The sequence below is a fragment of the Geotrypetes seraphini genome, chromosome 5, assembly GCF_902459505.1.
Source record: "Geotrypetes seraphini chromosome 5, aGeoSer1.1, whole genome shotgun sequence".
Classification (NCBI taxonomy): domain Eukaryota; kingdom Metazoa; phylum Chordata; class Amphibia; order Gymnophiona; family Dermophiidae; genus Geotrypetes; species Geotrypetes seraphini.
In genome coordinates, this window is record NC_047088.1 from 185,656,239 (window position 1) to 185,728,327 (window position 72,089).

Here is a 72,089-nt window from a genome sequence, read left to right on the forward strand (position 1 = left end):
CTAACAGCAGTGACAGGAGGTTGCTTCTCCTGTCACTGCTGTTAGGGCTCTACACATGTCAATTGCTCACTGAGTGATCTGTTGGGTTTGCATACAAACTTGTTAGCGCATCGATCACTCTTCTGCAATCGGCCAACAGCGATCCAGTAGGTATTACCGATTGACTTTAGTGCATCTAGCCCTAAGTGATTTCCGAACTTGTCCTGGAGAAACACCTTATAGGTTTGATTTTTAAGATTTCTGTAATAAATATATATATATGAAAAAGAGACTAACTGGATAACCCAAAAATTGAGTTATGTCTCTAAAACTGAACTAGGAAACAATGACCTAGCCCCCAAAGTTACTCTTTCAGTTTGCATCTCAAAACCAAGAGAAAGGACAAAAGTCAAAATAGCAACTGGCATAATATGGAGAGGACTGCCTTTATTATTTACAAATTTTTGTATTGGCAAAAAGATAAAGTGGAAATTTAAGAGTTCGACAGCAGGGACTGCTGCTGTGTCAGTTAGAAACCTTTAGTAATGTCCATCTGATCCAACGTGTAGAAGTAATTTAACACGTCTAAAATCAGAAACAAATTGTGAGTTTCATATGTTGTATCAATTCTTTCAGTATTTTTATTTCTTCAGCCACAAAAAAGAAACCATTTCAAAGAAAATGAAGCAACTTTGATGAAGGACGTTCCTGGTTTGCTGGATGATGTATGTACTTGGTAGAAACACTCACACACACCACTTAAATGCACAATGCTGAGAAAGCAGCTGTAGTCCTTTGACAGTTACAACAAATTCTCATATTCCGAAATGCCCTTTATTTTTCATTTCAGTTATGTACTATCCTGATAACTTAGTAAGAGATGCAGCCAAGACCATATCATAGGGGATGGAAAAAGAATACTCTGATCTTCCTTCCAGCAGCAGCTTGGGAAACCAGAAGCATCCCATTCACAAATTCTAGATGGAAAAAATATGATGTCTGAATTTCCTGTTCATGTTGGACCGACATTCTTCTCAGTGGTGTGACTAGTTATTTTAAATCATTCCTCCAAGTCTAGTGTGCTAAATTCTTCTTCTAGCTCATCCAAGTCCTCACCAGTAAACAGGTTCTCATCAACAGGAACAGCATCAATTTCACCATTTTCTTGCTCAGCTTCATCCTCATCCTCATCTTCTAAATCACTTTGTACTCCATTCTCTGCTTCACCTCCTGAAGCTTCATTCAATTTGCTTTCTGCTGAAGGAAGCAAACACATGAATATTGCCAGTCAAAACAACAATTAATAATCTTTGATAATCTCAATCTTTATGCAGAACACCCCCCAAGAAAAAAATTTGGTTTTCTTCAAAATAAATGACTATGAACCTCCCTACGGTATTTTTCCTTCTAGCAAGGTATTTATGGTGATATTTCCTTAGGTTGCATTGAAATGAAAACACCTGTAAAAATGCAATGACTGCCAAAGGCTCCTTAGACCTGTAACATTTTATTATATTCACAATAAGACATACAGATGTGTCTCTGTAGATCTCCTGAGACAGGGAATAATTTTATGATTACTCTAGTTGTAATGCTTCTGTAGCAGATGCCCAATTCTAAAAGCACCATAAAAAACCGAAGTAATTCACTTATCAAGTTGGAGAATGAGGGCCATTTTCGAAAAGGCTGACTTGGTGGGAGGGGGGGGTCCTGCTAAACATCCAAAGTCGGAAGCACAGAAACCTCCATTTTCAAAAGCCAAACTGCTACACATCCAAAAATATATATTTTGAAAATTGTCTAGTTGGATGTCTAGGCCAACGTCCAACCTTTAGGACGTCTTAACTTTATACTTCATTTGCGACCACAGAAATGTCCAAGTTGAAAACATCCAAATCCAGACCATTTGGATGTGGGAGTGGCCATCATTGTGATGACCTGGCTACACAGACATGTCAACAGAGTAGTGGGACACCTTAGAGGGCACTGCTGTGAACTTCAAATAAAGTGTGCCATAAGAACATCTCACCATAACCCACTTATAATTTATGGTGAACTCCCTCGCCTAAACCTACTATACCTACCTGTCTACCACACCAATAGCCCTTATGACTGCAGGTGGCACTTCTATAGCAGTATAGTTGGGTTTTGGTGAAATTTAGTGGTTAGAGTGGCTTATGGGCTTGGGCCCTCCTCTCTATGGTTCACTACCACACCCTTTGAAAAATAATACTATATTACCCACCCGTGAGCTAAACTCACCTATATCCCTTATGCTCTGTATTAAGTGGTGAAATAGCCTCAGACTTGGAGCATTTACACCAATAGGTGCTTCATCATCACCTTTGTTAGTTGCTCTCAATTTCAATCATAGGCTTCACCACCAACCCCCCTCATTAATATTCTTATTTTTGTATAAATATTTTTTATTTTATTATATTTATCTTCTATTTGTCACTTCTTAAAACTATAAATAATTTATTATCCTTTAACTTATTTTGATACTTTATAAAAGCTCTCCTTATTCCTCTCAGGAGAGGGCTAGTACCAACAGTCCATTTCAGTGCATGACAACTGAGAATGTCCGCCTGAACATAGTCCTCTCTGGCAATGTGAGAAACTGAGATGTCCAGAAGATGAACCTTCGCCCACTCCATGAGGAGGGAGGTTTCCAGCGACACTAGATGTCTCTTGGTTCCCCCACTGGTGACTGACATAGGCCACCGCTGTGACATTGTCTGAGAGAACTCAAACTGACTTGCCCTCCAGCAAGGACTGGAATTCCACCAATGCTAGCCGAAGGGCTCTAGTCTTCAGAACACTGATCAACCAGGAAGTCTCCCTAAGCTGAGCAACCAAAACATTGAGCCCCCCAACCAAGGAGACTGGGGTCCGTGAGAAGCACTGTCCACTGGGGCAGATAACCTAACATAAGAACTGCCATCTCCGGATCAGACCTTCGGTCCATCAAGTCCGGCGATCCGCACATGGGGAGGCCCAGCCAGGTGTACACCTGGCGTAATTTTAGTCACCCATATCCCTCTATGCCTCTCGTAAGGAGATGTGCATCTAGTTTCTTTTTAAATCCTAGAATGGTAGATTCCGCAATAACCTCCTCTGGGAGAGCATTCCAGGTGTCCACCACTCGTTGCGGGAAGCAGAACTTCCTGATATTTGTCCTGGACTTGTCCCCCCTTAGCTTCAATCCATGTCCTCTTGTCCGTGTCACATTGGACATTATAAATAATTTTTTTTCCTGCTCTATTTTGTCGATTCCTTTCAGTATTTTGAAAGTCTCGATCGTATCCCCTCGAACCATTAAGCTATGCCTCCTCTTTCAAGCCAAGGTTTTCAGAGGTGTGGTAAACAGTGTCAGTGCTAGTATTTCTATTTTTTTTTTTTTTGGGGGGGGGAGGGGAAGTTGGCATTACAGTGCCTAGAAGGGGATAGGATTTGAAGTACTACTGCCTTTCTGTGGTTAGAATGAAAGCAGGCCCAATATTATGACCCTGAATTGGTTACCATTATGAAACAAGCATTCAATCTGTACCAACCTGTGCAGCTCTTACAAATTGTAAATTGTGTGGAGCAGGAACTCATATGCAAGTCTCTCAAGACATAACTATGTAAAATTTGCACAGGATTTCTTGCACTGTGCAGCTTAAACATCATAAGAGCCGTGTATGCAGGTATAGATCTAGGCTCATTCCCTGAATTAGATTAGAAATCTGTAGCTACCAGCGCAGGCTGTGACTAACTAACTCCCAAAGAGGAACGGAGAGTCCAGATCATGAATCTGTGGAGACTAGTGCTGCCCAATTTCTGATTTGAATCAATTTACTGATTCACTTAGGGTGAATTAATTTGAATCAATTTGTTTTTTTTTAAAAATCGGCCTTGCCAATTTGGTGACCAACCCTCCTCCCAGGACAAAATATTTGTTGAGCGTTTACGTCTGCTTGTTGGGGGTAAGCAGGCTGACCGTCCTCCGCTGCTCCCCGCCCGCTTGCCGCCGCAACTCCAGGAAGGGAAGGGCCAGCATGCAGCGATTGCACGCCACCAGCCCACAAGCCCTCCCTTGACGTCAGTTGTGACATTGGAGAGAAATTACCTGGCCCGGACCTTCTCTCCGATGTCAGAACTCTTGGACAAATTGACCACCCAGCCCAGGGACTGCAGAAACTCCACAACCCAAGTCGTAACCCGAGAGGTCTCTTGAAACGACGTTGTACAAATCAACCAGTCGTCCAGATAGGGGTGTACCAGAATGCCCTCCTTGTGCAAGGCCACAGCTACCATCACAATCTTGGCAAAGATTCATGGAACTGTGCCCAGACCAAAGGGAAGCGCACTAAAATGGATAATGCTCTCCTAAGATCATAAAGTGAAGGAATCAATGGGAGGCCTGAATTGGAACATGCAGATAGCCTCCGTCAGGTCAAGAGAAGTCAGAAATTCCCCTGGCTGGACCGCCAGAATTATGGATTTTAGGGTTTCCATACAAAGAGAGAGAACCCGGAGAGCCCTGTTCACACCTTTGAGATCCAAAATGGGCTGAAAAGACCCCTCTTTTTTAGGCACCATGAAGTAAATAGAGTATTTGCCGGTGCACATCTCCCGAGAAGGTACTGGGACTAATGCTTTGAGGTCCAGCAACCTGAGCAGTGTCTGGAGAAAAGTCCTCTTCTTGCAAATCGCCTGACAAGTAGAGGAGAGGCAAGGAACAATCTGGTAAAGTTCAGGAAACTCCAGAGCATAACCATCCCAAATCACTTCCAGGACCCACTGGTCCATGGTGATCTCAGCCCACCCCTACTAAAACTCCCGTAGCTGGGCTCTGACTGAAACCAGGGGAAGAACCTGCAACGAGTCATTGGGATGGATGGGCAGCGGAGGAGCCCCAGGAGGAGTTGCAACCCCCCCCCCCAGCGGGCCCCCAGAAAGGACTGCATGCGTTGAAAGAAACATCCTCTGGAAGGAAAAGAGGTCACACCCCAACCAGGGTGGTACATCCGAAAGTTACACAAACACTCCCGGGCAGCACTATCTCACGAAGCCTGGCGAGGTCGGTCCTCCAGTAACCGAGGCACTTTAGAGTCACTCAAAGCCTAAACCAGCTTATCTAACTCCTCCTCAAAAAGAAAGGAACCCTGAAAGGGGAACTACTGAGCTTAGTTTTAGATGCCGCATCCGCTGACCAACCCGAAGCCACAGAATATGGCGGGTAGCTACTCCAAGAGCCATGGACTTAGCCGAGGCATGCAAAAGATCATAAATGGAGATAAGAAGTGTCTATCTCAATCTTAGCCACTTTCTGATCCACTAAGGACCAGTCAGTGGACTCACAGTCAAGAACTCGCTCAGACCACTGGAAACAAGCCCGGGCCACCAGGACAGACAGGGCAGCAATGCCAAAACTTTGTTTAAGCAGAGCCTCCATTTTACAGTCCTGAAGGTTTCTCAAGGCCAAACCACCTTCAACCGGCACAGTATGTCTGTGTGCAATAGCCAAGACCACCACATCAACCACAGGAGACTTAAAGGTATCTCTATCACCATCAGAGATGGGGTAGTCTCACCATTGACCATGCCACATGAAAAGGCACATCTGGAACTTTTCACTGAGCATGCACTACATCCCAAATATCCTGATGCATAGGGAAAGAGCGGGATGCTGAACGGATCCCTCAGGAGAGGGTCCACAACACGAGGAGGGTTCTTAGCTTCCTCTTCAAAGTATAAAACCAAAGACACCTGAAGAATGAGTTCTTGCAACTCTTCCCATTGAAATATGTGCACAACAGATGCGTCCTCGTCAACCAGCATCTCTAAAATGTCTCCATCCCAAAAAATCAGACTCCCCCCCATGGATCTGTAAGGTTCTCCCCAAGATCCCATTCCTCATCCTGAGAAAACTGATCAGCCATAAAAGAATCCTCATTCCAAGATGCCCACGGCTGCTTGGACAAAGGAGTTTGACAGAGGCAGCTGAAGGGGAGTTGGACAGAAGCAGCCACGGCAGGAGACTGAACGGGGCGGCCGTGGAAGGGATAAACCCCCCAGACAACCCTGAAACCCTCCAGCACCAAAGTAGGACCTCCAGCCGCCTGTAAATAAGCCTTACATATGGACAACACCAAAACAAAGGAAAAATCCCCCAGCGGCAACATAGCATTTATGTTAGGAGCAGAAGACACATGTAAGACCTGTTCCTGCCTTTCCAAGTCAGGAGGAAGGTCGCCCGAGGATGTGGGCAAATTAAATGCACTTCCTGCCAAAACTGAAGGAAGGGCCATCGCTAAACTGTCACCAGAAAACATACGCGGCATTGAAGGCATAGCTGACCCCACTGCTATAGAACAACCGCTAGCTCCTGCAGCTGAAACAGAATCCCCAGCCTCTCCTGCAGACTGCAACACCGAATCTGACAGACTGTCGGCTGCTAAGGAAAGCCCAGCGTGGGCGACAGGGGAAGCCTGGGGCTCACCCCACCGCTGACCAGCGATGTGCATGCAAAGGAGAATCCAGCACGCTGACACCTGAAGCCAGGTCTTTCTCGAGGTGGCAGGAACATTTCATGCACCTGCCAGCTGAATCCACCAATCGTGCACTTTTTCTACTTTTTCGAAGCATTCATAATGAAAGCACCAAAATCCCATGCACAATGACATGTAAAAAACAGCAGCCTCAGGCCTCTTTTTTTTAAAATACAAAACTACTTTTATTGCTCATCATATTTTTTCTTTTTATTTCTTCCCACAGTCAAACCAGCTGCATCAAGAAAAAGCAGACCCCACAGACACTCTAAATTGTAGTCAGTGCCAGTATCGGTGGCAAGGCATACTGTTGAGGCTCCTCCAGATTCAGAAAAACCTGGGGATTTGGGGAAAATGGGGGGGAGGGACTCGACCCTTCCGAGTGCGACACCCCAATAGGAGGAAATATTTTTTCACTCAGAGAATAGTTAAGCTCTGGAACACGTTGCCAGAAGTTGTGGTAAAAGCGGATAGCGTAGCTGGTTTTAAGAAAGGTTTGGACAAATTGCTGGAGGAAAAGTCCATAGTCTGTTATTAAGACATGGGGGAAGTCTCTGCTTGCCCTGGATCGGTAGCATGGAATGTTGCTACTCTTTGGGTTTTTGCCAGGTACTAATGACCTGGATTGGCCACCGTGAGAACGGGCTACTAGGCTTGATGGACCATTGGGCTGATCCAGTAAGGCTATTCTTATGTTCACAAAAATCTCTGGAGAGGTCAAAATATGATGGCATTTCAGGTATAGCAGGCTAAAACACCCCTGCCTACTTAAACAATGGAAATGATCATAGGTGCAGTAAGGCTCACATCACATTTGGCTAGTAAGATTTTATATGTAGAATTATTTTTGATCTGATACTGTAAGGAGGAACATAATGCAGCTCCACATAGGATAACCAATAGCAGGAAAATTCCAAACATTTCACAAACATCCAAATTTACTATCCAGTATATCAGGAAAGCATTGCAAGTTCATCTAATTAGGAGAAGCAGTTTAATGCTCAGAACAGTGAGTGCCTATTTAAAATCCCTCTGCAGCTTCTTGTGATCTTGTGTAAGTCATTTATCTCTCCATTGCTTCAAATGCAAACCTCTGAAACAGGGAAGTATGCACAGTATGTGATTGTAACTTGCCTAAAGCTACAATTGAAAAATGGGTGAGCTAAAATTTAATTTGTTTTTTCCTTTTTCCCCCATTTGCAAATTAGCAAAGGATTTAAAGCAGAAACACATAGAAAACATCTATTTTCAGCCATTCCACGCAACAAACAATTTTGTTTGCCAGCACAATCTCTCTTTATCACCTTTTCCTACTATATGTTTGTTGAAAAAAACTGGAGGCTGCATTCAAGAAAATTCACTTACCGTCCTTTTGAGCTGATATAAAGTAGGTGCTGAATCTCTCTAGACTGGCAACTGTAATGCCCGTCTCATCTACAGCTTGAGGGACAAATCTGCTTACATCAATATCATTTATGTCGCTTGTATCTTCTACCTGCAAAGAATCAAGTTTCATTCAAAGCAGAGCATCAAATAAATTCATGTTTGAAATGAACTTATGGTAAAGCCAGCTTCTTAATTTTTGTGCAAATATAAAAAGGCAACACATCTAATTCTGCTATTTAAATATTCAATTACTAAGAAACACATAATCACATCAAAAAAGAGCCTAACCAGAAAACATGGCAGTAAAATACTTATGCAAACAAAACAAGAGCCCATGTGTTCCACTGTCAAAGAACAGAAGCCCGAAGAACAAAAGAAGAAAAGACTGTGGAATGCAATGATCTTGGCAAGGTGTTTAAGACAAGTCAAATGAAAATCAAGAAATAAAATAATCGCCACTTCATGAGTAACTGAACAAGGCATGACAACTGTAGGTGTAATGTTAAATTTTTGCCATCTTGAGATAGATGAAATGTATCATTTGATCAACATTTATTGAATTTTGCTATTTTCTTTTTACTTTCCTTTACTGAAAGAAATTTTTCAGCCTAAAGATTTTCATAATAAAAGCGTATAGAATTTATCACAGGGTGCCTCACTTGGAGGTGGAAAAGGTGCCTATTTTAAACTTTTTATAAGACAAGTAGGTATCATTTGGATGTTATTGGACTATTAAGCCTTTATTGCTTTTTGAGTTATGTATTCACTAGGAAACCACATATTATGCTGTGGACTCATGATGAAGGCATTTATATCGAAACGTTATCCATGTCAAGTCTTGTGTGGTTTCAACTATCTGTTTCTTCACATTGTTCTACAACAGTATATCAGAAACTGTGTGCTGCGAGATGCTGGCGAGGATGAAGCGCTGGGTGACTGCTTACAGTATGTGCCTTTTGCGGTGAAAGGCAGTCAGCTGGCACTGGCGCCTCTCCTCCTCCCATAACTTCCCCCCTCCCCCCCCGATGTAGTAATTACAGGCTCAGGACCCTGTCTGGAAGGCCTCCAAGCATGCACGTGACATCACACATGTAATCGTGTCAATGTCCGCGCACTTCCAGATGCCCTCCAGCTATGGCTCCGAGTTTAGTGTGCCACAGCTTTAAAAAGTTAGCAGGATATTGTTCTACAATAAAGAATAATCCATGCTGGAATACCCAGTTCATCCATCTGGTCATTACCACTGTGTTTGTTTTCTTTTTCATACAGTGTCACTGAAAACATTGACAAAATTCTCTCTTATTGAGTAATGCCTATATAAGAGCAATGTAAATAACAGGTCATCATTAAAATTTCTATATTGCTAGGAAGGACATAAGAGTGGATCAGCAGCTGCAACTAAATTAGCTGGAAAAGCCGTACCTCAGTTTCATCCGTTTCCTGGACGTATTCGGTGTCATCTGCTTCTTCATCATCATCATCCACCAATTCAGGTCGGAATTCAAACACTTCACGACCACTGATCTGTCCACATACAACATAAAAAAAGTGTAAATTATAACATATCAACATTTCACAAGAGAATGCTGAAGTTGGACTGACCCTTAAATCTTGGCATGACTGCTTGAACCAAAAACTCATTTTATTTATAAACCATATAGCTTTCCTAAGCAGTTAAATTGCATATTCATAATCAATATAAAAACATGATTTTTCTATGCATTTATATCACATTATGAAAAGATTAGGTTCTTACCTTTGCTAATCTTTTTTCTTGTAAATTCATGCTCTATTTAAGGAGACACAGCCTGTAATAACAGAGGGAGTTGCCACAGCTAGGGGCACAACTGTTTGTGGAGGCTTTTTTTTTTTTAAAACTACCTGGTAGATTTATTTTAAGAATTCTAAGCTGTTACCGGACTTTGCCAAAAACACAGCAAATAAAAGAAAGAGACTATTAGACATGAGACCTCAACTAAAAGAAAAAGGTTTTAAATATGATCTATATTATCCGGCGAAAATGAGAGTATCATCTGGAGATAAATCCTTGTACTTCGAGGATCCAGAAAAACTAAAAGCTTTTCTTTCTAAACCAGAACCTATGATATTTTAACATAAAATTTTAAGATGGGTTTTGATGACTTTATGAAATAATTATAAAAGTATGAAATATTGAAATATCTGAAGAAAGAAAAAAATGATATAAAGAAAAGACAATAAAAATTTATAAGAAAGAAAGAGCAATATATAGGAAAAACATTAATAACATACTAAATATATGTTTAAGATGAAATTTTATGATGTAAATAATAATACCAAGGAAATATAAATTAAAAACTGTTAAATGGATAAAGATACATTAATGAAATGTTATGAAAATATGACTAAAGATATTAAAGGTTAATATAAATAAATAGAAGGGGAATTTGATTGAATATTGAATGCCTAGAGGGGAGGAGAATGTTTGGATTACAGTTCCAATGTGTATCCTTAAGCAGCCATTGTATTGGGTGGGAAAGGGAGGGAAAAGGAGAATATTTACTAGAATGATTAAGGAAAAAATAAACAAGGGATTAGATACTTTAGGGGTAAATATGTGTGTCATGAAAAACATTTTTTGGATTCTAAATATGAAAGAAGAGGAGAAAAAGATTATAATGAGAAGTATTAAAATGTATAATGTCTTTTAAGATATATTCTATTAATGTCAATGGCCTGAATCACGTAATCAAAAGGAAAAAAGTATTAACATTTTTAAAAAAGCAAAATGCGGATATTTACTGTCTGCAGGAGACCCATCTTAGTATAAAGGAATCACAGAAACTATCGGGTGGGTGGGTAAAGGAATGTTTTTTTTGCTCCAGCAGAGGGTAAAAAAGCAGGGGTAGCAATTCTTATAAATAAAAAATGTATGGCCAAGATTAAGGTAAAAAATTCAGATCCACATGGAAGATGGATACATATTGATATAGGTATGGGAAATGATGCCCTGACGTTGTTCAATATATATGCCCCTAATTCGAATCAATCAGAATTTTTTAAAAAATTACAGAATATGTTGTTACCACTGGCTGCTTCTAATTTAGTGGTGGCTGGAGATTTTAATGCTGTAATGGATCCATTATTGGATAAAAAACCAGGTAAAAGTATAAAATCTTTAGGTTTAGATAATTTGGTTCAATCATGTGATTTGAAAGATATATGGCGTATTCTTCATTTTAATGATCAGGAATTTTCATTTTGTTCACAGGTTCATAAATCATTTTCAAGAATAGATTATATTTTTGTTTCAACAAATAAAGTGCAACAGGTGATTAAAGCTTCCATAGATCCTATTATTATTTCGGATCATGCGGGAGTATGGATAGAATTACAATTAGATCAATTAGAGAATGGTAGACCTCTTTGGAGATTTGATAATGCATTGCTTGTGGATGACAAATTTTTGGAAAATTTTAAAACACAAATTAACGATTTCTTTCAAATAAATTTAGTGGAGGATACATCTATAGAGAATGTATGGGATGCATTTAAAGCAACTATGAGGGGTAATATTATATCATATTCAGCTTTTATTAGGAAACAGATTAAAATACAATATATAGAATTAGAAAAAGAAATAAAAATATTAGAAGCTAAATTGATAAGTAAATGGGAAAATGAAGTTTTGCAAGCTCTTTTGAAAGCAAAAGGTAAATATAATGAATTAACTTCAAAAATGATAAGAAGAGATTTGTTTTCCAAGCAAACAATGTATTATGGAAATTCTAATAAGGCGGGGAGATTATTGGCAAATTATCTTAAAGCAAAAAAAAGGAAAACTAATATTAATGGAATAAAAGATGATAATGGTATAATAACAAATCAAACAAATATAATATTAAAACAATTTTTAAAATTTTATAAGGACCTATATTCTTCCGAGCCTTATTTGGAGAGACAAAAAGATGGAAAAAATTTTTTAGATTTAATTAATGGACCTAAGGTTCCTGATCATATAAAACGGAGTTTAGATGAACCTATATCATTAAAAGAATTAGAAACAGCATTGAGATCTCTTAGAGTTGGATCCGCTCCAGGTGGTGATGGTTATACAGTAGAATTTTATAAAACATTTCAAAATGTCCTTTCCCCATATTTACTAAATTTATATCAGACACAACTTATAAAAGGTAATATTAAAGGTACTATGGCTGAATCAATAATAATTGTTTTGCCTAAGCCAAATAAAGATCCTACTTTGGTCTCAAACTACAGGCCTATATCTTTGATAAATGTTGATAATAAACTTTTGGCAAAAATTTTGGCTTTGAGATTAGCCAAAGCTCTCCCACATATTATAGATATGCATCAAACGGGTTTCGTTGCTAAAAGACATTCCTCTAATAACTCTAGATTATTGTTTCACATGTTAAACTTGTCAAAAAAAATAGATGAACCAGCTTTTACAGTTTCATTAGATGCTGAAAAAGCATTTGATAGAGTAGAATGGAATTTTATGTATCAGGCTTTAGAATGGTTTGGTATAGGTTCTGTATTTATACAAATGGTAAAAACATTGTATAGCTTCCCGATTGCAAGATTAAATATTAATAATAAGATATCTGATGGTTTTCAATTGCAGAGGGGAGTTAGACAAGGTTGTCCTTTATCTCCTTTGTTATTTGATGTTGTATTAGAACCCTTATTGTTAGCAATACAGCAAACGAGGGAGATACAAGGTATTCCATATTCAGATATGGAATATAAAATTTCAGCTTATGCTGATGATATTTTGCTTTATTTGAGAAATCCAGAGTCTACCTTATCTTCTTTATTGGAATTAATTGATAAGTTTGGCAAATTTTCAGGTTATAAAATTAATTGGAATAAATCTGAAATTATACCTTTAAATATTTATTGTGCAAAAGGATTATTTGACACTTTTCCATTTATATGGAAAGAAGAAGGATTTAAATATCTTGGCATTCAAGTTAAAAATACAATTGAAGATACTGTAAAAGAGAATGAAAAATATGTATTAAAAAAAGTTACGGAGTTATGTGAGCAATGGAACCCATTACATATTTCTTGGTGGGGAAGAGTTCAAACTATTAAAATGATGATGTTACCTGTAGTTTGTTACCAAATGAGTATGATACCTATTTATTTTCAGGGGTCCTTTTATAAAAAGCTTAATAGCATTTTAACAAAATTTCTTTGGCTTGGTAAAACACCTAGAATAGCTTTAGTAACCTTGCAAAAATCAATTAAGGAGGGAGGGGTAAATTTTCCAAATTTCTATAGGTACCATCAAGCCTATATTCTACGTCAGGGTATGTATTGGATCCTCCCAGAACTTATGGATAATGTACCGGACTGGTTATATTTAGAATGGCGCCTTATGTTTCCCCTAAATTTAGTTCATCTGCCAAGTATTAACATACCTAGAAGATATAGAGAAAATAAAATATTAATGGATACTTGGAAAACGTTGAGGTTTATTGATAAATTAACACCTATTCCAATAAACAAATCAACTAATCAATCTATATGGATAAACTCCAAGATCAAAATTGGCGGAGCTCAAATCCTTTGGAAGAACTGGATTATTGCAGGCATTAGATCTCTAGACGATGTTATTTCAGAAGGTAAACTGCTGGATTTTTCACAATTGCAACATAGATTTGGTCTTAATAAAACACAAAGTTTTAAATGGTTGCAATTGAAGCAGGCCATTCAGGATGGGTTCCCTGAATGGAAAACATTGAATAATCAATATAGTTTAAAGTTCTTATGTTTTCAAGCAGACTTCCTAGGACATCAAGCCGCATTGTGGTATAAATTAATATCTGGATATTTGAATAAAAAACCAAAAAATGGTCTAAGAGATATTTGGAGCATTGAGATTAAGCATCAAATTAATGCATCTCAATGGCCACTAATTTGGTCTTGGAGAATGAGATGTACAATGTCAGCATCTATGAGACAAACTTGGTTCTTTTTATTACATAGAGCTTTTTGGACCCCTACACGTTTGCAAAAATTAGACAGTTCTAAGTCTAATAAATGCTGGCACTGTAATCTGGAACCAGGGACATTAGATCACTTTCTTTATCATTGTCCCTACATTAAAATTTTTTGGAATTCAATTTGGCCACAAATTAATAAATTAATGGAAAATCATATAGCAATATCATATGATACGGTATTATTTGGAATGATGATGAGGAAAAATAGTCAAATTTCACCAGAAAATAACAAGCTTTTATTAATAATGACAGGGGTTGCCATTCAACATATAACCAATAATTGGAAGAATCATAATAACCTAAATCATACATTTTGGTGGAATACAATATGTCATATATATAAAATGGAAAGAACAATAGCAATACAAAGAGGGACATATACTAAATTCATAAAAATATGGGGGCCATTGACAAAATACTGCAATGAATAAATATTAATATTTCTCTTCTTCTTTTCTTCTTTTAAATATCTTTTTTATGACACACATAGAGGGGGGGTAATGAAAAAAAAAAATATCTACATAATATGTTATAATATGTTATACAATAAGTAATGTATGAATAAAAAGTAATAGAAGGGTGGGGGGAGGGAGAGGTGATAAAAACATATTTAGAATATAATGTATTAGATATAAAAATGATATTGTGTATTTATTAATTGCAATTTAAGATTTTGTACATTTTATGTAAAATTTGAAAATTAAAAATATTATATTAAATTAATAAAAGGGAGGGTGGAGGGTGAGGGGGAAAATCAAACTTAGATATATAATGTATTAGATATAAAAGTGATACTATGTATTTATCAAATGTATTTTAATATTTTGTACACTTTATGTAAAATTTGAAAATAAAAAATAATGGAAAAAAAAAAAAAAAGAATTCTAAGCTGTGGTTATTGCACTTTAATTAATGTGATGGCTAATGTGTAAATATTTTGAGCTTTTGAAATTAATTTTAGAGGATGAGATTGCTATGTAATTGCAATGTAATTTGAATGCATTTTATAAATGTATTGTGTATGAATTATTGTGAATGTTCTTCAATTGTTAACCGCTTAGTTTTAGGCGGTCTAGAAATAAATAAATATTCCTTGACAAGTGGGTTATGCATTCTATTTTGTGAGACTGCTTGTAGAAAGCCTCATTTGCATAATGTTTATAGACCCTCCCCTCTTATCCAATTCATGCAAAAGCAGACAGCGACATCTGTAGAGGACATAGACAAATAAGTCTAATCTGCTCACAACATTAAAAGTCATAACAATCATGAACAACTGAAACAGGTTATGAAACAGTGTAAACCTGAAAGAAACTGTGCTATAAGGAGACACAGCCTGTACTAACAGAGGTGGGTGCAAACTCATGAGGTACATGCGGCGGGGTGCCCTGGCCGCTGGCATCCGCTGCTGATGAGGCTAACCCACCTCTCTGGCCTGCACAACGCTTGCACAGGTCGGCCTCGCGTCTGGAGCACAATGAGCACTTTTTCTCTTTAAAAGTGCTCATTGTGTTGAAAACCGCTCTAGCTGAAAGAAAAGTGCCGGTTAGATGAGAAAATACAGTAAAAAGGCAATTTTAAAAGGAAATGAGCCCTTTAGACCAGCACATCTCAGGATTTTTTTTTTTTAACAGAACTGACTCCATGGCTCTCAAAGCTGGAGGGCTGACCAACCTGGGGGGCCAGGCCACCAGCTGAGGCACCTCTACAAAAATATGGGGAGGTGGAGGAAGGTGGGGGGAGGGACCCAGCATGAGACCCGCTGAGTTTAACACCCCCGAGGTAGGACGGATTCCCAAACAGGAACTGTCTAAGCTCTATCCGGCACAAAAGGGGAACCCAGGAGTCCAAAAACAAAGTTCCAACAGCACTAAGAGGGCAACCGATCTAGTCTTACCACCTGCTATGAAGACTGAGACAGACTGGATTGCTAGGGGGGATTCTAGCCTGAAATACAAGTTTGTGCTCAGTCTCCACCTGCTGGTAGCAGTGAGGTATATAACCCATTCATAAGGATTAAACCAGTCTACTAGGCGATACAGATTTCATTTGTTTGCTGTTTAGAATGATTTTGTACATGTGTATTGTTTCCCACCTAGATTTGTAGATAAGTGGGTAATAAATAAATAAATAATGCAGAAAAACAGAGCTGTTCATCTTCTCACCTAAATTTACCTCTCCGCTTCCCTTGTTCTCCATCTCTGTGGACAAAACTCTTATCCTTCCTGTTTTGTTTGCTCATAATCTCGGGGTCATCTTTGACTCCTCTCTCTCCTTCACCGCCCAGATGCATCATATCACTAAAACCTGCCGCTTCTTCCTTTATATTATTACCAAAATATGACCCTTCCCCTCTGAGCACACTACCAAAACACTTATTCACATCCTCATCACTTTGCGCTTAAGACTACTGCAACTCACTACTCTCAGCCTTCCACTTAGCCATCTCGCTCCACTCCAAGCTATCCAGAATTTGATGTAGGACTCATATTCTGGGAGAGCCGTTATACTTACGTTATCCCTCTCCTAAATTCACTTCATTGGCCTCCCATCCGTTTCCAAATTAAATTCAGACTCCTCTTATTGGCCTACAAATACGCTCACTCAGCTGTCTCTTTGCTTATTTCCCCCGGGATCCACCCCCCCCCCCAAAGTAAGTTCCGCTCAGCTGATATGTCCCTCCTATCTTTGCCCTTCTCTTCAATTGCCAATTCCAGACTCCGTCTCTTCTACTTTACTGCGCCGTATGCTTGGAACAAGCTGCCCAAATCCCTATGGCGGGCTCCATCTCTGGCAGTGCTCAAGGTCCAGTTAAAAGCCCACCTCTTTGAGAGTGCTTTCAACTCCTAACTCCTCTCACCTTAGGTTCTGTATCCCCAACCCTATATGTCATGAATGTATGTCCACGTTAGATTTAAGCTCTTCCGAGTAGGGACCATCAATAAATGTCAAAATGTAGTGCTGCGTACACTTTTCAGCGCTATATAAGTGATAAGTAGTAGAAGTAGTACAATAGAGGAAGATAATTAAAATTGTCTTGATATGCCATATTCTATGGCCAGCAGCTGATCATTTTAGTGGTGTGAGAACAGCAGACTAGCCAAACCACTGTTTTTTTTTCAGCCTTCATCTACTGTTTCTATGTCAACATGTATCAAAGCAGGGTGGTGGTATTGCATGAATGCTGGGTCTAGATATATTATACTACACTATGATGAGAGAGAGCCATAAAATAATGGTTGTAAATCAGTTTCAACATAAGGCTTATACTGTCCAAACTGTGTTCTAAATGTTTTTGGGATGTTTTTTTTTTTTTGGTGTGTGTGTTGTGGTGGGGATTATTATTCTAATAAATAGCTTATGATCTCCTTGTTATGGGGAAAAATATTTAAGAATTGTACGTACTCCTAACGATTTGCCAGCTTTAAAGTCCGCTTTTCTCTTTTCCATTTCTTCTTCTGACTTCAGGATCTTCTGTTGTCTTTTTCTCTTCTTCCATGCAAGGAAAGACTCTAGAGTGATTTTGGTAACATTTGGTCCTAAAGCAGCACGCTGTAGAACAAGCACACAAATTAACCATAAATAGAGGACATTAACTTCAACTTTTAGAATGTTTTTTTCAATACTGGTATGACTATAAAACTGTCTACACAAGTTTGTAAAACTACAAAAATACTAAATAAAGTGCACAAAGTGCTTTTAAAGTGCTGTAAAATATCATAAAGTGCTCAGTCACCAATCAAATGAGTAGTACTATCAAATGTACCAGCGCTGGTTGTAATGAGGGACCATCATTGCACTACAATGTCCCTCTTACTGCCTTCAAAAAAACAATAAATATGATGTTGTAAAATACTTTCATTACTTATCTGATTAAAACAGAAGAGACTCGAGTTTGGAGACAGATTATGGCAGTGGTACAGCGTTGAATTCAAATCATTCAATTCATTATGGTGTGAAAGCTCTAAATAACCCCCTTGTCCAGCAGTACCTGGTGCACACTGAGCAGGAAGAGAAGCTCCTGCGTCGGCTGACTAGCAACTTCCTGCAGCCACATCGTATGCTGGAATTCCTACACAAAGGCAGGAGTCCCGGCATACGATGCGGCTGCAGGAAGTTGCTAGTCAGCTGATGCCGACCCCGGAGCTTCTCTTCCTGCCCAGTGTGCGAGATCGCGCCAGCGTCAGCTGACTTGCAACTGCCTGCTGCCGTCACGTATGCTGGTACTCCTGCCTACGTGACGGCAGCAGGCAGTTGTCCAGATTGTGAGTTCGGGTACTAGACTGCGCGCCACAAAATAGCAGCCGGGGGCCGCGAGTTTGAGATCGCTGTGCTAGACCATTTTAAGAAACAGATCCAATACCAAACCTATTTTAAACAATTCAATCTTCTTCAACAGAGGGCACAATCCTGTTTTTAGCAAAGATCTCTGCTGCCTCCTAATGGAAATCTTATGCTTACTAATGCTATAATTATAGTAATTTATATACAGTGATGTGAAAAAGGCCACCCCTTCTTGATTTTCCTCAATATATATAATGGTGAATAGTTTCTAATCTATATAAAAGAACGTAATATTAACCAAAGGGAGGAAGAACTATTACAATTCAGAGAATTAGTGTTTCTCCTCCTTTGCTTATTCCATTTATGAATTAAGTATACTGGTATAACAACTCAAGTGTTATACCAGTAAAATCATGGAACCTCAATCCTCCCTTCCCCATTAATCCATTCATAACTCAGTTCTCTTCATAATATAATATAGCTTATACATTCTATAATTCCTTATATTTTAAAGTTAGCTTGAACCTAATTCTTTATACAGTGGAATCTTGGTTTACGAGCGTAATTCGTTCCAGAAGCATGCTCGTAAACCAAATTGCTCGTATATCAAAGCGAGTTTCCCCATAGGAAGTAAGGGAAACTCACTTGATTCGTTCCACCTCCTCCCCCCCGAGGCCACCGGTGCTGCTCCGCTTTATCCCCCACCCCCAAGGCCACCTGCGCTGCTCCACCCCCCCCCTGTGATCCGACATCCCCCCTGCTCATGTTGTCCCCCCTCCCACCGCGATCCGGCATCCCCCACTCACCCACCCAAACACAGTCACTTATCCCGCTCTGGCACCAATGCACAGGACATGCCGGTACCCGAAGATCCTCCCTGTTGCTTGTGCTGAGTCTTGAGCATCTGCGCATGCTCAAGGCCTTCTCGTACTCTCCAAGGGGGGGGGGGGTATGCCGGATCGCCAGGGGGGGGCTCACAAATAGAGGTAAGCTCGGTTTCCGAGGTGCGGATTTTGCAAATGTTTTGCTCATCTTGCAAAGCAAGGAGAACTGCAGTAACTTGTACAATGATACAGGCAAAATTTATTAGAATAATTGTGTTTAAAAACAACACCTTAAAATTAAACCACGGGACCCAACACGTACAAGCTGCCCTTCGACGTTCGTCTTCACACAGGCTTCAGCATGCTTTTTGCGGTTCAATTTGACTCCTTTTCTAGGACTCCTGAAGAAGGTGTGTACTGAAACACGGACCGTGTTGGGTCCCGTGGTTAAATTTTAAGGTGTTGTTTTTAACCGCAATTATTCTAATAAACTTTGCCTGTATCATTGTACAAGTTACTGCAGTTCTCCTTGTTTTGTTTTGTCTTCGACCCTTGTACTGCAGATTTTGTTGGTTCTTCATTTTTTTGTTTGTGTTGCTTGTCTTGCAAAACCGCAGCACTCATAAATGGAGGTTTGACTGTATTTTAAGTCACTTTGAATCTAATTAGGCATAGTGCGACTCAGAAATACCAGATTAGATTAGAATGAGCTCCAAAAGAGCTCATTCCTAAAAGCAATTCAGATTGTATCTGACTATTCCAGAAGGATCCATTTCTGAAGAAAGACAGGCTACTCTGCAACACATATGGCAAGTTGTTAAAAATGGATCGTACATTCAATGCAAGAGACTATTCCCTAATGGCCATATTCTATATAAGACGTCCAAAATCGGCACAGACTAGGCACTTAGCACAATTCTATAGAAGGTAAGCACACCTTATAGAATCATGCTAAGTGCATCACATAAGTTTTAGGTGCACCCATTTAAGCAATAACAACATAATAGCAGCTATACTTGGTCAAATCAATAGTCCTAGCCCAGTATCCTGTTCCCAGGTCACAAGTAAAATGGCAGAAAACTGTAGCAACATTCCATGCTACCGATCCCAGGTCAAGCTCTAGCTTATCTCATGTCTGTCTGAATAGCAGACTGACACTTCCAAGAACTTGTCCTAACCTTTTTAAACCCAGATAAGCTAATTGTTGTTACCACATCTTCTGGCAATGAGTTCCAGAGCTTAACTATTCTTTGAGTGAAAAAAATACTGCCTCCTATTTATTTTAGAAGTATTTCATTCAGTGTCCCCTAGTCTTCAAAATTTTTGAAACAGTAAAAAAAACAAAAAAAACCCCAATTCATTTTTACCTCTTCTACACCATTCACCATAGCAATCTCTTTACCAAGCTGAGAGAAGTTGTATCCCCTTTTATCATTTTGGTTGCTCTTCTCTGAACCTTTTCTAATTCCAGTATACAGTAAACCTTGGATTGCAAGTAACTTGATTTACAAGTTTTTTGCAAGACAAGCAAAACATTTTATTAAATTTTAACTTGATATACAAGCAATGTCTTGTAATACAAGCACATACAGTATACACACATCACATCACCACAAATGAGCCGATGGTTTTTCTCCCTCTGACACTGCAAGAGTATAGTGACTGTTCTAAACAAGGAAAGTCTTCGAAAAATTGCGAGCCAAGGAATTAAGGGTGATATGCTCACATGGATTAAAAATTGGTTGGCGGATAGGAAACAGAGTGGGGGTAAATGGACAAAACTCGGACTGGAAAAGTGTCACGAGTGGAGTGCCGCAGTGTTCGGTGCTCTGGCCTGTGCTCTTCAACATATTTATAAATGACCTGGAAATTGGTATGACGAGCGAGGTGATTAAATTTGCGGACAATACAAAATTATTCAGAGTAGTGAGGACACAGAAGGATTGCGAAGACCTACAACAAGACAAACGCGCTCGAGGAATGGGCTGTGAAATGGCAAATGAGGTTCAACTTGGATAAGTGCAAGGTGATGCATGTCAGTAACAAAAATCTTATACACGAATACAGGATGTCCGGTGCAGTACTCGTAGAGAACCCCTTCCCCCCGGAAAGAGACTTGGGAGTACTTGTAGACAAGTCAATGAAGCCATCCGCGCAATGTGTGGTGCGGTGAAAAAGGTGAACAGAATGCCAAGAATAATTAAGAAGGGGATCACAGACAGATTGGAGGTTATCATACAGTTGTATTGGGCCATGATGCGCTCCCACCTGGAATACTGCATCCAACACTGGTTGCCATACATGAAAAAGGACATAATACTATTTGAAAGGGTCCAGTGAAGAGCGACAAAAATGGTTAAGGGACTGGAGGAGTTGCCGTACAGTGAGAGGCTAGAGCAGTGGTTCTCAACCATGTCCTGGGAACCCCCAGCCAGTTGGGTTTTCAAGATATCCCTAATGAATATGCAAGAGAGAAATTTACATACCTGTCACTTCCATTATATGCAAATCTCTCTAATGCATATTCATTAGGGATATCTTGAAAACCCGACTAGCTGAGGAGTCCCCAGGATAGGGTTGAGAACCACTGGGCTAGAGATACTGGGCCTCTTCATTAGGGATATCTTGAAAACCCGACTGGCTGAGGAGTCCCCAGGATAGGGTTGAGAACCACTGGGCTAGAGATACTGGGCCTCTTCTCCCTTGATAAGAGGAGACTGAGAGGGGACAAGATTGAAACATTCAAGATAATGAAAGGAATAGACTTAGTAGAGAAAGAGAGATTGTTCACCCTCTCCAAGGTGGAGAGAACGAGGGCACTCTCTAAAGTTAAAAGGGGATAGATTCTGTACAAACTTAAGGAAGTTCTTCTTCACCCAGAGAGTGGTAGAAATCTGGAACGATCTTCCAGAGGCTGTTAAAGAAGAAAGCACCCTCCAAGGATTCAAGACAAGGTTAGACAAGTTCCTGCTGAACCAGAACGTACACAGGTAAGGCTAGACTAAATTAGGGCACTGTTTTTTGACCTAAGGGCCGCCGCGTGAGTGGACTTCTGGGCACAATGGACCACTGGTCTGACCCAGCAGCAGCAATTCTTATGTTCTTATACACACGTCACATCACCACAACTGAGCCGATGTTTCTTCTCTCTCTGATGTTGCAGGAGTGTAGTGACTGTTCTAAATGAGCGAGGTCTTGCAATACAAGTACGAATAGTATTTTGTATTAAAGTTTTTGGGTTGTGGAACGAATCGTCTGAGTTTCCATTATTTCTTATGGAAAAATTTGCTTTGATATGAGTGTTTTGGATTACAAGCATGTTTTCGGAACGAATTATGCTCGTAAACCAAGGTTTTACTGTATTTATTTTGAGACACGGCGACCAGAATTGAATGCAATACTCAATGTAAGGTCACACCATAAAGCAATACAGAGAACATAAGATTATAAGAATAGCCTTACTGGATCATACCAATGGTCCATCTAGCCCAATAGCCCGTCCTCACAGTGAACAATCCAGGTCACTCGTACCTGACAAAAAACGAAATAGTAGCAACATTATATGCTACCAATCCAGGACACGGACTGGCTTCCCCCATGTCTGTCAGAATAGCAGACTATGGATTTTCCTCCAGGACCTTGTCCAAACCTTTCTTAAAACCAGCTACATTAACCGCTCTTATCACAACCTCTAGCAATGCGTTCTAGAGCTTAATTATCCTGAGTGAAATATTGGTTTTAAAAGTATTTCTCTGTAATTTCGAGGGTCTCCAAGTCTTTGTAATTTTTGACAAAAGTAAAAAAAATTGAGCTACTTATACCCGTTCTACTCCACTCAGGATTTTGTAGACTTCAATCATATCTCCCCTCAGCTATCTCTTTTTCAAGCTGAAGAGCCCTTACCTTTTTAGCAGATTCTCAAAACTAAAATGTGCATTTAACGTGCTCACTAAACTGGTTCCAGCCAGTTTAGCATGCATATATTTTAGCAGTGGATTATTAAGACAGTATACCATGGTCTTTTCCAAGTTTTGTAGCAGTTTCCAATACTGCCATACAAATGTAGTATGACGAGGTCATTAATATTAAAATGAGCACTCTGAGCGATTCTCTATAATCGCCAAGTGATTCCCTAAACTCGTTGTGCCACATCCGTGGCCAAATTTGCCCACAGGTCTGAGCTGTCATTGCCTTACTTTCTAACCAATGCCTGAGCGCAGATTGCCTCAGGCACTGAGAGGAAAGTAAGCTTGACAGCTCAGACCTGTAGGAAAATTTTGCTGTTATCAAGCAACGCCCCCCACCCCCAACACCTATCCGGCAGTGGGAGAGATGCCCACTCCCTCCTGCCACCAAGCACCGGGGAGGGACCTAAGGTTCTGATTGGAACAGATGCCTAAGGCCCCTCCCATAGGAGGGGCTTTAAGTAAAATTGACAATAGGGCACACTACTGGATACACACACACACAAAAAAAAAAAGATTAGTTTTTCCTATGTTGTTTCAAATACACATTCCTACTAATAACTCCCAAATACCATAAAAAGAAATAAAGTTTCAATCTAAACACTTCTTCCTGCAAAGCAACCAGTAATGATTGGCTACAAATAGCAAAAATCATCTTACTTCTTTTTCTATTAGGTCTTCTAATGATATTTCTTCTTCTTTTTCTTCTTTCTTTGCATCTTTCTTTAGTACGAAGCCAGCTGGGAGAGCATGGCGATACATACAACTGTCTCCTCCACCAGGACAGACCCAAAACCAGCCATACTTGTTATTTTCTATGGCATCAAGAAAATACTTGCATACCTGTAATAAATATAAGAATTAGGATAGTTCACATACTGCATTACCTTTCTTACCCAAGACTTCTTTCCCCCATTTACTGGTTTTGCTTTGATTTATTTAATCACCATTCTCACACCCACCTTCCCCAGTAATGCCCAGCTAGGTCCATAATTCTGTGTACCAGGGAGGGCAGGAGATGATATTTTAGTTCTGGGTAGTGGTCCCAAAAACATAGTGCAGGGATTCAAAAGTGACAATTTCATCCCTTCTTTCCCCACATCCCTATCTGCATTCCACTCAAAGTTTAAACAACAGAGAGATGTCCTATGTCCAAATATTCAGGAACACAGCTCTTTCAGAAATGATCTCTCCTATTCCTTGGGCAAGTTTGTATGTGGGTATTCTTTCTGTTAGATTTTTTTTTCTCACTGAAGAACCAGCTTTCTCACTCCTTTTTTTTCAAGCAGCAGTACTCTAACTGCATTAAGATATACAGAAAAAGTCTGCATAATGAAAGCATGGATTAATAGCCAGCAAACATTATTTATGAACTGTGGAATTATGGTTTTGTTTAAAAAGTTAAAAGCAGTCATGTGATTTTAGCTGTAAAAAGCTAAGCAGAATTAAACTAAACTAGGACCAGTGAATAAGAAAGCTGTCAAAAATAAGGCACATCAAGACCAACCTTTCAATTCTAAGTTAAAATTACTGGTATGCCCACTGCAGATAACAAAAAGAGATTATGTACTTACCCTGGGAAACTTTTCCAGTAGACAGATGTCCCCATGGTCGCGTGCCATCTGCAGAAGGAATCCACTCTGGATTTTTTCTCTGTGCCTCTCCTGTACTTCACTGGGCTCATTAGCTCCACTTACAGTTAGTACCCAAGCACTGAAAGCCACTAAATAAACGTGAAGTAGAAACAACTATGGCAATCAAAGTTCAGAAACAACCATTCTGCTGAAGAAGTAACATTAGAAAATCAACTGCAAACAGCCAACAAAGGCCAGAAAGAAGCTCAGAAACTACTCCAGCACTAAAGAGTAACAAGGGCTGACAGGCATCCAAGAAACAACTTCGAGAAGCATAAACAGACTGACACTGTAGGCAGGCACAGGAAGGACAGGTCAGGAGTCTAGAATGTCTCACCTATTTGATGGAAAAGATATTACCAGGGTAAGTACATAATCTCTTTTTCCAGCGCAATAGGTGAGACATTTTAGCAGATGGGACATATAAAAGTAGTCCCCAAAAAGCTAGGGTGGGCTTGCTGCGCCGGCCTGTAAGACTGAGGACCCAACGGAGGAGTCCTATCTTGCCACAACATCCACTCTAAAACTTGGCAAACATGTGTATACAGGACCACAATGCCACTCTGCAGATCTCCTCAGGGAAGACATCTCTAGCTTTGGCCCATGAAGAAGTCACACTCCTGGGAGAATGTGCCTTCAGAGAAATGGGAGACTGTTTCCCAGAAAGAATATAGGCTAACAAAATGGCCTTATGGATCTATCTGGAAATTGTGGCCTTGGAAGCAGGAGTGCCCTGCTTAACAGAATGAGTCAGTACAAACAGATGGTCAAAGAGATGAAATTTGTTAGTGACCCCTAGGTAGCGAAGAAGCACTCTGCGCACATCAAATTTCTTCAAAACACGATCTTGTGTCCTGGAACCAGTAGGCTGAAAAACAGACAAACACACTTCTTAATTAACATGGAAAGTTGAAATCACCTTTGGCACGAAGGGAAGTCCCAGTCTCTGAGATGAGGAGGAATGGTTCCCTACAAGAAAGAGCCTGGAGTTCTGAGACACGCTGCACTGAAGTAAAAGCGACCAGAAACATGGTCTTGAGCATCAAGTCCAACAGGGAAGCATCCTGAAGGGGCTCATAGGGAGCTTTGGTGAGGCTAGATAGCACCAGGTTGAAGTCCCAGAAAAATGAACGATAGCTTAGCAGACGGTCTAATGCGAAAAACCCCTTTCAGAAATCTAGCAACATCAGGGTGAGATGCCAAATAGGAACGATGATCCGGGGCTCTAAAACAAGAGAGCCCGGCTACCTGGATCCGAAGAGATGCAACAGTGAGACCTTTATCGAGACCAGCCTGAAAAAAGTCAAGAATCACACAGATCAGAGCTGAAAAAGTGCCCACCTGGTCCTGAGCGCACCAATGTTAGAAAGCCTTTCACACCTTAGAATAAGCAGAAACTGTAGATGACTTTTTGGGCTTGTGAGCACCAATGTTGGAAAGCCATCTACACCTTAGCATAAGCAGAAACTGTAGACGACTTCTTGGGCTTGAGACGTGTGTCAATAACCACATCAGAATAGCCTTTGAGTTCTAAAGCTGCGCCCTCAAGAGCCATGCCATAAGAGCAAAGCATCTTGGGTCCTCCATGCAGACTTGACCCTGCATAAGGAGGACTGAATGGGTGCTCAGCCGAAGGCCAGGGATTGGCCGGTCAGATGCAGACTGAAGTCTGTATGATCTCAATGTAGGCAGAGCTGAAGAATCGCTCTGAGCACAAGAAATCCCCCCAAAAGGGACAAAAAAATAAATAAATCACTGAATAAACACACTCCTGCTGGCATGCATGCAAAAGGAAAAAAACTGTAGGTGGAGCTAAGGAGCCCAGTGAAGTACAGCAGAGGCACAGAGATAAAAACCCAGAGTGGATTCCTTCTGCATAACATGCGGCCATGGGGACATAACCCATCTGTCTAGAATGTCTCACCTATTGCACTGGAAAGAATCTTTGAAACCAGTGGCTGGCAATGACATGAGTGGAATGTGCTCATCAGCTTCCTCCCTCCTCCCACACCCCCCCCCATTGCTCTATGTCCCAAGGGGCAGCTAAGCAGTTCTGTAAGTTATCGCAGTTCCAAAAACGAGGCACAAATGAAAGCCACTTGGCCAGCTGAAATTTCACAATATAAGTTAATATAAATAATCAGTGTACAAATATAACCTTAAAAAACTACAGTAATGAGTCCACATTTTATCTTTTCTATTTCTAGCTAGTAGGTACTAGAACTTGATGCAAGAAAGGACATACTATTTGCGTTTTGGGTTTTTTCTTTTCCGCCTCACCATGCTTCTTGTTCACCACCTCTTCCAGCTTCTTTTCATCCCAATTTTCCATCGTATCTGTGTATAAACAGAAGGAACAATAATATATTAAACTCTGATTCGCTAAAGATATCTTAAAAAACAAAACCCCAAAACAAACCAGAAACCTTTTGAGTGAATACACAGAGTATGTTATACCGTTCACAGTAAAAATACAACAAAAAGAATCAAGTATACTAGTAAAAACCAGGCCCCTGATTGCAGATAAGATGGCTGATATATTCCTCATACCTTTTTCCAATTCATCATCTCGTCCATCAACATAGACGCTACGCTTCTCACACTTTCTCTCAAGTGATAAGTCATGGGAGAACTTGCACTTATCTCCTTTTGTGCACTGCCCTTGCTTGAAGAAAGCACAAACCACAGATTTGGGATCTGCACCTGTGATATACAGAACCACCAAAATTAATTCAGATGCTACTCCAGTTATCTGTAATACTGCTTATCAAAAATGGTTTTCAATTCCCATTTTTTCTCCAAGGTTAACTACTACTATCATGGAGATAGCAGTAAATCCTATTTTAAACAACTTTTGTTATACCTTTGCTGACTTTCTGAGCAACTACGACTGGCTTGAAGAGTTCATTTAGCTCCTGCAGTTCTTTCTTTTTATCATCCTTCTTTGTTTTCTTTTCACCTTCAACCTGGGCAACCTACAAGAATTAAGATCAGCCACTTTAAGTTAGTATTTAATTTTATAAACTAGAACACCTCAATGACGATATCCCTTCTTGCTTCTCCTCCTCATATGGGATAGAGCAGTGAGCATCAGGCGTTTTTCAGAGTAAGTAGTGTGAAACATTGCTGACCAAAACAATTGACAGGATGGAAGTATATGCAATAAAACATATCAAAATGCAATACTCTGAGAGGCAGAAATTTGGTGCCCAATCTCAATGCTCCAAATATCCCGGAGACCAGTTTTGTGTTTTTTATTCAAATACCCATACAACAATTTATACCACTGTGCGGCTTGGTGACCCAAGAAACCGCCTGAAAGCACAGGAATTCCAAACTATACTGGCCATGATTTTGGTCTTGGAGAATAAGAACTATAAGGTCAGCATCTATGAGACAGACTTGGTTCTTTTTGTTGCATAGAGCTTTTTGGACCCCAGTTCATTTACAGAAGTTGGATAGCTTTAGGTCTAATAGATGCTGGCATTGTAGTTTAGAAGCTGGGACTTTAGATCATTTAATTTTTTTCTGTCCCTATATAAATGCCTTTTGGAAGTTAATTTGGTCCCAAATTAATTCATTGTTAGAAAATCATGTTGCCCTTTCCTATGATACTATTTTATTTGGTACATCTATGAGATTTAAGAGTCCAATTTCAGCAAATAATAATAAACATTTACTAATACTGACAGGGGTTGCCATTCAACATATTACTGGAAATTGGAAGGATTATACCAAACTTAATTATACCTTTTGGTGGAATTCAGTTTGTCACATTTATAAAATAGAGAGAGTGCTTGCTATACAGCAAGGAAATTATCATAATTTTAAAAAGATTTGGGGACCATTGATTACATATTCTAATGATCAGACACCTTAAACACCTTTTTATTATATAAGGATATAAGTAGGGTGGGATTGGGATATATGATATTGTTTTAATTGGTTTATTACTAATGGATGGGAAGGGTGGGGAGGGATTCTTTTTATGCTTTGATGATTATAAGTAAGAATGTCAAGTGATTTGTAAAATTTTTTTTGATTGAATATTATACACTTGTTGTAAGATATGAAAATGAATAAAGATTTAAAAAAAAAAATAAAAAATGCAATACTCTAGAATCAGGAGTGGTACAGAGGACCAGAGAAGGGCGGATGTGGTCCCTCTAAAGGGCAGTAAGTCTGACTTCTGTGGTAAGTAAATTAATGGAATCACTTTTAAAACAGAGAATAGTGACATTTCTGAAATCCAATGGATCCGAGGAATTACAGGACCCAAGGCAACATGGATTCACTAGAGGCAGGTCTTGTCAGACAAATCTGTTAGATTTGGTGTATTTAGATTTTAGAAAAGCCTTTGACAGTGTTCCTCATAGGAATCTAATAAATAAACTGAGTGCCCTTGGGACAGGCCCCAAAATGATGGACTGGGCCAGGAACTGGTTGAGTGGAAGGTGACAGAGGTTAGTGATCAAAGGAGATCACTCCGAGGAAAGGGATGTTACCTGTGGTGTGCCTCAAAGTACAGTTCTTGGACCATTCTTTTAACATTTTTGTTAGCGATATTGCTGAAGAGCTGTCGGGTAAGATTTGCCTCTTTGCGGATAACAAAATTTGCAATAGAATAAAAACCTCTGATGGTGTGAATAACACGAGGAAGAATCTAGTGAAGCTTGAAGAATGGTCTGAAATTTAGTAGCTAAGAAAGGCAAGGTCATGCATTTGAGCTGCAAAAACCCAAGAGAACAGTACAGTTTAGGTGCTGAAGAACTTTTGTGCACGAAAGAGGAGCGGGACTTGGATGTGATAGTATGTGTTAATCTAAAGGTGGACAAACAGGTTAAAAAAGTAATGGCAAAAGCTAGAAGGATGCTTGGGTGCATAGGGAGAGGTATGGCAGTAGAAAAAAGGAGGTATTGATGCCCCTGAATAAGTCTGGTGAAACCTCATTTAGAACATTGTATACAATTCTGAAGACCGCACCTTCAAAAAAATATAAACAGGATGTTGTCAGACCAGAGGAAGGCTACTAAAATGGTCGGTTGATCTTTAATGCGTATGGGGACAGATTTAAAGATTTCAATATGTATACTTTGGAGGAAAGGTGGAAGAGGAGAGATATGATAGAAACATTTAAATACCTGCAAGGCATAAATGCACATGAGGCAAGTCTCTTTCAAATGAAAGGAAACTGCAGAGTAAGAGGGCATAGAATCAAGTTAAGAGGTGAAAGGCTTAGAAGTAATCTAAGAAATACTTTTTTACACAGAGAGAGGTAGAGGTGGTGGAGACAAAAAGACTGTCTGAATTCAAGAAAGTGTGGGAAAGACACGTGGGATCTATTATGGAGAGGAGGAGAGATATCAAATGCTGTGGATGAGCCATTTAGCCTTTATCTCTCATCATGTTTCTATGTTTCTAATACCACTTCACTGTCTTCTGCTATCAAAACTCTCACCTGGATGATTCTAGTAACTTGGAGAAAGCACTTCTACTGAGGAACAGAACAAGATTCTAAAGAAACCAATCTTACTGAATTACTATTGAGAAAGCAGACCCATCTGCAACATGAACTTCCAATCAGAATCTGTTTAGTGCAGCAGTAACTTAAGTTGTTTAATTCCTGCCTTGGGGTGATCGCGGAATGGCTCGAACAGCAGAAACTAGTGCTCAGTTCAATCAAATGTCAGGACATTTGGATCTCCATGAGGTGTCTCTTGATTTCCCTTACCCCATTACTATTCAAGTGTTCTCATTACTCTGTTTTACTCTAGGTTTTCATTTTGCATGCATTCTATGCAACAAGCATCACATAACATTGATAAACATCCCCAAATCAAATGAAAAGATACCACCACATATTAATGTGAGAAATTATTTTAGTTTCTCATGGGTCCAAAATAAATAGCAAACTTGCTGCAGAAATAGGGTTACCATATTTTGTAAGTAAAAAAGAGAACACCTGGTCCAGCCCCACCCCTTCCCCCATACAAACCTCATCTCTTCTCCTTCCCTCCCTTCCTCTCTCATGGGATAGTACCTCTATGGTAGCAAAGGTGGGTGTAGGGGGGGTCACAGGTCCCACCATGGGTACTGGTGGATCAGGGATAGGAGCTCCTGTTGCGAGCCACTGTAGGCTCGTTTGGCACTGGCTGGAAGTGGCAGGAAAGGACCCAACTCTGCCTGAGCTCAGGGCCACATCTGGAGGGCATCCAAACATGTGCGTGATGTCATCACATCTGCACACGCTCAGAGGCTCTCCAGACATGATCCCAAGCTCAGGCAGAGCTAGGGCCTTTCCTGCCATTTCTATCTAACACTAAATGTTGTACTGTGTGCAATTCTGGAGGCCACATTACAGTAAAGATGTGCGCAGAATTGAATCGGTTCAACGGACGGCCACCAGGATGATCTCGGGGCTCAAGGGTCTCTCGTACGAAGAGAGACTGAACAAATTGCAGCTCTACACTCTTGAGGAACGTAGGGAGAGGGGAGACATGATCGAAACATTTAAGTACCTCACGGGACGTGTTGAAGTGGAAGATGATATTTTATTTCTCAAGGGATCCTCGGCCACAAGAGGGCACCCGCTCAAACTCAGGGGCGGAAAATTTCATGGCGACACCAGAAAGTATTTCTTCACAGAGAGAGTGGTTGATCATTGGAACAAGCTTCCAGTGCAGGTGATCGAGGCAGACAGCGTGCCAGACTTTAAGAATAAATGGGATACCCATGTGGGATCCCTACGAGGGTCAAGATAAGGAAATTGGGTCATTAGGGCATAGACAGGGGGTGGGTAAGCAGAGTGGGCAGACTTGATGGGCTGTAGCCCTTTTCTGCCGTCATCTTCTATGTTTCTATGTTTCTAAATGAGCCTACAGCAGCTCACAACAGGAGTTCTTGTCCAGAACCATAGGTACCCATGATGGGACTGTGCTGTGATTCATGCAGCTCCCGCCCCCAGGTGACCTCCTACTGCCCATGTGAAGATTAAAAAAAGAAAATTTAGGCTGTCCAAAACCCAGACAAACTGTCAGCCTGCAGAAAACTGTCTGGGTAAATCCAGACATATGATAACAGTATTCAGTTTGCTGAAGAAAAACTAGGGGTCTTGAGTAATTCTGTTTCAATGCTGGCAAACTAGAATCCAAGCTTAGTAATATATTTCAGTCCAGTATTTGATATAAAATGTACTTACCTGACGAGGATTTTGCTGGCCAAATTTCACTTGATTGGTTACAGTTTTAATGAATTTTTGTTGTTTAGCTCCCTTCTTATTCTTCAGACCAAATGTCTTGTCCTTAATAAGAAAGGCAAAAATTATAATTAAATGCATGTTTCAAGACTACATTGGATCTTGGCCAAAAGAAAGACCATTTGGATTACTCTTTCACCTACATCTACATTAACTATTACAGACAACTTTTTGAAGAGGTAACATGATATGCTGCCATTGTTTGAAAGCTGTAGACTAGATTGCTAAACAGAATCAGAGCTAAGGAATAGTTAGATTTCTGACAAAAACAAATGTGGTGTATTTTTTGAATAAAAGAACATTAACGATTGCCCCCAAATTGGACAAAACTTGCCAAAAGAAATTATGAAGTTTAGTTCAACAATTATCAGAGGGCAAAGATTAATCTGATCTGATTGTATAAAAATACATGATTACATAGCCCCCCCCCTACCAATATACTCCCAATTAAGCTTCTCAAATGCAGGGCAGGATTAACCAATCGGCCAAGTAGGCATGTGCCTAGGGCCCGAAATGGTCAGGGGGCATCAACATTGTTTTTTCCAAACTCCGATGGGCCCCTCCAGCATCGATCGGCAGTACGGGCCCCACCCCGATCGGCAACGCGGCCCCCCCCCCCCATCGACGGAAAGTAAGACAAGCAAGCAATGCGGATAAGAAAGGCAACGGGAACTGTAATTATGCAAGCAGTGCCGCTTGCTCAAAGCTTCCCTCTGATGCAGCTTCTTGTTTCCGCCTGGGTACATGGTGGGGTGGGGCGGGGCAGGGGGGGGCCCAGTGTACTTGTGTGCCTAGGGGCCCTCGACAAATTAATCCTGCCCTGCTCAAATGGTAAACAAAAGGGTAAGAAAGTGTTGTATCATCAGGATGGACTACTAGTACAGCACAGCACCATTTAATTTAGAAATCCATTAACTACAAGCTCACAAAGGAAGAGAAAAATTAAGGTAGATAAAGGTCATGTGGCCTATCCAGTCTGCCCATCCACATAACTGGAGGTGAGGAAGCAACCTCTGGCCTTTATCCATTTACACTCAAAACAATTAACATGCATCAAAAATTTTTAAAACTAATTTCCAAAGAAATGAAATCATAGAAACATGGCAGATAAAGGCCAAATGTCCCATACAGTCTGCCCATCTGCAGCACTCACTATCTCCTCTTCTCCCTAAGAGAACCAATGTGCCTGTTCCATACTTTCTTGAATTCAGACACAATCTTTGTTTCCACTACCTCTACCAGACTATTCCATGCATATACCAATTATACAAAAATCAAATGCTGTATTTTTTTCTTTGTTTCAAATACTATATAGGATACTATTTCAGTATTCATAGAAATATATACAGGTACTTTAGCACCCTGAAATGTCTCACTGATAAAATATGATGGCCTGACAAAACCAAGGTGGAGAGTATGTTTACTGCATATAGCACCTTTCATAACAATTTGTTTACAAGATAGAAAAGAAAGAGGAAACCACATGGTTCTAGGCCAGGAAACACTCTTCTCTTACATAGTACAATTTGTAGATTTAGGCCCATATTGTATAAACAGCACTGCGATCGACAGCCGCCCACAAGCAGCGCCAATCACAAATCAAGCGACGGCGTTGTTTATAGAATCACAGCCATGTCACAGGTGCTAGAAATGTAGGCCAGGATTTTCAAGGTCTATATTTCTAGCGTTTATCTGTGATAAGAATCACAACTACGGAGGCACCTACCAATGCCTAAGGGTATTTCCGGTGTTAACCACACCCATTTTACCCTTAAGCATTAGTAGGTGCCTCAGTAGTCACGGTTCTGGTATTTTATTTTAAAAAGAGATTTTAATTGCTTTTAAATAATGTGATCAATTAACATGTCAATTAAAGACAATTAAAACCAATTAAAAACGGTGCTATTTGGACACCTAATTAGTAGTACCATTTATAGAATTTGGGCCTTAATGTTTACTGTATTTTTGTTATAGAAAGTTTCAATTTGCAGATCCTCATACTTTATCTATTTGCAGTAACCAAACAGCACAAATGAGTGCCAGTACCTGATTCAAAAAGGTATGGAGACAAAGCAATACTGACCACTTCTGGAAGTCCAAAACAGAGGTGCTTTAAATCTGTAGCAGTGCAAACAGATTAAAAAAAAATGGATCTCATTTTTAGCAGTTTATTTATCATTTTAACTCTTTTTACAGTTTTAAGCTTGTTTGTTGACTTCTGCCACTTTTCTAGTCCTCCAATTGGCCTATTAGTCTGATGATGTCATCAGAACGCATCAGCATACTATGACTGTGCATTGGGTGATTTTTGGTTATTGATATTTTTATGACTGATTACATACATTTTTAATACTTCTTTAGGCATTTAGGGTCGGATTCTATAAACAGCACCTAAATTGGTGGTGTCTACAAAAATGGATGTCGGCTGTATGTTAATCACACTCAGGCACCATTAACAGAATCAAGGCTAACGACGCCCAAGAAAAAACAGATGTCTGCCAGTGTTTTACTAGCCTACATTGCAGGTGTCAAAGCTCAAGGTCCTACACCAGTCCAACACAAAGGATCGCTGGCAGCTTCTTCAGCGCAGTAAATGCGATGTCGGTCGGGGGGAAGGGGTCATGGTGTAGGACAGCAGTGTCAGACATTTTGGAGGAGAGGTTGTGGAAGGAGGGACTGCAACATGCCAATGGTCATCAGGGAGGGGGAGGGACACTAGTTCCATGGTCATTATGGGGGGGCGTGGGAGAGAGGGAGCGAGTAGGACACTAGTGCTGGTCATTGGGTGTGGTGGTGGAGGGCAGAGGGAGGGACAGCTGCATGCCACTAGCACCAGTCATGGAGGTGAAGGATACTAGCACCAGTCATGGAGGTGTAGTGGAGAACAGAAGAGCTGCTCATCTTTTTGAGAACTGGACTAATCCAGGAATGATTGGTACTTCCTGGTTCTTTAAAGGCTTTTAAGTACCTCCTTTAAAGGTTTTTACTATTTAATTAATGGAGTATAGGCTTTTTGAAACCACAATTGTGGGTTTTATGTGCTACTTGGATATGATTTATAGTCTTAAAATTCATATACTGTAATATGTTTTTTATTTCACAGTCGTGCTGAGTCATAGCACACTTGGTTGAGAGTGTGTACTTTGAGCACTCTTCCTTGTGGTATGTAATCTATTTTAAAGATGTTTTCACTAGCAGCATGCCTCACTTATGTCCACTTTTGATTTTGGAATTGTTTTTATATTTTTTTATGTCACTTACCTCCCCCCTTTATTAAAGCTTAGCGTGCTTTTAGTGCCAGCCATGGCGGTAACAGCTCTGATGCTCCGACGCTCATAGCATTCCTATGAGTGTAGGATCTGTTACCGCCGTGGCCAGTGCTAAAAACTGCGCTATGCTTTTGTAAAAGGGGGGGAGCTGTTTATACATTTAATTACTTATTTATGTATTAGTGCTCTACTTATTTGCTTATCCAAAAATTAATGGATGTAGATATAAGACCTTCTTAGATAGGACCCTAACATTTCAAGCTGGTAGGCAACAATCTTGGTTAGGTAAATGTATTCAGCAAACTATGTTATCCTATTGCAGTTTTCGGAAATTAATTAAGACCACTTTGTTTGATAAGTTTATTACTTAGTGAGTTTTATTATTGAAATTCTATTTTATATATATTTGTATTTTTTATTGTATTATTGTATTTCAATGATTGTCCAGCTCTTTTTAGTGTAAACTGCCTAGAACTTGTGGTATAAAAGAATAACGCTATTATTATTACTAGTGTTTAAGCTCGTTACATTAATGGGTGCTAGAGTAGATGTCTGTCTGTCTGTCATTCTTTCTGTCTGTGTCTCTCCCTGCCCCCCCCTGTCTGTTTGTCTTTCTTTCTGTCTGTCATTTTTTCTTTCTCTCTCTCTCTCTCTCCTTGGATGCTGGCTGGCTGTCTATCTGTCTGTCTGGCCCCCTGTCTGTCTTGTCATTCTTTCTCTCTCTCTCTCCTTGGCCGCTGTCTGTCTGGGGTTTTTTTCTTTTTCTCTCTCTCCTTGGACGCTGGCTGTCTGTATGTCTTTTTTTTCTTTGCCTCTCTCTCCTTGGCTGCTGTCTGTCTTTCTGTCTGTCTCTGTCCCGTCTTTCTTTCTGTATGTCTCTCTGTCTCTCTCTTTGGCCCACTGCCTGCCTATATTTTTCTGTTGTGCCATCTTTGACTGTCTCTCCATAGCCCCCTTCGGTCCCCCCCCCCGAGCAAAGCTGTCTGCCCCCAGCACACCCCTCCCCCAAAGCAGCCCCCTTTCCCTCTCCCTGTCTCTCCGTGGCCCCCTTCTGTCTTCCCCCCCCGAGCAAAGCGGTCTGCCTTCCAGCACACCCCTCCTCCCAAAGCAGCCCCCTTTCCCCTTCCTTTGAGAATTATTACCAGCATGGGACACCTACAGCACTGGCACGACACCCTCCAGCCGTTCCTCTCAGCTATTGGAGTGAAACGACACCCTCCAGCTGTTCATGTCAGCTCTCAGTGAAACTGCCACCACCGCTCAAACTCCTGCACGAGCCACCAGTCGGTGCATGCTCTTCAAGCCGCCGTGTGTCAGCCAGCGCACACTCTTCATGCCTCAAGCCGCCGCGTGCTGTAAACAGAATACGGCCACGGAGAGACACAGCACTTGTCAGGTAGCACAGCCTCCTAAGTGCGCATGCGCGCTTAGAGGATTAAATATTTAAAAATTTAGAGGATTAAATATTTAAAAATAATATTATTTTTAAATATTTATTATATTTAATGATTTTATGGTCTATATATATGTATATCTTTCTCAATTTTGGATACTTTTTATTGTATGAATAATTTATTTATTTGTTTGTTTTGTTTATATGTTTTAGAATTTTACCTCTGATGCAGCCTTGGTTTGGGCAACACCTACATCAGGTATTTTTAAAATAATTTTTTAATAAAGAATTTTATTATTATTATTGGGCTCCACTTCTTACCTCTACATACTAACTTTTCTTAGACTTGTGATATAACTGAAAGATCAGTGTTTCTTGTCTCCATCTGTTGACTAGGGACCATAAGTTGCAATACCTTGGCAGAATAAGGAAGCCCATTTTTACAGCGAGGCAGGCAGGCACCATTAGTGGTATTAAAAGTAATGAAAAGTAGTCTGTACCCCTAGTCTTGCAGATCTGTCATTTAGTTCAGGCTGGAGAGCCAGATACACACTGGATGGGCGCAAGAAGAGGTGAGAAAGACACATTACAATATTGTATGGTCCCTCCTAGACCCCAGTTGGCCTAATTAGAAAGACCTAGGCACAGTGTGTTCTAGTATGCAGCCCCAGCTTTATAGAGTTCTTTACCCCTAATGATCCATGGAGAGCTTTCCTTAAACATTTTAAACAGTGGTTAAAGCTTTTTCAGCAGACCTATGGCACCTGATTTAAGTAGGTCACAGTTGCTCTGGACACCTCTCCTGAAATATGTATGTCTACTTTGTAGATCGGTTTGATTGCCTTTACTACTGGTTAGTGTATTTCCTTTATTTTGTTATTTTAGTCTGTACAATGCTTTACCCTTAAGTCAATTAAAGCAATATAGAAAGCTTTAAGTAAACAAATCAATAAATAAGTGTTGAATCCAGAGGGGGAGGGAGAAAGGGAGCAATGTGGGATTTATAAACAGGTTGCAGCATTTTTGACCACGTTCAGTCCTAAAACTGCCCTCAACTTAAGGTAATTGGAGACCACCATCAGCTAATTTAGATTAGGGCAATATATCGATTATGTTTTTTAATCATGCGATTAATCGCATGATCCAAATGTAAAAACCGAAATATGTTTAACATGTATGCATAGTTTACATTTTTAAAAAACTTAACATTCAACCAATAACTGATTCAAGTTTCCTTAAAACATAATTCCTGCAGGCATGTGAAAGGCAGATGCTCTAGGCCCCACCTAGTTCAACATACAGTGGATTGGCGGCGGTACAACCCATGAGTATATGGAGGTCAGCGGCTCTTCGGGGGGTACATGGAAGTCCACAGATCTGCGGGGCTGCAGCAACAGGTACATGGAGGTCAGTGACAATATCATGCTGACTGGTTTGGGTATTGACAGTGATAATCTTAACTGAGAAAAAGACAACACAAAGTGGAGAAATTTGCAATGGACTTGATCTTGGTACAAATATGAACAAGGGCAGTGATACTCTTTCTGTGTTATTCAGTAAGGGCTCCTTTCACAAAGCCACAGTAGAGATGCTGCTGCGGTAAATGCACTGAAGCCCATAGGAATTGAATGGACTTTGATGTATTTACCATCGCAACATTGTTGCCACAGGTTTGTAAAAAGGGCCCCAAGTAATTTAGGGCTCATTTTACTAAACCACGGTAGAGCTTTTCACCACAGGCCAGCAAGGTAAATGCTCCGATGCTCATTCAATTCCTATGTGGCAGAGCATTTACTCACTGGCCCGCGATTTAGTAAAAGCCATCGTTAAATAGTACCAAGACACAGCAATTTTAGAAGCACACATTGCTTAGAATAATATTCATCATATGTGAGCCACTAAACCAATAGGTCCCAAAAGTGGGGTATGTGACATACAGGGCCATTTTCAATATGACGTCTAAGTCCAACTTTGGCTGTTTTGAGAAAAATGTCCAAAAACTGGGTGGAGAAAAAGTCCATTTTTGAAACTGAAAGACGTCCATCTTTTTTTTCAAAAATGACCTATCTAGATGTTTTGGCCCTTAGTGTGTCTACCTTTTTTGGGTCTGATAGGTGCTATTGAAATTTAATGCACTATCATTTGAATTATTTAATCTTAAAAAACATTTTAAAATATTTAAAAACTCAGATGTATATATATGTAAAAAAAGTTATAAGCATGTAAGAGTTTAAGCCAATGATTGAGATTCTGGCCTGCTATTACATCTAGCAGCATACTGCCTGAATTTAAGGTCTCTGAGGCTTGCTTTACGTTGCTTAAGGTGCTAAGTTAGAGGTGATTTTGGCTTAGATTGACAAATTTACCCCTCCAAACTTTTATAGCCTTTATTTCATTTTATTTGTAATCTCACTTTTGGTACTTTTTTGCTCAGCAACAGTCAGATCCAAAATATGGGAAGGTTACTAGAACCACTCTGCTACTAAACTATTTTTGATGGTTCAAAAAAAAAAATGGAAAGGATTAGAGGGAAAATATATTTTCCACTGATCCAGGAAATCTCACTGCTCTCTGCAAAATTACAAATACAGATGTAATACAACAAACATTTTATTACACAAGATGGGTATTATGTTAACTTCTAAAGATCCATTCTATCAGTATGTCAGAAGTCGCATGTAAAAAGTCCAAGCAAAAAATTAATAAGCTGACTGGAAATGACAAGTGGCTCCCCTTTTAGTCCTGTAATGCTATTCAGTTTTCTTACTGGCAGCAACTCCTATTATGGGAACAAGTTGAGACAGAATACTTGCAATAACCTGCATTAGGAGAATAGAAGATAACCCTCCTTTGATGTAAATAGTTGGTCTGAGTACCCTTCAAATAATACAGTAACTACAGTAGCTTTGCCCACTTGCTTGTTTAGTTATCATTCATTCCTGCTAGGCTACTATTACTACTAATCACTTCTATACTCAATGATCACAGACATAAATGAGGTCACAAGTCTCCAAACAAATATTCAGCCTAATCCCCCTCCTATATCATTTGCCCGACTTCACCCCCCCCCCCCCCCCCCTTCTCTCTCTCGCTCTCTACTGCCCTTTAAACAAATTCGGTCGAAACTCACCCAGTGTAAGAAAATCTGTCCGAAATACAGTTCGGTATTCTAAAATTAAGTTGTATTACGGCTGAAAAAGCACAGCCCTAATTTATTCTGATCTCTGGAAGAAAATTATTTTAATAAAGCTCTCAGAGTACAGTAAGAAACAAGCGCAGGCCCAGTGGCAGCTTAACCCTTCCCAGTCGCTGGACATAAGAGATATCGAGTGTCTACAGCGCTGTAATATGTCCGGCAGTGTTCTAGAAATAGTAAGTAGTAGAAATAATTATAATGTTTGCTGCCACAATGCTCTAAGTCTTCTAGCCGCACAGCAGGAAGAGTAGGGCTGGCATTAGCGATAAGGAAGTAGAAGGGCACAGACACCTACGGTTTGCTCTCACCCACGTCCATGGGTCTTTCCCGCCCGCGGCTGACAGCCGATGACACAATGCGCCCACCCAGGACCCGGATACTAAGTGTGGAGTGTTTGCCGGCTCCGTACAGCTGGAGGCCCCAAGAACACCGGGTTCTCGGCGCGCACACACACTTACCTCAATGATTTTCTCCTTCTTCTTTTGGTCGGCTTTCTTATTGCCCGAGGACTGAGGCACCGGTGCTTTCTTCGGGGGCATGGCGCGGAGAATCGCTGCGCTCCTTGCTGCCGTCCGCCACTCACTTCAGCCTAGGCCTGCCGACTTCTTCACCAAGGAGCATTGTGGGAGAGCGAACGGAAGGAACGCGGGGCGGACGTGACGTCCCTGAGTGGTGGTTGCGTGCGTAGCTTGGAGGAGTGCGATTGCTTACGTCTGACAAGTCCTTGATAGTTGAGGGCATGGTGATATACAGTACTATACTGTATGTTCAGAACTGGCTTGGTGGTTAACCAATTTTAGAAATAAAAAAGGGGGAGGGGGAGAAGTTAGCTCTGTTATTGGAACTAAATACGGTTTTTTGATAAGCTTTACGAATGAGAAGATAATATCAAAATATATGACAAGCATTTTAATGATAGTATGAAAGGAAAAATAGGAAAAGGGAGCAAGAAACGGAGAGAGAGAGAGATGATCAGAAGGTGCTCAAGCAGTATAATTTGTGGTTTTTCTATGTTTGGTTAGACTGGCCTATTATTGTGTGGCGTTCTTTTGTTTTATCTAAGAATAGCAAATAATAAACATTTTATAGGAATCAAGATCTTGACAAATAAGTGTCAAACTATTTCATCATCTTAACATTCATTTATGGCCTCTTTTACAAAGCCCCGAAGCCCATAGAGATTTAGGGCTCCTCTTACTAAGGTACAATAGCGTTTTTAGTGCACTTAGTATTTTAGCGCATGCTAAACCCATACTACGTGGCAAGAACTAATGCCAGCTTAATGCTGGCGTTAAGGTCTAGCCACGGGACAATTCAGCACGTGCTAAGCATGGGCTAAAACTGTTATCGCAGCTTAGTAAAAGGAGCCCTTAAAGGGCTTCGGGGCTGTTGCTGCGCAGCTTTGTAAAAGAGACCGTTAGTTCCGTTGTTCTTATTTTGCTTTTATCCTTAAAAGTTCTGTACCTTGTCATATTTGCAGTATAGCTAGCTACTCTCATTTAAAATTATCGCTGAGTTTTACTAAACCACAGTAGAGCTTACTGCGGGGCTGGCAAGTAAATGCTCTGACACTCATAGGAACTGAACCCCCTCCTTTACTAACATGTAGCGCGGGTTTTAGTGCCGGCAGTGGCGGTAGCTGCTGACGCTCATAGTAATTCTGTGAGCTTTGGAGCAGTTACCGCCACTGCCGGCGCTAAAACCTGCACTACGCATTAGTAAAGGAGGGGGTGAATGAGCCAGTCTACAGCGTTAGGTGTGTTAATTTATACAAAAAAAATCCTTCAGTTTTCATTCTTGTCATATGTGAAAATTTTAATTTTGACTGAATTTCATAACAGGCATATGGGAGATCAAGGTTATCGAATGGGCAATGCTGATGGCTAGAGCTACCTTTTTTGTGAAGTTTAAAAAAGAGGGCATGTGATCCCGTTCCCACCCCAGCCTATTTCCCACTAATCTCAGCCCTGCCCCATTCCATCTCTTACCTTTCACCAGTCTACCCTCACCATTGTATAACTATATAGCGAGACGATGTTTGTAACCCACTTAGAACTACAATTTGTGAAGATTCAAAGGGATATAAGATTGCACATAACATAAGTAAGACAAGTTTATGCAAGAACTCGTTACAATGATTCAGAATGTGCTCTGCTGAATATTTATCAGCTTGAATGCAGAATTTAGGACCCCCTTTTACAAAGCTATGGTAACATATACAATATACAACGCTGTGTAAGCCTGGTAGCACTATAGGATATTATTGTTGTAGCAACTACCAGCGCAGCAAATGTGATGCAGCCCATAGGAATTGAATAGGCTGTATTGCAATTGCTACACGGGAATCAGTACTGTGGCTTTGTAAAACGGGCCTTTAATCACATACTTCAATATCACAAGAAAAATACAAGTGAAGAGATAAGGTTAATTTAAAGAGAAAAAAAAATGCTTGACTTTTGGCACTGAACAAAACAAAAGGAAAAGGCAAGCACGATGTCCAAACCAACAGTCCTAATTTTATTGTGTGAGTAAAAATAAGTCCCAACAAGTATCCTAGTTTCGGCATATAAGAATGTCTTCCTCAGGGGACACTACAAGCAAAAACATTAAAAACATAAATGTAAATAATAAATGAGCAGCAATTATATTGTTGTTGTTGATGTTGTTAGGTGCCACTGACTCGTATTCGAGTCCTAGTGACTTTATGAATTGCGGATCTTGAAACTGGTGTTGTGCTAGTCACATGGACATTGGCGCATGCTGGCCAATTAGTTCAGGATTAGCATGAAAGTCCTTACTGTCTTCAAAAACAGATGATGGTAAGGGCTCATGTGCTAATAATGGCCATGAACTAATTTCATTAATGACCATTAATATGGAAAGCCAAACTGTGGCCATTTTAAAGCCATGTTTTTTTTAATTTTTTTTTATTTACCAATTTTAAATATTATCATTTATACAAATAATAATACAAGGAACATAGTATCACAATCTTTGAAAATAAAATTAATCTTACATTACTGTCATTGTCCTCTAGTCCTCATTACGGGAGATTATCCTGATCTTAACTTCAACTATAAACTAAAAATACAATCAAGATCTTAGAACTAAGATCAATTTTACAGTGCACTATTCTACTGAACTCATATTACAATTAAATCAAGTGGCAATTACTTGTGTTTCCCCAAAATATATAATCACTTTCCTTAAATTTCACTAAACATTTGCATGGGAATTTTAAATAAAAAGTAGCTCCTAAGGCTAACAGTCTTGATTTTAAATTCAAAAATGACTTTCTTCTCAATTGTGTAGCCTGGGCTACATCTGGAAATATTAATACATTATATCCACAAAACTTTGCTTGCTTATTTTGAAAATAAGCTTTCATAATTAAAGATTTATCTACCGTAATTTCGCGGATATAACGCGCGCGTTATATGCGTTTTTACGTACCGAGCATACCCTTCGCGCGTTATACAAAATTTTTTTTACATATTTCACACCCCGCCCGACGCCCGATTCATCATCCGGAAGGACGCTCGCACCCCCACCGCTCGCACCCCCACCCCGAAGGACCGCCGACTCCCCGACAATATCGGGCCAGGAGGGAGCCCAAACCCTCCTGGCCACGGCGACCCCCTACCCCCACCTCGCACTACATTACGGGCAGGAGGGATCCTAGGCCCTCCTGCCCTCGACGCAAACCCCCCTCCCCCCAACGACCGCCCCCCCAAGAACCTCCGACCGCCCCCCCAGCCGACCCGCGATCCCCCTAGCGACCCCCACCCCCCTTCCCCGTACCTTTGGTAGTTGGCCGGACAGACGGGAGCCAAACCCGCCTGTCCGGCAGGCAGCCAACGAAGGAATGAGGCCGGATTGGCCCATCCATCCTAAAGCTCCGCCTACTGGTGGGGCCTAAGGCGCGTGGGCCAATCAGAATAGGCCCTGGAGCCTTAGGTCCCACCTGGGGGTGCGGCCTGAGGCACATGGGCCCAACCCGACCATGTGCCTCAGGCCACGCCCCCAGGTGGGACCTAAGGCTCCAGGGCCTATTCTGATTGGCCCACGCGCCTTAGGCCCCACCAGTAGGCGGAGCTTTAGGATGGATGGGCCAATCCGGCCTCATTCCTTCGTTGGCTGCCTGCCGGACAGGTGGGTTTGGCTCCCGTCTGTCCGGCCAACTACCAAAGGTACGGGGAAGGGGGGTGGGGGGGTCGTGGGGGTCGCCAGGGGGATCGCGGGTCGGCTGGGGGGGCGGTCGGAGGTTCTTGGGGGGGCGGTCGTTGGGGGGGAGGGGGGTTTGCGTCGAGGGCAGGAGGGCCTGGGATCCCTCCTGCCCGTAATGTAGTGCGGGGTGGGGTTAGGGGGTCGCTGTGGCCAGGAGGATTTGGGCTCCCTCCTGGCCCGATATTGTCGGGGAGTCGGCGGTCCTTCGGGGTGGGGGTGCGAGTGGTCCTGCCGAGGGGGGAGAAGAATCGGACGTCGAGGGGGGGCATCAGGCTTTCAGGATGGGGACAGACCTTCAAGGGGGGACAGGACTTCAAGGGGGACAGGCAGACCTTCAAGGGGGACAGGCGGGGCAGTGCACCGAAAGTCAGGGCGGTTGAACGGTGAGTCGGGGCAACCAGAGGAGAGTCGGGGAGGGCGAAAGGAGAGTCGGGGTGGCCAGAGGAGAGTCGGGCAGCATGCGCGGTATACCCATGAGCGCTGTATACAAAAGTTTCCGTACATACAAGTGTGGTTTCTGCGCGCTATACCCGTGTGCGCGTTTTACACGGGTGCGCGTTATATCCGCGAAAATACGGTAATTCCCTAGCACAAGTTATTAATAGGGTAGACCTAGTTTGGATTACATCTTGTGAGTCTTCCAAAAAACCTGTTAAATCAAATTCTATCTGTTCCAACTGGTCTACTCCCAATTCTGCCGAAACTTTCTTTCTCTGTGGGATATAATACATATTTGTTATGGGCAAGGAATCTGGATCTGCCAACCCCAAAACTTCTTTAAAATACTTATGAATCAAAATCTCTGAGGTCAATAAATGAGTTTTTGGAAAGTTGACCAATCTCAGATTCTTTGCCCGAAGTATATTCTCCATTTTTCAAATTTTGTATAAATAATATGTGAATCTTTAAGGACAGAAGATGACAAAGTTTGTAATGTTGATACTTGTGATTCCATAATCAGAGAACGTTTCTCAATAGTTTTCAAATTTGAATCAATATTTTCTAATTTAGTAACTACTTCTTTTGAAAACTTCACATTTTGTGTTACCACTGATGTTAATAACTCTTCTACTCTAACATTTATTAACCATAAATCTTTAAGGGAAATTTCCTGTGGCTCATTCCGGGCTTCTAATGGAGCAAAAGCCTCTCTTTGAAAGGAGATAGCTTTAGGCATCTCCTCATAAAATAATGAAGAAGATACCTCCTGCTCCATAGGAACCACAGTTTGAGAATTGGAACCTCTTTGGGAATCCAAACCAACAGCAATTTTCGGTAGAGGAGGAGGAGTTCTTTCTAGAGGGCTAAGCGATGCCCCCGATAAAGATGCAGCATCCTGATTACCTCCTCTAACATCAGAAGACATAAAGGGGTAAATTCTCTATTACTGCGTTTATTTTAGGCGTGCTTTAGGCGTCCGATGTAAGTGAATAATTACGGAGTTAAGGGTCTTAATTAATGTTAATTGGGAAATAAACGACACATAGACGTCCCTAAGACGTAGTTGACGAACTGACGTCTATAGAAAGCATAGTCCCGTCTCCAGCTCTGGACGTGGGCGTTCCGTGGGCATGCCAAATGGGGACGCTAGATGAGCGCTACCTGAGCGAGCAACTGCGTCTAAATATCGTGTATTATGTAGACGTAAGAAACCCTGGTCTAACTTGGATTTCAATGCCGTTTCAACTATCGTAATTGCGGCTCTTTGTTAGACGCGAGGCAGACGTCTGCTGTGTTTTTTCATCAATAATTCCAATAGTGAGTTTGAATAGGTAATTTTCATCTTTTCTCTGTCCTAATAAATATAATGACACCATAACAATGGAACACATTATATTGCATGGATAACAAACCACATTTCTGCCCAAACAATAATATAATTTACACATGGCTTTTACAACCCCCTTTTTTTTCTCAACAAACAGCACTGCAATCGGCTCTCTTTTGAAAGCAAAGAAAAAACAGCACACATTCTCAGCACTTAAAAAGAGTATAAACAGATACACACCTTAACATTCAAGCTTCCCTCATTGCAAAATGGAGGTCTTCAGTTGCACAAAACTGACTTCATTGTGACCTCATCAATCTGCACCTTCAAAGTAGTATGCCACAATTAAAAGATGTGCTGGGTGTAGAACTCACAATCTCTGGATGTTAGGAGCATAGGCTGGCGCCTAACACATAGAGCTACAGCTGCTTCTACTAAGGTCCATCTCACCACCCGTTCATATCATACTTGACTGAGCTGTCTATGCTCATTAGCTATCATATCAGGATGAACTCAAATAAGTTTAAGCAAAGGAATGCCTAAAGATTTGGAAGGTTTTCAAGTAGAAAACAAATATCAACTATGTATTAAAGAATTGCAGCACAAATGACGCTGATCGGTAAGGGCAAAAAAACACCACTTTTCCGGCATGACGCCTAAACGGAACAGATTACTTACAGTCATATATGCATTAGTACAGTGCTTAGAATGAAGATTAGCGTGTGAGAAAAATGGAGCTTCACCTCACATGCATTCAAGCACACTTGGGAATATGGGTTTGGGGCTCAGTGAAAGCAGCGCTTTTAACCATTGAGCTACCACTCTTTTGTCTCAGCCTACTATGACATTATAGCTAAACTCCTTTTCCCTTAGCACTTCACTAAGATATGATATGACAAGGGAGCCAGAGACATTGGAGCAAAAGTTGCTGTAGCTCAGTGAGGAAAGTCACTCTCTACCAATCTTCCGGGCTTTGAGGGTTCAAATCCCAGCCTGTATTTTACTTGTGGCATATCTACCTTCCAGGTGCACTTTGATGATGCTTTCCACTTCTTATAGGAGTTGAATATAACATTACTGTACAACTTTGCTGTGTAGCAGAAAAATAAACTTTTCCCCCTTCCATGCTAAGAATTTGAGTTCAACTCATCTTATATTTCTCCTTTTAAACATGGCATACTTTGTTAGTTTTTATCATGGTAAAGTATACATTTCTGAAATGGTGAAGAAACAATAATATACAACTGCAGTGTTTTGTCTCACCAAACTGCTATAAGCACAAGAAAGCATTTGTAGCTCAACACGGTAATGCTCCTGTTCTGAGCTCTGACCTCTGAAACTCCCCGGTTCAACTCCCACCTTTGCTCATTTTAATAAGGTCCTAGTTTTTTCCTATTAGCTCTTATAACAGGGTCTACATGGTGGACTTTGCCATTTGTAAGGTGCACATTTCCCTTTCCAGGCAAACCTATTTTCAACTTACCATGACTCGGACATCCTAAGCAGTGATGAGAGGAAACCTTTCCTCTGACAGCAAGATGACATTTGTGGATCGCCTGGTTAATGTGCTCTTCACCATTTCAGAAATGTATACTTTACCATGATAAAAACTAACAAAGTATGCCATGTTTAAAAGGAGAAATATAAGATGAGTTGAACTCAAATTCTTAGCATGGAAGGGGGAAAAGTTTATTTTTCTGCTACACAGCAAAGTTGTACAGTAATGTTATATTCAACTCCTATAAGAAGTGGAAAGCATCATCAAAGTGCACCTGGAAGGTAGATATGCCACAAGTAAAATACAGGCTGGGATTTGAACCCTCAAAGCCCAGAAGATTGGTAGAGAGTGCCTTTCCTCACTGAGCTACAGCAACTTTTGCTCCAATGTCTCTGGCTCCCTTGTCATATCATATCTTAGTGAAGTGCTAAGGGAAAAGGAGTTTAGCTATAATGTCATAGTAGGCTGAGACAAAAGAGTGGTAGCTCAATGGTTAAAAGCGCTGCTTTCACTGAGCCCCAAACCCATATTCCCAAGTGTGCTTGAATGCATGTGAGGTGAAGCTCCATTTTTCTCACACGCTAATCTTCATTCTAAGCACTGTACTAATGCATATATGACTGTAAGTAATCTGTTCCGTTTAGGCGTCATACCGGAAAAGTGGTGTTTTTTTTGCCCTTACCGATCAGCGTCATTTGTGCTGCAATTCTTTAATACATAGTTGATATTTGTTTTCTACTTGAAAACCTTCCAAATCTTTAGGCATTCCTTTGCTTAAACTTATTTGAGTTCATCCTGATATGATAGCTAATGAGCATAGACAGCTCAGTCAAATATGATATGAACGGGTGGTGAGATGGACCTTAGTAGAAGCAGCTGTAGCTCTATGTGTTAGGCGCCAGCCTATGCTCCTAACATCCAGAGGTTGTGAGTTCTACACCCAGCACATCTTTTAATTGTGGCATACTACTTTGAAGGTGCAGATTGATGAGGTCACAATGAGGTCAGTTTTGTGCAACTGAAGACCTCCATTTTGCAATGAGGGAAGCTTGAATGTTAAGGTGTGTATCTGTTTATTCTCTTTTTAAGTGCTGAGAATGTGTGCTGTTTTTTCTTTGCTTTCAAAAGAGAGCCGATTGCAGTGCTATTTGTTGTTCACTTTTGTTTCCTTGCATCCTAACAGTTCTCAGAAGTGGTGGAATTTGCTGTTTCTCCTCAGCATTCTGCAGCCACAGGTGCATGAGATACTTTCATTTACTCCTAACTACAAGCCATTCTAGTAGGAATGTGTTTCTTTTGATGCAATATAGGCATTGGCCAACAGCTATGAGTTAAATCAAACTTCAGAGGGCTTGGACAGGTGTTGAAGAATGATCCAGTTAGGGGGGGATGTTTTTGGTGGGGGAGGGTGTTCAGCATGAGAGAGAACAGGTTGCATTAAATATTAGACAATGGGCTGCACATAATAAAATCTGAAGCAAAATATTGATATGTAAAGGCAAGGCTAAAGAGTTACCAGGTGTCCTGGCTGAGAAATGAATATAACCTATTTGCTAACCTTACTCAAGACTTGAACCCCCTGATGTATGGAAGATGAAAAGCAATGCCTTAAGGCATAGAGCTATAGAGGTAACTTTGTTTAGAACATAGAGCTTCGTATCAAAGCTTAGAGATGTGAAGGAAATTACTACAACGTCACTACAGCTGTATATTGCAAAACGACATCCAATGCACATCCAATTAGATTTGACTCCTAACGGTTCCTATGACGTCAGACGCTAATTAGGCATGCTTTAGTATATAGAAAGCTTTAGCACAGCCATTTTTCCTATGTAAGACCCCCTCATGTGAGTTGGTGTTTGTGGTGTTCCGTTTCCTCAATAATGAAACTTTGTGCTATGACTTGCCTGTTCTCCTTTATACTCCCTTCTGCCTTTGACACTCCTCCCCACCCCCATTATCTGTATTTCTTTAGTTTATGGATTTTTCTGGGTGTTGGTGTGAGGGATTGTTGAGGACTTAGGTTTTGTGTTAAGTGTGGAGGGGAATCAATTGTTAGGGAAAAGAAGGGGCCAGGTCAGGTTACACACAGATGCCCACACCCACCACTCTCCCTGCTTTCATAATGTCATGGTCTGCCCCACCTCCATTTTCCATATCTGCAACTCTCCATGCAAGAAATTCGATTTCCGTTTTGGAGCCATGTTGTAAGGTGAAGACATCTTTTCAGGCTACTTGTAGAACACGTTCAAACACCCCCCCATAGGACAGCCAATGAGGTGTGATGGGCGTGGTTAGGAAGCGGGCCAAGGAACCGCACCCGAACGGCGCCCAATAGGCATTGAGAAAGTTTTCCCGCCCTACTGACGTCAGACGCTACATAGGCGTGCATGGGTATAAGAAGGTCCAGGTGAGCAGTGTTTCCTTTCTATTCTGTCCTATTGCTTATGCAGATGTTTGAGACTTTACTCTGTCTTAGTCTTTTACATTTTTTTTCCTATCTCTGCCTCCCATTTCTCTCTATTCCACAGAGCCATTAACAAGCTACATGTCATTCTAATATGTTGTTTTATCTTTTCTAGAAGCAGCTCAGATAGTAAGCCAGGTGAGAATGATATTTTGTAAGCCACTTAGGTGTCCTTATGATAGAACTAAAGAAACCAACCAGCAAAAACTGACTTCTCTTTATGGGCTTTCATTGTGTGCTATTGTTTATAATAGTTATTTTATTTCTGATATCTCTTACTCTTCATTCCACAGGGCTGACAAAAATGACTGAGAAGACTGATAAAGACCATGCTGGTAGAAATTTTGCTGGTAGAAATATGGATATGTAAGTAAAATGGATGTGTTCATACATCTGAGAGGGTTTACTCATAGAGCTAAAGTTAATTCTTTGTAGAATCAAATTACAGGCAAGTTAAAATCAGGTGAGGAATGGTTCTGTGTACTAACTCATTGATAAGAATAGGTTGGGTGTGTTGGGGGGGGGGAAACACTGCCATTCAGTGGACATCCAATCAGTGTACATGGTTCAGGTGGAAAACTCCTAATGAGTGCCTAATGGCTGCCATTTTTAATAAGGAGTCTAAAGGTATGTTAGCACCTCTGTTACTTCTAGGTGTGTGTTCTGCCACAACTTCAGTGTTTAATTTTGGAGACATAGGTCTTTGTTAACAGTTTCTCTCTATTCTTCATTTCAGGTTAACTCTGCTCATCACCTATGTGTTTGCCAGAGAGAGACCAGACAAGCAGCTCAGCACACCAGCTTGCACCTAGCCAAACAGTTGTAGGTGAGAATGATATATGGTAACCTTTATTTGCTTACTCTACTATTCTTCACTTGAGTCACTCTTCTGATGAGTGAAATAAATGTTTCACACTTCTATTGTTCTCTTCACACAGGTATCCTTGATGACTTTCAGGAACAATAGTAAATTGATAATGTTGGCCTCATAGAACACCATGGCACGCATTCCTGCTGTTATATGCACACAAACTTTTTGTTTTCAGTTAGTCTATTCCCTCACATGAGTTCTAAACAGTAGCAGTGGAGGATTACAGGTGATATTAACCCACACCATCAGCGAGTTAAGGCTATTGCTTTAACAACTATACCACGTGACATCTAAGCAGCTCAACATAAATGAGGTTAACACATTGCTTCAGGGAAGGGAGGACAGATATGGACCTTGGGGGTTGAACCCCCTGTTTGTGAACCTTGTGTAAACCAGCTTCTCCTCTTTTCTGTTTTCAGGTGTCTTAGACAGGCAACTGCAGTATTGTCAGATGGAGTTTTGTATTACTGAGAGCAGTGCAGCTGTGAGCATCTTTGTGGTTTCCACACCTGCTTAACCAAAATAGTGCAGCTCAAGAACCAGGAGGATAGATTGAGTTATCTGGCCTTTACTTCCATCACCTTCCGTGAAAGGAAGAAAAACCCACATGTCTCATTTGGATTCTCCTGGTGTGGAGCCAACTCTTACTAGCAGTAACCCTATTCCTTAACAACAAATCTACCACAGTGACTTATATTCTCTTCCTTATGTAGCCATTTACTTTGGAACAGGGACTGGCTTACTTAGCACATCATAGCTGAGATGTCGTCATCTACCTACAGTTGCATATACCCTTGCATTCACTTGCTTTTTTCCTAGATTCTGCAATGATTTGACATCAGAGTGGCTAGCAGGTAATAGAATGAATGACAGACCCCAATAAAGATTGTCAAACTTTCTATATGTCACCTTGTTGTTATATTGAAAAGGGCCCATGCAGCAGTCCCTCCTGAACCCCTATCTACCTTGGACTCTGTCCACTAAACTGATGATGCTACAAGGTTAAAACCACACAGGCATGTTTAAACTATAAACAATTTTTTTATTAAAATATAAAACTTTTAAAAACATAAACTTCTTTTTAAAAAACTATTTACATATATAACATATAACGCAGGGAAAGAGGGTGGGTGCCCCCCAAGAGCAGCTTGAGCTACCTCAGGTGAGGGGGGCGGAAGAGGTGCAGTCATTGAGAGGGTGTATGGCTGCTGGCACTGTAGAAGGATTTATGGTTCACTTAGCAGTATTATAAACACGTTACATCTCTGTTACGTGGTCTAGGGAAAACCATAACCTCTTATCCAAGTTCAAATATCAAGGTCTAATTATACGACACAAAACCCAGGCTAATGAGAAATATCTTTATTATGAAAATAGAAAAATATAATTCACAAGCCAGCTGCAGAATCTAAATATTGTTCAAAATATCTAATTACACAAATGAAACTCAGTACATGATTATCACAATCTAATGGTTAGACAATTAAGTAAAACTTCTTGTTAAACACACACTATTCCTTATAATAATAATCCCTGATTAGCAAATGATTATATTATCACCCAGGTAACTTTTCAACCCTTTACCTTTATCACAATTGATTCCTATCTAATTCCCAAGCTAATAAAAGTAATTTCCGTATGCTCACCCTTAATTAGCCTCTCCGGCACAATTAGGTGGAAGTGAAAACTTCTTGTCAGCTGGAAGACGTCAGGAATACCGTTGTAAAAGTTACACGTGTTGAAAATCCTTGATGAGGCTATAAATCATCAGCAATAAGTTCCGTTTATCTGTGCTAAGTTCAGAACAGTTTTTAAATGTCCGAATTTCTATCTCTTAGGCAGAGAATCACACGAGGTAACTTACAGGTCTAATTATTGAAAGAAAAAGTTTACAATTAGAACATCTGTGAGCAGATCTGAGCTTCCCCGGACCTTATCACAGACTAACTAATTATTAATTAATTAGCACCTTTCTTTTCTTGAATCTCATCAGATGACTTCCTCGGACCAATCCAGAAACAGAACTTGATGAATAGCCTTTCTGTATAAAGTATCATATATGCTGGAAGACCCAGGGCCGTTAGACAGATAAGAACAGAATAATTTCTTCAAGATTCACACTGTCCCATTATTAAAGCACAGATGAATGCCCTTGAATAGCAACATTCGGGTACATCCCCATAATGCATCAGGCAGAAACAACAAAGCTGTATACTTCTTACTTCTTGCAAAATACATGCTGGAAAGTTGCTTGCAGAGAGATATTCTTGAAACAATGGTTCAGGCTTGATGACATCATAGAGGCCTAACCTTCAGGTGTGAATACGGAAATATCCCTACAGCACCATGCCCTCTTTTGGCTACCAGCCGCAAGAGGGCATGTTCCATCCTCTCCACACACCCTCTCAATACCTGCACCTCCTCCAAGATGGCAGAGTAGGCCTCCATCTCCCTGCCCGCCCCCTCCTGAGGCTGGTCAGGCTGCTCCTGGGGGGGAACAGAAAGGAAAGGGGGTGGGATGGGATCAGGAACAGGAAGGGCAGGAGAGTGATGGGAAGGGCTATGGGTGGGGGAAGGGGAAGGTCCAACAGGGGATGGTGGTGGGGGGTCCTGGAGGTAATGGTGGGGCAGGCGGTGGGGGTCCAGGGGGCAGTGGTGGGGCAGGCGGTGGAGGTCCAGGGGGCAGTGGTGGGGCAGGCGGTGTGGGTGGTCGTGAGGGCTCCCAGGGAGAATAATCCCCCTCCTCCTCTTCTTCCTCCCCTTCTTCCCTCTCCTCCTCTTCCTCCTCCTCCGCCGAGGACCAGGGTGGGGCTCCCTCCATCACCTGTGGTGCCTCCTGAGGGGGTGCCTGCGCTGCTGCTTGACAAGAGGGAAATAGGATCCAGTCAGATATGTCCACAACACTTTTGAACATTACATTCTTTACTACGTTATTTTCTTCAAATGCTAATAACAGGATGCAAAGCACCTACTCCACTGTAAACATCAAAATGTAGCATAAGTAAGTGAGGCAAGTAGAACACCATAAAGCCATTGTGACATGATATCACAATAGCAGCTTTACTGCAGATTTTATGATTAAGAATGGTTTACAGCTACTCAAGCATTTTCATCTATTTATTCTGGTAGGCTGATCACAAAGAAACACACGCTGGACTCATTACTCACCGGCTTCAGCGCGCAATTCCTCCCTCACCCCCTCAAGGAAGGCCCGCTCCTGGCGCCTCAGCAGCCGACCCCGTTTCCTGAGATCCTCAACCTGGATAATAGAGAGAGAGAGAGAAAGAACGGAGAGGGAGGGATATGATGAGTGCCATCTAGCACTGTGGCATAACATGTTTACTTAAGTATTGACCTCTATAAGCACATAAAAATGGAGTATGCTGCCCTCCAAGAGCCCCTATCCGCTTTGTTGCCTGCCTCCACCCCCTTCTGCCACATGTTTTACATGAATGTATTCACGTACTCCAGCATTTTCCCCTTTCTGTGCTGGAGGCATCGCTATCTCTCTACTGTACCTGGGATAGTGGGGGGGGGGGTGTGAGGTGACATGGCCAGCATCACAAGGAGGAGTGTGGGATTGAACTCACAACCCCAGGGTGCTGAGGCTGTAGCCTATCAGCACTGCCCCACATTACAGCATGTCCTGGTGAGCTTACAATCATGCAGCAGGGGCAATAAAATAGTTTGGTCAGAAGGAGCAGCGTGGCTTGTAACCCCTGACGTCAGGGTACTGACGCTGTCACTTTAAACGTCATGCCACTATCTCCCTAGACCAGCAGATTGATACAGGAAAGGTGAAGGTATTTGAAATGACATAGCAGCACTTTAATATATTTGTTTTCCTTTGGCAAAGTTGATTTCAAGATGTTTCTATTACAAATGCGAAGCTCGTGACCCAAAAATTAGTTGTGTGCATGTTGTGAATGGAATAGATGCCTTCTAGGAGCTGAATTTGTCATTTGAAATCCTACTACTGCTCCTTTGGGATGTGCTTTAATTTCAGTATTCAATGTAAAAGATTTATTATGCACAATTGTAGTTTTTAAAAGGAATCAAGATTTACCCACAAAAACATGACAATTTGATTGAGACAGGTTTCCATCATCATTACATTTGACATGATTATTTGTGAGGGCCTGACTTGGAATACTTACTTCCCTGGGACATGAGGCTCTTCGATTGTACCGCCGGGTCAGGCGGGTCCAGGACTCTTTATATTGCAGGTATGTCCTACGATGTCCCGGCATCACAAAATAATGGTGCTCGCGCACCAAAAACAGCCTTGCCAGGAGTTTACTATCAGCAGTGCTGAAGTTGGGCTGTCTCCTGGCAGCCATTTTATGAGAAATAACTGCGTATGAAGAACAGGCGATTCTATGACGTCACAACGCAAAACAACGCGATGACGTTTTTGTGCCGCTTGGGCATGCTTGCAGCGGCCGATCCGCGCTACATCAACACTGTTGATTACATCCTAAACCACGCCGATATCGCTGTTATACAAAAAAGTATACCAGAACGCTTAGAAGCTTACCATGTAAACCTAATGAAACTTCACCTCCCCCAAACACAATGACAAGTTATAAATTAAATAAATGAAGATTGGGAAGTGAGGTTCACATATTTTAGCTTAGCTATGCATGTTTGGGTAGGTGGAAAAAAAAAGAATATTATGTTTTTGGTAACCTTAGTCAGGACTTGAACCCCTGACCTTTGGAAGATACATGCAGTGCTTTTAAGCACTGAGCTATGTTGGGGATTTGGGAATGGGAGTCTCCAGAAATGACTTTAGGTACAAGCTTAGAAGCTTACCATGTAAACCTAATGAAATTTCACCTCCCCCCATGTATTTAGGTTCACACTATCTACATTTGAACAAACACAATGACAAGTTATAAATTAAATAAATGAAGATTGGGAAGTGAGGTTCACATAGTTTAGCTTAGCTATGCATGTTTGGGTGGGTGGAAAAAAAAATAATATTATGTCTTTAGTAACCTTAGTCAGGACTTGAACCCCTGACCTTTGGAAGATACATGCAGTGCTTTTAAGCACTGAGCTATGTTGGGGATTTGGGAATGGGAGTCTCCAGAAATGGCTTTACGTACAAGCTTTGACAAGGGGTAATCATTGCAAGTATCTACAGGTGTATTTGATCTGAGAACACCCAATGAACGTCCAAAACGATTTCAAAATTCTAACGGCTTCTATGACATCAGATGCTACTTTATGGTTAGGGTTAGGGCTAGAGTTAAGTAGCTCAGTGAGTAAAACGCGGTGTACCAATCATCCATAGGTTGTGAGTTCAACTCCCGGCTTGTCTTTTACTTGATTATAACATGAGGGGTTTATGCTGCAGGAGTGTGTTGTTGGGGTGTTGCAGGGGTGTCTAGGATGACAGAGAACAGTCACTTGCATTTTCAACAACGCATTTGAATTTCTTAAGACGAAACCTTAGTGAGCCGGGGGAGGGAGGTCACCGTAGCCTCGCGCCTCAGATGAATAGGTTCATTTTTTAGGGACCGTGTAAGCTGATCTGGGACAGTCTTCAGCGACTCGGAGCCCTCCTCCCGGCTGGGCAGAAGGAGGAGGCTTTGGTGGTGGTGGTTTTGGTGGTGAGTGAGGGCGGGAGGGGGGAGTCGCCTGGCTGCTGCATCTGCACTCCTGCTGGCCACAGACCTACTGATCACAGAGCAGAGATCACAGAAGCACCCAGGTATGTGCGCATGCGCGGCTAGGGTTTTATTATATAGGATATACACCTATCGCATCTCATTTTCATCACAAACACATTAGCGAGACTATACACAATACATTACAAAGTTGAGCTTGGGTTTGATAAAATAAACAGCATAATTTTGACTCTGTATTACATTTATTGAACCATACTTAAGAATATGGGTGTTGCATCCATGACAACGGTGCTTTACACCATTGAGCTACCAGTCTTTTGCCTCAACTGACTGTGATATGATAGCTAAGTAGAGTATACTTTAGCACATCACTAAGGTATGCTATGACAGGGGAACCAGAGACACAGGTGTAGGTCAGTGAGTACAAGCACTATATCGATCATCTGTAGGTTGTGAGTTCAACTCCCGGCTTGTCTTTTACTTGTGGCATATCTACCTTCCAGGTGCACCTTGATGATGTCACAATGAGATCAGCATTGTGCTGCTTGCTACTTCCTCTTCCTGTGAACTAGAAGCCACATTCAAGTCTAATCTGTGTTTTGATTCTGTTTCTAAGTTGGGCCAGTTTAAGTTATGGGATTTACCTTTGTTCTGAAGAATGAGCTGATTGTTGCAATGTTTTAAGACCAGGAGAGTGTTCTTTCGAGCAAGATATCACTTCTAAACTATCCTCTCTGAAATAATGTCTCTGGGAAATCGAGAGAAAGCTTATTGGATGACTTAGGGTGCCTTTCCTGCCAGTCTTTGTGGAACTTAAACAAAGTTTATATGGTGTTCAAAGTCCTATCCTTTCCACTTCTAATAGGAGGTGAGTATGACATTTCTGTACAACTTTCTGTGTAGCATACATCTACCGGTTCCCACCTTCCATACTGATAATGTAAGTTCAACACCCACTCGGTACGTTTCATCTTCTAGTTCTCCTTTGAAACATAACATATTTTTTTCCTTGTATTAATGGTAAACTGTACAATTCTGATATCCTAGAGGAAAAAGATACAACACAGCAGTGTTCTCTGTCTGCCATTCCCTACCTCACTGATATTGCTAGATCAACTAATATATAGTTTACAAAATGGTATACTGTGTTTTAGTTATCTTTTTCATCATCCTATACTTACAATGCTGAATGAGTGATAATAAAGAGTATAAATAAAGTATAATTAAAAAAAAAACCACAAAAAAAAACAAAACCGTACCCACGTCTATCACGGGTCTATTGGAGACGTCTTAATGACGTTTCAGAAACCTGCGTCTATTTTGCGCGAAGAGGTTGTAGGGGCGTCTACCGTACGCCTAAGTACCGTTTGATTGACACTTGCGTTTCCCGGACGTCTAAAGCACGCCTATGTTAGACGTACTAATAGAGAATTTACCCCAAAATGTCTATCTATAGGACCAACTGGAGTCGATACTTTGGGTTTAGCTTTCCTTTTCCCCATTTGATTTAAATTAAGCAACTTACTAGCATACAGCTCCAGCAGTCCTTATTGTCCAGTGTCTCCCCAAGGGGCTCCCAAGGGGCCTAACGTGCCCCTTTGGCCACGCCCTGCGGCCGCGCCGCAGTAGCGGTGTCCTTTTCACTGGCTAGTGTAGGACCCGGCTGACGTCAGGGCTGTTGTCTCTGCGGGTGCCCGCCGAGATTCGGCATCCGAAGTCAGCCGCTCTCGATGTAATCAGAGCACTGCTGCTATCCGGGGCACGGGAACACCTCCAGAAACGCTGCACCTCTCACAGGTAACCTCCACAGATAGGCAGTAGCGGCGTCCTTTTCACTGGCCAGTGTAGGACCCGGCTGACGTCAGGGCTGTTGTCTCCGTGGGTGCCCGCCGAGATTCGGCATCTGAAGTCAGCCGCTCTCGATGTAATCAGAGCACTGCTGCTATCCGGGGCACGGGAACACCTCCAGAAACGCTGCACCTCTCACAGGTAACCTCCCAAGCCATGTTAAAAAGAGTGGCCTCAGAGCATGGGTAACCCATAAACTAAAAAAGCACAGATCACATTTTAGTACAGCTTAGTAAAAGGGCCTCACAGTAACAGATTCATTTCTAATACACCCCATTACCATTATAATGAGATGGGAAATTGTCATAGAAGCCCTTTTGTGTTTTTATTCTCCATAGGCCTTACTGGCTAGTAAATTATTGTTTTTGTTCTCAAGTAATTTAGACTTAGCAAAATACAGTGTAAATGTGGATCATATTTACATATGGTAAATTAATATTCATTTTGTAAACCAATCCCTAAGGTTATTTCAGTGAGTGAATCTTTATCTGTACCCTTCAGTTTTGGAGATAAACTTTCAGTGAGTTCTATTTGAATAAAAGCCAAACAAAAAGAACTTGAATGAAAAGAAAAAGGCCAACCCTCCCTACCTCCAACTTAACCACGGCTGGTGCATGTTCTTCTATGGATCCTTGTGAAATGATTCTATGTAAAGGTACTAGGCACCATAGCAGGATTGGAAGATTTAAGTTTTGTTAGCAGACTTGTAATGAAAATCATCTGCTTGGAAATGATATTAGAATGACAAACATTACAAGCTGTACAAAACCCTTAATTTATCCATTTTCACTTAAATCGGACATTGGCTCAGATTGATTTACTTTCATTGTCAAAGAGTGTTAAAATGCCTTTGCAAGACAGGCATATAGAGAATTAATATTTTGTCTTTCTACAGAATTTAAGGGAGTCTCAGGGTATTGGTGGCAACTATTTATTGTCTTCCCTGACCAGTTTATTATATGTGCTAAAGAATCCACCAGTAATCATGGTCAATAATTCCAGATTATCCAGCTAGTAAGAGTGAAAGATCTTTGGTTTCTGTTTACCAATATAATTTAATTGGCTGATTCCATCTACTCTGTCACCAGACATCTACAGAGCAATTTTTCATTCCGTCTTAAATCTTATAATATTTCAGCAGAAGTGCTGATGTATCAAATGCAAGTGACAAACCTTTATTGCTTTCATTTCACTTTATTGGCACAGAATGAAACATTATCAATTCCTTTTTGCTTCCATCTTGACATAAGGAACATTCCCACTTTAACTGATAAGGATTGGGACATCCTTCTCTCACCCCCTGTCTTTTTAACCTTAGACTACTTGCATGCATGCTTTTCTTGTACATGCAGTAGTACTAAGCTGCAGAGTGAAAATGCTGTGAGTTCACTGTGCTCTGAGGCCAGATTCTAGGGAAGAGAAATAGGACTAATGGTTAGAGCAGTGTCCTGAGAACCAGGAACACTCCAATTCAAATCTCACTGCTGCTTCTTATGATTTTGGGCAAGCCATTTAGGGGAATGTTTACTAAGAGGCATTAAGCCCAATAAAGTCACCACCTGACACTATTAAGGCAGTAATATACCTGTTAGCATGTGCGTTAGGGAATTTTTTGGGGAGAACACATGTTGTAGATAACCTGATCTAACTGCATAACAGCTGAGTTAACACTGGTAACTTAGCTCTTTCTACATATGAATTGCTAACTGTCTTATGCTAAATCCTAGTGGATTCTTGAACTCCTAAGGCACAAGGCAAACAACTTCATTCAAAACACACACAAATTGGAAAACCTCAAGCAGCTATTACCTGGTGCTATTCTGGTTACAGTGGATGTAGAATCACGATACAGCAACAATTCTCATGCGACTACAATGTTTAGGAAAAAGACTGATAGAAACACTCTCCTACATTATCAAAGTTATCACTCTAAATGGCTTAGAGATAGTATTCTGGTAGGTCAGATGTTGAGGTTGAAGCATTTATGTTCATCTCAATCAGAATTTAAGGTTCAAGCCAAATAAATGAATCAGCGCTTTTAATGTGGAGGGCTTATAGACGTGCCTCTTGCACAAATCGTGAATGGCTTTTACTAATTTTTTATATAAATTGTTTATAGAATGTTTTGGATATGCTTTGTAAATTAACCTCACTCATGTTTTTTCTCAGATCAAGGTCTTCCTGCTGATGAAGCGATTTGTGAAACACAATTTTGTGTTGAGGAAGAGCATTATTTAAAGATTGGACTTGATTATTCGAATATGGAACTAATAATAATAAATAATAACTTTATTTTTCTATACCGCCATAGTCAAACTGACTTCTAGGCGGTTCACATAGAAAGAAGGCTGGACAATCAGCAAATTACACAATGTAAGAAGAAGGAAGTTACATAATAATTAGGGAAGCATAGGGAAGGAATACTTGAGAGAAAGAAATTACATAATACATTGGGGTTATAAGGGGAAAGAATATCTGAGAGAGGTCATCTGATTAGGCAAGGAATTTGTCAAATAGAGCGGTTTTAATTGATTTTCGGAATGTGTTGTAGGTCTGTCTGGCTTTATTTATGTGGTTTCCCAGCCAGGATTGCTGTCTGTTTGCTTGGAACATGAAGGTTCTGTCTAGGAAGGATTTGTATTTGCAGCCTTTGATCTTTGGGTATGCAAAGATGTTTTTGTTTCTGGTTGTACGTGTGGGGTTGTGCAGAGTGAAGTGTGTTTGCAGGTAGGAAGGTGCTAGGCCCCAGACTTGTTTGTAAAAGATACATGCAAATTTGAACAGTATTCGTGCCTTCATTGGTAGCCAGTGTAATTTTTTGTAATAGGGGCTGATGTGGTCTTTTTTCTTCAGTCCAAAGATCAAGCGAACTGCAGTGTTTTGCACTAATCTTAATTTTTGTACTGTTTTTGGGGGGATACCCAGGTAAGCGATGTTGCAGTAATCTAGGGTAGATAGGATCAGCGATTGTACCAGTAATCTAAAGGATGTTGTGTCAAAGTATTTTTTGATAGTCCTTAGCTTCCACATCGTGTAAAAGCATTTCTTCACCAGTAGGTTTGTGTGGTCAGCCATGGTTAGGTGAGTATCTAGAGTGAACTGTTGGAACTTTGATTTTTTCATGTTTATTCATGTTTATAGGATTTGCACCTTGAGGAGTCACAGAAGCTGGCAGAGGACTTTATGGAATTTTCTGCGACATTGTTCATTCTGCCACCTGCCTGTGGTATAAATAAGATAAGTGATTCTGTATATTATTTTTTGAACATTTGAATGGGGGCAGGTAGAGAGCGCTATGATGTTTCCAATAACACCACTGCCAGTTGTGTTGGTGTTAGTTTAACTGAGCACTATTTATCACATTTTTGTTTGGTTTTGTTGGTTATTATGATTTTAAAATATTTTCTTTTGTGTGTGTGTGTACAGCTGCATATGATACATTCCTAAAATTCCCTGGACCACCAATACCACAATAAACTATTACCAAACTAATCAAATTTATTCTAACTCACAAGAATTTCCATTTCAATAATGAAATCTATCTGCAAATCTTGGGCATTACTATGGGCACCAGGATGGCACAACAAAATGCAAACCTTTTCACAATAGAACTGGATACATTTTTTAATACATAGCGGACTAAACCCCTAAAATACAACCAGTATACTCGTATTGATGACAATTTTATGATTTGGAGTGAGGGAGAAGAGACTCAAACAACTTTACAGTTCTTTCAGTGCATAGTGGTATTGTCCTTCAATCAAATTCACAGGAAAAGTCAATTTTCTTTACATCAGAGGGCTCCTTTTACTAAGCTGCGATAGCGTTTTTAGCGCCCAGAATTTTAGCGTGCCCTAAACCCATGCTACACGGCTAGAACTAATACCAGCTTAATGCTGGCGTTAGCGTCTAGTGCACGCGGCAATTCTGCACACGCTAAGTGCACGCTAAAACCTCTATCGCTGCTTAGTAAAAGGAGCCCATAGTCTCTATCAACAATGGCTATATAAAAAACATCTATATACAAGAAACTGATTGACAGGTGCAGCTGCCTCCACAATTCTAGCTTCTATCCTTCACATACAAAAGAAATCCATTATACATAGCCAAGCCATGTGATAGCACCACATCTACTCCAACCCAAGAGACAGAGATAAACACCTCAAATCCTGACTGAATTCTTCAAACAAAAAGGATACAACCTCAAAATATTCTCCTAGAAAATTGCCTCTTCCCTAAAAACACCCAGAGAAAACCCATTGCAGTACAAAGAAAAAAAATATAGTGTGCCCCATTATTGACATACAATTCAGAGCTGGAAAAACAGAGATGAATCATTAAAAGATCTACAGCCATTATCCAGAAGGATGAAGTATTGAAAGAGATATCTCCAGATCTACTAGCGCTGGCCTTCTGACAACCACCTAATCTGAAACAAAAATGAATGATAAGCAAGCTCTGAGGAGATATTGAATGGCACACAGGTTCATAGTCTTAAGCGTGCGAGACAGATGCGCGCCGACAAACGTGCGCCGACAATTCAGCGCAGGACTTCATCGCACCGAAGGAAAACCTTCTTTTAAAGGGCTCCGACGGGGGGTGTTGGGGGGAGCTCCCCCACTTTACTTAATAGTAATTGCACTGGCGTTGGGGGGGTTGTAACCCCACATTAACTCAACTTTTTCTCTATTTTTTAGGGAAAAAGTTAAGTTTTCAGTACGATCCCTATTAAGTAGAGTGGGGGGGGCTTCCCCCCACACACCCCCTGTCGGAGCCCTTTAAGAGAAGGTTTTTCTTTGTCGCAGTGAAGTCCTGCGCTGAATTGTTGGCACTCGTTTGTCGGCGCGCGTCTGTTTCGCGTGCTTAAGACCGGCACCGGCACACATCCCTGCAATATGCTAAGCTGAAAACTGCCAACACATATCACAGGATCCCACAGTCACTCGCAAGAGAAAAACATTCAGCATAAGGGGATTCTACACATGATTATCTTCAAATGTAGTGTATTTTATTCCGTGCAAAAAAATGTGAAGAAGGATGCTATGTTGGAGAGACAAGCCAATGGCCAATTTACATTGGTATCACATTAAGCAGCACAGTGCTAACCAGGGTGGCATTTTTGTAGAACAGCATTTTGCCAGACCAGAGCACTTCATGCATTATGGTGAGAATACCAAAAAGAAATTTCAAAAGCATCAAAGAATATAAAACCTTTGAAACTAACCCCCCTGTTTTACGAAGCCGCGCTAGCAGCTGCCATGCGGCAATGGTCCCGAAGCCCTTTAAATCTCTATGGGCTTCGGGGCTGTTACCGCAGCCCAGCTGCTAGCGTGGCTTCGTAAAACAGGCCCTAAAATGCTGAAATATTTTGACATCCACCAAACAGGACTTAAGATGTCACATTATGAACCATAAAATCATACTGATTTGTTATCCTCTGACTGCCCATCTGTCTCTCCCTGTTTCTCTTCTTTCCCTCCCTCCTACCTTTCATCATGAGACTGTCATTGGACTGCTTTCTGATCTTTGCAGTTATTTGTTCTTATCTGATCTGAAGAAGAAGGTATTGCCTTCAAAAGCTAATCTAAAACGTATTAAATTAGTCCAATAAAATAAGGTATCATTTTCTTTATTTCTATTTATTACCGGGGTTAACAGTGAAACAACATGCCTTAATGATAGCCTATGTTGATAATTTCCCTGATTAGACTGCAAGCTAGAGAATGACATGGTGACAAAATTCATCACCGTTCCCGTCCCCGCGGATAACCGCGGGAAACCATCTTCATGTTATTCTTTAAGGAAAGAGGGAAGAATCAGAATATGAATGGCCACAACCACTGACCTGCAAGCTTTGCTTTGAATAATGCTGGTGTAGAAGGACAGAGGATGAAATAGACACTAGAAAATGACATTGGTTTATTTCCTGCGGTTATCCGCGGGGACGGGAACGGTGATGAATTTTGTCACCGTGTCATTCTCTACTGCAAGCCTTCTGGAGATGAGGAAATATCTAGTACAACTGAATGTAACTCACCTTGAGCTACATTTGAAAACAAGATGTGAACTAAATCCAAACTCCCTTTCCTTCCCTATCAGTTTTGAGAGAGCAACCACGATATTTCCTCCAGTGCAGCAAGGCTTCTATTTCTAAAGAAGGAATCCCATAACATAATTAAAATGTAAATTAGAAGAACAGCCCAACACATTTGGAAACAATAATCTGAGTAATCTAAAAGCACCCACAGTGATTTTCCTATTTTCTTTTTATCCTTTTTAGTGCAAATTACTAATTGCCTTCAGCAATTTATGATGTGTACTGTTCACACATGGTGACTCAGTAGAGATACTGTGTTTCAGCTTATTAACACTTATTAAAGACACCATAGGACATTACTTGAACATCATAGATCATCTATCCCAGCTTTTCATATCATTTACTCTTTATTGCAGTTTGATAAACGTACCCCTCCTTTTACAAAAGCGTAGTGTGGTTTTTAGCGCCGGCCATGGCGGTAATAGCTCCTACGCTCATATGAGTGTCGGAGCTGTTACCACTATGGCTGGCGCTAAAAATCATGCTATGCTTTGGTTAAAAAAAAAAAAAGGGGGCGGGGGGTAGACCACTGTGCAGTATATGTTTATATTGATATAAACTCCATATCAGGGATGTGCATTCTTTACTGCTCCTTCAAGGGAGAAGTTATCAATACGGTCTACCCTTAAGTTGGGTTATTTTACCATAAGTCAGGTTTTTTAGCACAGTCTCATTGCATAAAATAAACTTAACTTAACAGTGGCCCACATTGATAGCTTCCCCCCTTGGTTTGTTAGTGCAGCTGAAATTTAGGGGGGAAGTTAAATTAGGTTGTTTTGTCACAAGCCGCATTATTTTAGCGCAGGGTCTCATTGCACAAAACGCCATTAGTGGGACACCATTTAAAAAAATTACAGTGGGAGCATTTACCACCATCTATTTTTTGGGCAGTAAGGGCTCCTGTGTTATGCGTGTGTTAGTTAGTGCCTGATAATGCAGATGTGCTAACTAGTCAGCACAGGAACGCCCACTCTCTGACCCTGACACATCCTCTCAATAAAAGAAAAAATCATTTTGGGGTGCGATTAGCACATGGAGATTGCAAAGTTACCACCACAGGACACCTGAGTGTATCCCAGAGTGCTCTATTTTTTGCTGCACTAGGCACAAGTTAACATGTAATGCAACCTTGTAAAAGGGTCCTTTAATGTATGGAAACAGGCTAACCCACAGCTGTGAAAGTTTGCCTGTTATTGCACGGCAAATCACGCATTGAGAGATTTCTCAGAATTTTTCTCTCTAGGGACATGGCATGAGCAGGGAATGACATGGAAGCATTAGCCAGCTAGTGTGTTATATTTATCGTGGGCTGTCTAACACACAGTTAATGTGGGAGCACTTCCTAAAACATGTACTTAATTATATCTATGAAAACAAGCTAATTCTTAAATCTCAGACATTTAGTTCATTCTCACAGGAAAATCTCTTTGAAACTGAAAGGCTGGCTGTAGATGTCACATCTTCTTTTCATCAGGGACAATGTTCGCTGGTAAACCACACACAGGAATTTCAAAATAAGTGTTGCTTGTGCAAAAGATGATTAAATACATAATTTCATAACAGGGCATCTATTGTATAAAGGCAACGTAAGTGCTTATGTGGTTTTACAAAATAGGGTTCTAGAATTATCTCCAGTAGCACTTTAATTCATATGAGCCAATGGTTCTGGCTGATAGACCCAGTGGAAATTACTTCTCCCTGGATACAGTCAAGGAGTTGTTCAATATTGGGGATGCTCAAGCGCCCACATTACCCACAGAGCTGGCTCCTCTGCACTAATGTACAGCTGCTCCACAGAGCAAGACTGGGTACTGGCAGGAGTACTGTAGCAGGTGCCAGCCTTCTTTGCCTTCACTGAGGTGAAGTGTGATTTTAAATTGCCTTTTAGTTGCTGCCCCTGAAGCAAAAATCCAAAGCAAAACCCAATAGTTCCACAGACGAATGGAGGAGTCCAAAAACAAGAACAACAAAAAACAAAAACAAAGCCAGGTGACGCTGTGGAATGATGTTACTGATGCAGGCTTTTATTCTAATCCAACATATAGGGCTTCTTTTACAAAGGTGCGCTAGCGTTTTTAACGCACGCACCGGATTAGCACGCACTATAGCGTGCGCTAGCTAAAAATCTACCACCTGCTCAAAAGGAGGCGGTAGTGGCTAGCACACGCAGCAATTATGCATGCACTATTCCGCGCTTTAAGGCCCTAGTGTGGCTTTGTAAATTGAGCCCATAATATAAGGCATTTATATGCAGGTCTGCTGATTTCTTTGTAAACACCATATATTTATTATATGTTGGATTAGAATAAAAGCCTGCATCTGTAACATCATTCCACTGCTTCACCTGTTTTTTTTGTTGTTGTTTTTGGCTGCCACTGAAGCAGCCATTTGGATTTCAGGCTTTCAAGTTTTATTTTTGGGATCATATGATTTGTGAATGGACAGACAATAGATTCACTGCATTATATTCACTACAGGTATTTGTTGCACACATTGGAAGGTACTATGAAGTGGACAGAGCAGTTATGAGTTGATCTCATATTAAAGGCTCGGAGACTTGAAGTTCAATTGATTGTCCTTCCTATTTTATTACTTACAGAAAATTCTTAGACAAAGAGCAATATAGGCTAGTAGTCCAATCCCTAGTACTAGGTCTATTGGACTACTGCAACATACTCTATCTGCCTTGCCCTGCAACAATGATAAAACAACTACAGACAATCCAAAACACTGCACTCAGATTAATCTACTCACTGAGAAAATTTGACCACGTCACCGCGGCCTACCTGGACTCACACTGGTTGCCAATGCAAGCACAAATTCAATTCAAACTATACTGTCTATTATTCAAAGCAATAAATGGCACAGTCCCCAATTACCTAAACAACCGCCTGTACCAAAACGCCACCACTAGGCAAAGAAGAACTAAGACCCCTTTTACCTACCCCCCCACTCAAAGGCACCCAGCGCAAGAAGATATTTGACAGTCTGCTGGCGACGCATGCAGCGAAACTGGACCACACTATTTCCAACCTGCTGATAACAACAAACGACTACAAATATTTTTGCAAAGAAATCAAAATCCACCTATTCAAAAAATTTATACAGATGGCTTAACCCCAACCGGACCCCCCTCAATGCAACTCCCCCCTCCTCCCCCCTTCACCAGTTCCCTTCTCTTTAGCCTCAAGCATGTCAACTGCTTCCCTAACGGTATATATACTGGATCTGCATTATTTCCTATTTGTACAGCATCTTGTAGCTCTTGAAATATACAGCTCCATTATTCTTGTAACTTCTCCTGGAAATGACCAGAATTCTCTCTATAATTATCCTGGAAATGTCCAGTTGTCTCTTTTGTAATCCGCCCAGAACTGCAAAGTTGAGGCGGAATAGAAATCAGTAACATAGAAACATAGAAACATAGAAGATGACGGCAGAAAAGGGCCACAGCCCATCAAGTCTGCCCACTCCAACAACCCTACCCCCTTGAATTTACCCCCCTAGAGATCCCACATGTGTATCCCATTTCCTTTTAAAATCCTTCACGCTGCTGGCCTGAATCACCTGAGGTGGAAGTTCATTCCAACGATCGACCACCCTTTCGGTGAAGAAGAACTTCCTGGTGTCGCCATGAAATTTCCCACCCCTGATTTTCAGCGGATGGCCTCTTGTGGCAGAGGGGCCTTTAAAAAAGAAGATATCATCTTCCACCTCAATACGGCCGGTGATATATTTAAACGTCTCTATCATGTCTCCTCTCTCTCTACGTTCTTCAAGTGAATATAGCTGCAATTTGTTCAGCCTTTCTTCATACGGGAGGTCTTTGAGTCCCGAGACCATTTTGGTGGCCATTCTTTGAACCGACTCAACTCTCAGCACATCCTTTTGATAATGTGGCCTCCAGAATTGTACACAATACTCCAGATGAGGCCTCACCATGGATCTGTACAATGGCATTATAACTTCGGGCTTCCGGCTGATAAAACTTCTTCGGATGCAACCCATCATTTGTCTTGCCTTTGATGAAGCCTTCTCCACTTGATTGGCAGCCTTCATGTCTTCGCTAATGATCACCCCCAAATCACGTTCCGCCTTGGTCCTAACTAAGGTTTCACCATTTAGTGTGTAAGTTTTGCATGGATTCCTGCTGCCGAGGTGCATGACCTTACATTTTCTAGCATTGAAGTTTAGCTGCCAAGTCGAGGACCAATGTTCCAATAGAAGTAGGTCCTGCGTCATACTGTCTGGTAAAGTGTTCTCACTTACTATGTTGCATAGTTTGGCGTCATCGGCGAATAATGTGATTTTACCCTGAAGCCCCTGAGTCAGATCTCCCACAAATATGTTGAAGAGGATCGGGCCCAAGACCGAGCCCTGAGGCACTCCACTGATCACCTCCGACGTTTTTGAAGGGGCACCATTTACCACCACTCTCTGAAGTCTACTGTTTAGCCAATCACCGACCCATGTAGTTAACGTCTCTCCCAGTCCCATTGATTTCATCTTGTTCAATAGTCTGCGGTGCGGAACGCTATCAAAAGCTTTACTAAAATCCAAGTAAACGACATCCAGGGACTCACCCACATCCAGTTTCCTTGTTATCCAGTCAAAGAAACTAATCAGATTGGATTGGCAGGACCTGCCTCTGGTAAATCCATGTTGGCGGGGATCCCGTAGATTCTTCTCGTCTAGGATTGTATCTAATTTATGCTTAATTAGTGTTTCCATGAGTTTACTCACTATGGATGTGAGACTCACCGGTCTGTAATTCTCAGCCTCTGTCCTGCAGCCCTTTTTGTGGAGTGGGATTACATTGGCTGTTTTCCAGTCCAAGGGGACTTTTCCCGCCTTCAAGGAAAGATTGAAGAGCACAGACAATGGCTCTGCCAGGACATCACACAGCTCTCTAAGCACCCTGGGGTGTAGATTGTCCGGTCCCATGGCTTTGTTCACTTTGAGTCTTGATAGCTCGCAGTAGACGCTGCTGGGTGTAAACTCGAAATTCCAGAACGGGTCATCTGAGCTATGCCTTGCTTGCAACTGTGGACCGGACCCTGGCGCCTCGCAGGTAAAGACTGAGCAGAAGTATTCGTTTAGTAGTTCGGCTTTATCTGAATCTGATTCTGCATAAGTCCCGTCTGCTTTCCTAAGGCGTACTATCCCATTTGTGTTTCTTTTCCTATCGCTGATGTACCTGAAGAAGGATTTATCCCTTTTCTTAATGTCCTTTGCTAGATTTTCTTCTATCTGAAGCTTGGCCTCTCTGACTGCCGTTTTGACAGCTTTGGACTTGGCCAGATAGTCTTCTTTTACTGCTCCTCTTCCTGAATGTTTGTAGGAAACAAATGCTTTTTTCTTTTTCTTAACGAGGTCCGAGATTTCTGTAGTGAACCACTGGGGTCTGTTATTCCTCCGTCGTTTGCTTGTTGTTTTTATATAGCGATTTATTGCTTCATGTAGGGTAGATTTCAGGTTTGCCCACATAGCCTCTACATTATTGGTTTCGGCATGGTCTTGCAGTGCCCGATGGACGAAGTCTCCCATGCGTTTGAAGTCAGTGCCACGAAAATTTAGGACCTTTGTTGTTGTGGTCGATCTGGAGAAACCCTTCCGAAGGTTGAACCAAATCATGTTATGGTCGCTGGAGGCCAGCGTATCACCTACCGAAACTTCTGATACGCTGTCTCCGTTGGTGAGTACCAGGTCTAGTAACGCCTGGTCCCTGGTGGGCTCCAATACCAATTGTTTGAGCTGTGCACCCTTTATGGAGGTTAACAACCTTCTACTGCCGCTAGTTTGTGCGGTAAGTGCATTCCAATCTGTATCGGGCATATTAAAATCCCCTAACAGTACTGTGTCCCCACGCAAGGTGATGTTTTCAATGTCTTCGATCAGTTCTATGTCCTTGTCTTCCTGTTGTCTAGGAGGTCTATATACCACACCAAGGTATAAGCATTTTTCGTTCCCTCTGGCCAGGTTCACCCAGAGGGATTCCCCGGAGTATCTAATATCTGTGATTCTGGTAGTCTTGATGTTTTCTTTAATGTATAGTGCTACCCCTCCTCCTAACTTTCCCTCTCTGTCTCGACGAAGCAAGTTGTAGCCCGGTATAACCATATCCCACCCGTGTGAGTCCGTGAACCAAGTCTCAGATATTGCCACCACATCTAGGTCTGCGTTCATTATTTCAGTCTCCAATTCCAGAATTTTGTTGCCCAAACTGTGTGCATTAACATACATTGCCCTCCATACCTTATTGTTGTTAAGTCCCTGTGAAGAGATTCCCTCCTGATTTAGTGTGACTCCCATTTTATCTTGTATAGTATGGGTACTTACCTTGGACTCAGAAGTGTGGTTGTGGCTCGCCACCTCAGGATAGTTTCTTACTGCTCTGGAATGTGAGTGGATACCCTCCCCCAACTTACCTAGTTTAAAGCCTTACGAAGTAGGCGGGCTAATCGATGTCCAAATACGTTTTTATGTAATGTAATGTAATGTAATGTAATGTAATGTAATGTAATGTAATGTAATGTAATGTAATGTAATGTAATGATTTAAAATCATTAACTTTGAACAGCCTGTAACATCTTTATTAGGTGGTGTTCTGCCCTTTTATGGTTTGGGTTTATTTTTGACTCATTGAAAAACATGGCCACATTGGGCAATTTTAATAAAAATATATTTTAATTTAATCTTTTCAATCTATTGTTGTTCTTCAGACTACATTCTGTGGATCACAACTGGCTCTCTTGTGTTGTCACCATCTGTTCTGTATGTTTTTACATGTGAATTTTATGTAAAACACATGTATAAATCTGCTTCTCCCCAGCTTCCCTCAACTCCCAGCTCTCCAATGGGAATGTCTACATGTAGATTGTGTAAAAGTAGGTGCTGCCATTTGGTGTGTCTACTTTACATATGTATAACCCTTTACTATCAGAAGGGAATCCCTGTTCTTTGCTGGGTTCAGTCTTCTGTTCCTTCTTCTTGCATATACTTTTACTCTCACTGGAGGAAGAACATTTCAACAGTCCTTATTCCTATGGCCAAGCAGTGGTTGATAAGCAGGAAATGCTTTGAAAATTGTCCTCTTATTGAACAGCACAAATTGGAGACAAACTCAAAGATACAATTGAGTCTCAACATAGTCTAGGTTATTTATCAAATGGATAAAAACTTTTTTTGCATACTTAACTGAACTAGGTGATAAAACAATGCTTCCCTGAATTTCATTGTGGTAAAAAACAGGGTACTTCAGGCTTCTCTGATTGTTATTAAGTGAAACTGCATAAATTTAACTGAAGAAAGTAAAGCTACATAAAACACCAACGGCATTTTGCAATATGACCAAAGGGTGGCAACATAACACACAAATATAAAGAGATTATGTCCTTACTTTGATAATATCTTTTTCAGTAGATAGGTGTGTCATTCTTTTTTTTAATATTTTTATTGAGAATGACCTAACAGCTCATATAAAGAAGTACACATATCAAAATGGCAATACATGAGGAACAGGAATTCTGGACAAGCAAATTATTTCCCTATGGACGCAAGCCATATGCAGAAGGAATCTACTCCAAATTTTTTTTCTGTGATCTTCCTACTTCACTGGGAGCTCTACTGCCACCTGCAGTTAGTACCCTTGCAAACAAGAGCTCCGTTGAAATTATGTGAAGTAAGGACAAAAATGGGAAATTTCCCAAACAAATCAATTGTTCTGCTAAACATACTAGCATTTGAACACTCAATGAACAAGTAACAGCCAACAGAAGTATCAAAGGAGCTCAGGTAGTATCACTGTATACATCAAAGGGCTGACTAGCATCCAAGATACAAACCTGGAGAAGCATAAACAGAATGAGACAGTAGGCAAGCACAGGAAGGACAGGGCGGAGGTCCAGAATGACACACCTATCTTCTGGAAAAGATATTATCAAGG

At 41.0% G+C, this 72,089-nt stretch overlaps 1 protein-coding gene across 2 annotated transcripts; it reads right to left on the bottom strand.

The window, feature by feature from the left end:
* Positions 1 to 396: 396 nt before the first annotated feature.
* Positions 397 to 40,410, bottom strand: ZC3H15 (zinc finger CCCH-type containing 15). Of its 2 annotated transcripts, none has more exons than XM_033945987.1 (10): positions 40,191 to 40,410; positions 31,818 to 31,919; positions 27,483 to 27,594; positions 27,170 to 27,322; positions 26,865 to 26,956; positions 23,646 to 23,828; positions 17,318 to 17,464; positions 9,324 to 9,425; positions 7,881 to 8,010; positions 397 to 1,233 (listed from the first exon to the last, which is right to left on the bottom strand). In XM_033945987.1, exons 1-10 carry the CDS (start codon positions 40,269 to 40,271, stop codon positions 1,040 to 1,042), a joined length of 1,296 nt encoding a protein of 431 aa, XP_033801878.1. In that variant the 5' UTR covers positions 40,272 to 40,410; the 3' UTR covers positions 397 to 1,039. The 2 variants fall into 2 exon arrangements, with proteins under 2 accessions (XP_033801878.1, XP_033801877.1); XM_033945986.1 differs by having other exon boundaries at positions 397 to 1,236.
* Between the last annotated feature and the right edge of the window lie 31,679 nt (positions 40,411 to 72,089).

What these genes read in the sequence shown, in the direction of transcription:
- ZC3H15 (XM_033945986.1), bottom strand. Translation starts at nt 40,271, where the DNA reads ATGCCCCCGAAGAAAGCACCGGTGCCTCAGTCCTCGGGCAATAAGAAA. An exon ending in AGATGATGAATTGGAAAAAG is followed by an intron (nt 26,957 to 27,169) that starts GTATGAGGAATA and finishes GTTTATACACAG; the next exon opens with ATACGATGGAAAATTGGGAT. An exon ending in AGGAAACGGATGAAACTGAG is followed by an intron (nt 8,011 to 9,323) that starts GTACGGCTTTTC and finishes GATTCTTTGCAG; the next exon opens with GTAGAAGATACAAGCGACAT.